The sequence below is a fragment of the Anastrepha obliqua genome, chromosome 2 (genome assembly GCF_027943255.1).
Source record: "Anastrepha obliqua isolate idAnaObli1 chromosome 2, idAnaObli1_1.0, whole genome shotgun sequence".
Taxonomy (NCBI): Eukaryota; Metazoa; Arthropoda; class Insecta; order Diptera; family Tephritidae; genus Anastrepha; species Anastrepha obliqua.
Window position 1 is genome coordinate 115,738,530 of NC_072893.1, and position 58,122 is coordinate 115,796,651.

At 35.6% G+C, this 58,122-nt stretch overlaps 3 protein-coding genes and 1 pseudogene across 3 annotated transcripts; 2 read left to right on the plus strand and 2 right to left on the minus strand.

Annotated features, from left to right (window-relative positions):
* Positions 1-10,071: 10,071 nt before the first annotated feature.
* On the plus strand, positions 10,072-12,144 carry LOC129239405 (uncharacterized). Its single transcript, XM_054874872.1, has 5 exons — positions 10,072-10,950; positions 11,013-11,081; positions 11,144-11,206; positions 11,270-11,335; positions 11,396-12,144. Exons 1-5 carry the CDS (start codon positions 10,630-10,632, stop codon positions 11,651-11,653), a joined length of 777 nt encoding a protein of 258 aa, XP_054730847.1. The 5' UTR covers positions 10,072-10,629; the 3' UTR covers positions 11,654-12,144.
* A 1,195-nt stretch (positions 12,145-13,339) lies between these two features.
* LOC129237670 (uncharacterized) lies at positions 13,340-15,666 on the plus strand. Its single transcript, XM_054872546.1, has 4 exons — positions 13,340-14,038; positions 14,922-14,990; positions 15,135-15,197; positions 15,257-15,666. The coding sequence occupies exons 1-4, from the start codon at positions 13,706-13,708 to the stop codon at positions 15,506-15,508; spliced, it is 717 nt and encodes a 238-aa protein (XP_054728521.1). The 5' UTR covers positions 13,340-13,705; the 3' UTR covers positions 15,509-15,666.
* Positions 15,667-22,893: 7,227 nt separating this feature from the next.
* Positions 22,894-28,834, minus strand: LOC129238581 (uncharacterized). The gene is made up of 5 exons (XM_054873652.1): positions 28,548-28,834; positions 28,098-28,377; positions 24,718-24,882; positions 24,286-24,659; positions 22,894-23,085 (listed from the first exon to the last, which is right to left on the minus strand). Exons 1-5 carry the CDS (start codon positions 28,688-28,690, stop codon positions 23,010-23,012), a joined length of 1,038 nt encoding a protein of 345 aa, XP_054729627.1. The 5' UTR covers positions 28,691-28,834; the 3' UTR covers positions 22,894-23,009.
* Positions 28,835-29,935: 1,101 nt separating this feature from the next.
* On the minus strand, positions 29,936-30,445 carry LOC129238582 (uncharacterized; annotated as a pseudogene).
* Positions 30,446-58,122: the final 27,677 nt, after the last annotated feature.

A 58,122-nucleotide genomic window follows, 5' to 3' on the forward strand; every position in this document is an offset into this window, starting at 1 on the left:
ATAAGTACATATTTTACAGTGTAGTGAGCAGTGTTGCAACAAAAAAAGGTTAAAAAAATAAATATATAAATAAAAAAATTATAATTAATTAAAAAATATATTAAGAAATAATTAATTAAAAATAAAAAAAAATTAATTAAGCAATAATAAAGGAGTGTTTTTTACAATTAAGCCATTAGGGTGTGAGGTGCAAAAAGTGCGCAATGAAATAAGAATAAGAAAAAAAATATTTTCAATGTTTTTATAACTTTAATGCCTTTAAAAGCCGCCCATGTTTACTAATTTAGAAAAAAACGTATTAAAGAAATAATTGAGTTGACATACAGATTTTGCGTTGCTCATTATTAAAAATAAATATAATAAAGGTAATATAAAATGTAATAAAAAAAAATACTAAATTATTTAGTTGATAAAAAAAAATTACTAAACTATTTAGTTGATGAAAGAAAAATAAAAAATTACTAAATTACTTAGTTGATTTTTTTTATTTATTAAGTAAAAGTTTTTTTAATTTATTATCTTAATTGAATTTAGTTTACGATTCAATAACTTAAAATTTATTCATATGTCATTTAATTATTATTATTATTTACTGAGTAATAAAAATAGTGAACCAATACAAATTTGCAAAATTAATCATTCAATTTTGTTTTTACTAAATAAAAAAATTATTTTGAGTAATAGAAATCTTTATTTTGACCTTTACGCGCTGCATTGCTTGTCTTGTTTGCATGCTGCAGCTGCCTCATTCACAAGTGTCAAATATGATTGACGTACGACGCCATTTGCAAAATCCGATAAGATTCGATTTGATGCGTTAGCAATTTAGACTCCAATAAGTAGGTTGGTGATAGATGAAAACTACTTCCATTTCCAAGTAGATCTTTGCCGTTTTGGTCCGCCAGTGGTATTTTCTTTCCCAACTACCCTCCATATCTGCCGACCGTTCCCCTATCCGTCACCTGTGGACGCAACTGATGGGAGACAGGGAACTCGACGCGGCAAACGGTCAATACTCCACTAGAAGTTAGGGTAAAAGATATATATATATATTTACATATGTGTATTTCGAGAGGGTGTCTAATTTTGCGCCACCTTGTACTTACATAGGAGCGTTGCACTAAAATCCACTGATATTTTAATATAAAAAAATATTATTCATTTAAAATATTTAGATGCACGGCAAAATATTTGTGGCTCTGAGTTGCTTAAATGCCATAAAGTTCTCGATCAGAGGTACTATGTATAGCTGCGATACCAGCAATTTTTTAATGCGTGCCACAAAACGGGCAAAAATCATAACCCCACATCTACACCTTCCATAGATTGTGTAAAAAAACAGCTATGTTAAAGAACAAATGTCAAGTGGGGGGTCTCGAATTTCACATATCTGTCTTCTCGAGTTTCCTGCCATCACTGTTTTCACACAGTTGACATCTCACAGTTTGATAACTCAATTTTCTTTTTACTGAACCGTTCACCTGGGCGAATACAATGACCCAATTTCCTTGATGCCATTTTGAAGATGAGAAATTATGAGAAAAATGAAATTCAGACAGCAAGGGCCCACATAAGGAACGGGACAAAGTCAAAACAGAAATTTGACAGATGTTGAAACACATGGTGAAAAGATTTTTAAATCCATCCTCCTTGATTAAAACACGTTTAGTAGGAGGTGAGGTAAGAATCGCTTGAAATTCGTTTCGCCACACACTGTAGATTGGTTGATAATTTTCATTTCATGTTGTTTATGGTCGTATTTAAAATAACCGCTACCATTTTTTTTAGAAAATCAAATTTTTTTTGTGAATTTTTCATCTGTTGACATTTCAACCGATTCTTACGATTTGTTGCCTGTTTACGGCCCAAGGACGATAGATTACCAGGTTTAGCCAATCTACCATGGTGAAAAGTAGAATTGTGCGAGCAACTTCGGCTACCACGTCAGCGAGCACTCGACAGCAGAATTTCGCATGCCCGCTCATTTCGCATGTATTCACACACACGTCCAATCAGTCGTTGTTCAGAAGTAAAATGGCGAATATATGTGCTGATTGATGTGCTGTCATAGCCCGAGTGACGTCATCCAATCAGCTGTTTCTTTCAAATTCGCTGCTATTGGCCACATTTATATAAATATTTTCAACAAGTTTCTGGCTCGCGTAATTGACAAGTTGTTAGCACCAGCCTTGTGTTACCATTTCATCCAATCCCAACACTGATAACTCTGTCACCATAGAGTATGGTGAATGTGCTGCTTCTTCTAATGCTAATATATAATATCTAGCCGAGTACCTGATGGGTCTGCAATTCATGTCAAGCGAGTCTTGAGCAATGTTGGACTTTTTATGTATGAAATTTGCTTCGAAAAGCAGGTAAAAGTCACAGGTGCTTTATTTTTTTGGAAACTAAATTTTTGTTATACGATATTCATGCGAATGGCGAAAAGACAAGTGCTCTGGGCAAAATACCTCAGCTGCACTACTTAGAAGGTGAATTACCTGTCAGTCGCCCTATAGGGTATTTTCTAACTTCCGCTTAATGTGCCGGTTAATGTGAACATCTCAAACCATTTATGTAATTCAATTTGTCGATATCGCTTTCTTTACATATTATCTACAATTATTTTTTTAATAATATTTTATATAAAAAACTGTAAAATGTACCGAATTTTCTATTTGTTGACTGCCATTGTTTTTGTTGACTGCCATTGCTTTTATTTTAATGCCTTGTAAATATGTAGGTGTATAAGAATGTACATAATTATAATACAATATTTAGCTAAGTAAGTCCGAAGTAAAAGAAAATTAAATGCTAAAAAATACAATAAAATTCAAAGTAGCGAAAAATCAAAATTAAACGAGAAAATTTTCGAAAAAAAATTAGCTCAAAGTTGTATTAAGCATTAAGTGGCTGAGCAATAAAAAATAGTTTTAAAAGCATATGATTTCTTTTTTATAAAAAATGCCCAAACCCCGGCGATATGTGAAAATATTAAAAATCACAGATTAACTGGAAAAATTAAATAAAAGTTAGATTTATTTTTTTTAATTCAAATTTTTTTTTCTTATTTATGTAAAAAACTTTAAAATGTTGAGACAGATGTATGAAATTTCAAAAATTTCTTTATGTTTAAAAAATAATAATGAATCACTGGTTGACTGCAATAAAATACCCATTAATTGGAAATTTTTAAATTATATTTAAAAATTATTTTAATTAAATATAAAAATTATTTAAATTAAATTTAGAAATGATTTCAATTAAATAAAAAATTATTTCAATTAAATATAAAAATTATTTCAATTATATATAAAAATTATTTCAATTAATTATAGAAATGATTTTAATTAAATATAAAAATTATTTAATTAAATATAAAAATTATTTCAATTAATTATAAAAATTATTTCAGTTAAATATAAAAATTATTTCAACTAATTATAAAAATTATTAAAATTAAATATAAAAATTATTTCAATTAATTATAGAAATGATTTTAATTAAATATAAAAATTATTTAATTAAATATAAAAATTATTTCAATTAATTATAAAAATTATTTCAGTTAAATATAAAAATTATTTCAACTAATTATAAAAATTATTTAAATTAAATATAAAAATTATTTCAATTAAATATAAAAATTATTTAAATGAAACGTAAAAATTATTTCAATTAAATATAAAATGTTTTTGGAATATTGCTCAGTCATTCTATACAAGAACCATAATCATGGACTTAAGCCCACAAACAAATTTTCGATGAGTTTTCGATTACACTACGCGCATATTGAGAATTTTTTTTTTACTAATTTATATAAAATGCCATGAAAAATTGACACATGTACGAATTTGCACAATGTTTTTTTATTATTTTTTTATTTTATTTTCTGTTTAAAAAAATAATGAATCATTGGTTAACTGAAATCAAAGACGCATTTATTGAAAATCATTTAAGTTAAATATAAAAATTATTAAAATTAAATATAAAAATTAGTTAAATATTTTTTATTGATTATTTAAATATTTAATATATAATTTTAATACTTTTTTATTAAAAAAGATGACATTTATTGAAAAATATTTAAATAAAAGAAATATAAAAACAATACGAATTGTTATAGACGAAAGCTCTCACAGCTCTATCCTTATGAAAATATTTATTTTAAAAAATTTATGTATTTATTATTTTTATTTTTGTAAATATTATTATTTAATTTGGATAAATTCGTACCTTTTCAATCGTGAATGTGTCATCGATAATGTATCTTCTTATCATTTTATTGCCTCTTCTGGAGTCCCTCAGGGCAACACTTTGGGCCCTTTGTTCTTTGTAATTTTTTTAATGACATATCTGAATGCTTTCATTTCTATGAGTTTCTTTTATATGCAGACGACTTAAACATTTTTAAAACTGTGCTGTTTGATTCATATGATCTTCAATCAGACCTCAACAACATCGGGTTACTTGCTATCATGTGTCATTTTCTCAGTCAAAGCATTTCATCTCTACCTCATATTTTATAAAGAACTCGCGTCCAAATACTATTAATGAAATTACTGATTTGGGAGTAATCTTCGACTCCACCTTTCAGGCTCTTAGTCATTTAATTTTTGTCATCGCCAAATCGTATTCTACACTTGCCATCAATCGGCGGTTACCTGCCGACTTTAAGGATCCTTATACTTTGAAGTCTCTGTTTGCTTCACTCGTACGATTCAAGTTGGAGTATTCCGTCTTTATTTGGAGGTCTTATCATCAGTATCACATTAATAGACTTGAACGTATTTGCAAGAAATTTCTTCGTTTTGCGCTCAGATCTTTGAGATTCGCTGTACCGATTACTTCATAGAATGCAAGGTGCGCATTACTAAACTTAGAATCGTTACAAAGTAGAAGAAGTATTCTTTCACTCCGCTTTGTTTTCGATATTATAAATGAAGGAGTTGACTCGCGTTTACTTTTAGAGCGCATTAATTTTCACATACCTCGAAAAAACCTTCAGAGTAATGATTTATTCTTCCTAGAGTTCCTAGAGTGGGTTAGAACTGTTTATGCCTCGAAAGCAGTTATGATTAGAACATTGAATGAGTTCAACCATATTTCAAGTTCTTTGGCTTTAGATTTATTGCTATCTAAATTTAAGTTTAAATTATCTCTTAATAATTGGTTTAAATAGTATCGAAATATGTATGTATATATAATTCTTACAAATACTCTTAGTTCTATGTAGTCTGTAAGAAACTTTGTATTTCTGGACTTACTAAATGAATAAATACATTTCATATGAAAATTATTTTAAAATAATTTTTTTTAATACAATTTAAATTTATTGAAAACTATTTAAATTAAATAAAAAATTATTCAAATTATTTTTATTTTTATTTATTTCATATTAAAGCTTCATGCAATTAATTTTATTTTTATTTTTTAATTTCAAAATATAAAAATTTATTTAATATTAAAAAAGGTCAAGTGTATGCAATAAATTTTATTTAAAAGGTAAAAAAATGGTTATTAGAGAAATTTCTTAATTAAAAAAAGTTTACGTTTTTATTTAAAGCATTTTAAATAAATTAAATTATTTCAAATAAATTAAATTATTTCAAATAAATTAAATTATTATTAGAGGAATTTTATATTTTTTTTATTTAATATAATTAAAAAAATACAGAATATTAACGAATTTGATGAATTTGATAAAAACCGCTTGATGCTGTTATTTATTTACTTAATTATTAAAATAAAAAATTACTTAAAATAAATATAAAAATTATTTTAAATTTTAATTTTTTATTTATTATTAAGAAAATTTAAACTATTTACATTAAGCAATAAAATTAAGTTATTTAAATTATTTCTAATTTTTATTTATTTTATGTCAGTCGTTCTATTAAAGTGATTTTGAAATATATGCGCTGACATTGCGAAAATTAAAGAATTAATAATATTTAAATTGAATATAAAATTTATTTAATATTTAAAAAAAAATGCGTTAATTATTTAAGTTTATTAATTATTTAAATATAAAATTTATTTAATTTTTTCTCAAAATTTATTAATTATTTAAATAAAAAAAATTTATTTAGTGTTCTCCAAACATTCATTAATTATTTAAATTAAATAATATATTTATTTAATTTATTTTCAAAAAATCGTCAATTACTTAAAATTAAATATAAAATTTATTCAATTTTATTGTCCAAAAATTCTTAAATTATTTAAATTAATTATAAAATTTGTTTAATTTGTTTCCAAAAATTCGTTAATTATTTAAATTATATATAAAATTTATTTAGCTTTTTTCAAAAACTCATTAATTATTTAAAATAAATATAAGATTGTTTTAATTTGTCCCAAAAATTCATTAATTATTTAAATTAATTATAAAATGTATGTATTTTTTTTCATACATACTATTATAAAAAATTTAAATTTGCTAAAAACTATTTAAATTAAAAATTAACAAAATAATTTTATTTATTATTTAATTAAATTTAAATTATTTTTAAATGTTATTTATTTCATGTCAGTCATTTCATTAAAGTTATTTAAAAGCATCAAATTCATGAAAAATAAAATAGTTAATAAAAAATACAAAAAACAACGCTAAAAAGTTGAAAATTTTATGCAAATATAATTTTCTAAAGCACTTCAAGGCGATTTTATTTTTTGTGAATATGTCCGTAACTTCAAAATTTATATAAATATCTACCCCTAAATTCATAAAAGTCAAAATATTTTATATGAAATGCCATTTTGTGAATAAATAAACAAATAAAACATAATTATGCAACAAATTGCATATGTATTGATAATCATTTTTTTCTTATTTTTTTAAATAATAAATTGTAGTTGTTAAAAAAAAACACATTAAAATAACTAAGTTTGTGTAAATTTCTAATCAATTCTAATTAATTAATAAAAAATAAATAAATAAAAATTTAAAACATGAAAAATTTAAATAGCAACTCTCACTCATTTCTTAAAATCATATCAATATATTTTTACAGTTCATAGCCACTTTTTAAATCAGTGCAAAGTTACCACCCTTAAAAAAGTTTCGCAAATACTTTTTTTTCATAGTATCCAAAATCTATTTTCTCAGCACACGACACCGATATATTTTATGAAATAACTGTTAAAGCCAATGGTTTTTAGAATTAATGTTTGTATTGCCTATTAATTAAATTATTCAAATATTATAAATACTTATTATAACAAAATAATTAGCTGTACTTACAACAAAAAAAAACGTAAAAAGAGCGTATACAGTAAAGGTATTAATTAAAAGCAATTATTGAAATAATTGAAAGAAGCAAATGTAATAATGATTTATCGAGCTCAAGGCCAAATGATTTATTGATATTATGTATAAATATAGAAACGGCATTATAAGAATTAAAAAAAATATATAAAATAAAAGATATCAAATTCTCCAATAAACAGTAGAATATATGAAAATAAAATTAAAAGCGCAAATCAAATGATAAACTTAACAATTAGTTAAGTAAGATGACGTACAGAGTTATTATGCATAAGTGAATACGTTGAAATAAAAATTATATTATTCATAATGTATTACAGTGATTAAAAATGCATAGAAACAAGAATGAAATAAAATCAAAAAATATACCAAACGTAAATTCAAATAAAATATTCAAGTGTTTTCTTTTCGGTTTAAAGTAATCTTGAAATCCCCACTTCAAATAAAGTTGCCAATGGGCAGTGCGACCACTGTTAATAGCCAAGATCGCAACCTTTTTACTGTGTCTATGCAGCTAAAATCATAAGCATTGACTTAAACCCACCAAGAAATTTTTGATGGGTTTTCGCTTACACTACGCGAAAATTGGGATATTTTTCATACACCGTTCCCACTGAGCTTTTGCGATTCAGATGAGAGTCACTTCTTCGTTATGGGAGAAGTTCTTATTTAGTAGTAGTAATAGTAATATATATTTATGTTTCAAAAATTCAAAAAAAATTTGCAATTCATTTTGTTTATAACATAAATATATGTGTTCATAAGACATGACAATCTGTCATTGTCTTTATATAAATATAAATAAAACCACCCATTAGTTAAACTCCGCCGTCAAATAATTTCTATAGCGTAAAGCTGAGTACAAAAAACTTAAATTTTTTCTCCAATTTTCACCGTTTTCTCCACTTATTGCGCTTATAACTGCTTTATTTATTAATTCTGATTTTTCTAAATAAATATTTGTGAACTCAGCGAGTACACGACACCTTCCAACAAAATGCTTCACATTTTCTATGCTCATACAAAATAGGCATTTTTTTGTTCGTGTTTTTGTTCGGCGTTAGAAATTGTTCGGTTACTAATCGATCGCTGAAGACAGTTGTGACCTAATAATTTCTTCGTTTCTTTATAACTTTTCTTTGCCTTTTAAAAGTGGTAATATAAACAGTTTAGGGCAACATTTTGTCGATTAAATGGCACCGCGAAAATTTTAGAATTTTTCCACACCAATCTAGGGATGTCATATATGAATTAAATGCTTAATTATATTGTTAGTGCGAATGCAACCCTGCGAGTTGATTGCCTAACGATTTAGTTTACAGTGTACGCCGAATAGTCATAATACGTTCACATATGCATTAATCACCTATAAATCCACCAAATTAGTCTACCCGTTCACATATGGCAGATTACTTGCAAAATTGACAATCAGCCGTCAATAGTGTTGTGAAAGGTTTTTCGTGATAGAAATTATTTTGGTGGAATATTTCGATGTTTTGTTTGTTTAAGGGGGTAGTATGGTTAATTCGGTGTAAAACAAGCATATTTTTCGAAATTTTTTTTGTCGACACAGTTGATTTATTCAAAATTTTAAAATTACTTCATTATAAAGTCATATTTAAAGAATATTGTGTGAAATTTTCATTGATTTTTATGAAGAAATGAGTTGGTGGCAGCGAATCTTCGCGGACGTCTCATAAAAAAGTTTTATTGCGGTGTCCCTCAGAACTCATTACTGGATCAACTAAAATCAAAAAACCAAATTGATTTCATCAGCTAATAAAGTTTCGCAGGTAACAACGTCGAATTTTTTTTTTTTTTTTTTTTTTTTTTTTAATTTTTTAAAGCGCTTTGAAGTCAAAACACCGATTTTTCATAAAAAAAACTTGAAAACTTTGTTGTTTTAAAATATGACAAAATTAAAAAAAAAAAACTCGACGTCATTACCTCGTGAATAAAGTAAAGAAACAAAAAAACCAAATTTGAAAAGAATCGGTGCAGTAGATATGAATCTACAGTGGACACCGACCGTAAAAAAGGCAAGTGTTTCTCACACGTTTAACGATTTCGGCAGCGTGAAATCCGGTTGGAGAGGTAGATACTTAATCCTTTGTGTCTTTGTCAATTTTACTCCAATGCACTTCAAACTTTCACACAATAATCTTAAGATGTTATAGAATAATTAAAAAAAAAAAAAAATGAAAAAAGAAAAATACCATACTACCCCTTAATTATTATTAGCAATATAAAGAAAATACAATAAGAAGCAATACCCAATTGGCTGCTAATAATAAACAGTTGGAGGAAATCCGTAAATAACGATTACTTAGGTTTCAAAAAATTATGGCAGCAATACGCACTCGAAAACCGATATTACACTTTATATTATAATAGGTAATAAGAGTGCACACACTGTCTACAAACCTGTTTTCTTTGCCAGCATCCATTTCATTTAGTTTTTACTTTGACGTTTTTCTTTGCACTCGTTAAAATAATGATCCATTACACCGAAATGCAGGGTTGTATGTCAGAAAGTGTGGTTATTACCTAGGATTATTTTATAATCTCAGATTTTGGGAGAGAAATTTTGTATGGGGAATCTCGCTTTTTAATTACGGATTCGGAGTTAAGCACGACAAAGTAGATCATCTAGTTATATGTGAACGTATTATTAGAGAGTTAATCACGTCTCATGAGAACATAGCATTATAAATGCGAAATCACATGCAACTCACAATTCAACAATCGATAGCTCTGTTATCGGTTCATGCACTGAGTGGTGAAATCGAATAAAACACAAAATACAAATTCTTGCTGAAAAGTGCGAAAGTAAAAGCTGCCAAACTATCAATATTAAGAAACAAACACAATTTTCGCCGATTTCAACGAAATACTAATAACAGAATACAATATGTTGCTGTTCGACTTACTCGACTACAAGAAACTAACTATGTCGGATTGATAGTGAATGCACAGGGTTACTAGCCATTCATTTCGTTCTACAAGCGAGCTGTCATTTCAGCCATCTAAGCACCACAAATATATTGTGCATTACTTGATTCCTGCGACGTTTTTCCGTAAATTGCTAACAAAATAAATAAAAGCGTTTTAAAGTGCGAATTATATAAAATTAAACTGGTTATAATGTGCTCGAAATTCGGGCCAAACAATACCAAATTGGAATTGCCAATGCAGGTGGTGTACTGTGAATAATTTGCACTGAATGATATAAAGATATTATATTATGAACACACATACAAACTAACTACAGTGTTGACGCATAGCTTTCTATCAAAACGACAGTTTGGCTGCCATTAAAATATATAGGAAACTCAAAAAAGTAAATACACCTTTGGAAAATGGATTGGCGGCATTCGGAAATTTTAAAATTAATATATTCATATAGACAGTATGAGTGCCTATGGAACTGTCATATTCCAGATTATAAACAACAAGATTTGCGGAAGAGTTCATGGATAGAACTTTCAAAACAGTTCAATAAAGATGTTGATGAAATTAAAAAAAAAATTAAACATTTACGCACCTGTTACATTGTGGAAAAGAAAAAGGTGGAAAGTAGATTGGATATAAATGGTGAACCGACATATGAACCACATTTGTATTATTACAATCAAATGACTTTTTTGGATCCTGTCGTGATTTTGAGGAATCAGCTTCAAGTATTATACTCTACCTGATATACCTACTGCAAACATTTGAATTTTTAATTGTATTTTTGCAGAACGAGGATCCGTTAACGGAAAACAAATCTAGACCTTCTGTACAAGATAGAATCGTGGTAGCTCCAAAGGTACTTTTATCTACCATTCATACAAATGCAAGTAACAAAAAGCAAGTCTTACTTCATTTCAGAGACAACGTTCGAATTCTTCTGATTTTTCGGAAGAGTCGTTTCAACTAGAAACAGAGCCTCCTGTACGTTATATTTAAGTAAACGTTTTTTTTTCGTTATTTGCTTTAACGTATTTTTAATTACAGAAAAGACGCCCAGATTCCGTTGATTTTTCTCCAAAGTCTTCGCCACAAATAGAGCCAAAAGTTTCTGTATGGCCTTACTTGCATATTTATATTTATACATATTGCTTTAATATTTCTTAATTTCAGATAAGACGTTTAGTTGTCAACGATACCCCAAGACAGGTGCCACAAAGAGTGACACCAACACCAAGGAAAACAACGTTAAGTAAAGAAGACACATTTTGTGCAATGCTTTGCAGCGAGCTTAAGCTACTAAAATCTGAAGAAACTTATGATAATGTGACTTCAGAGATTTTCTCAGCATTGAAAAATGCCAAAATTTCAGATCGTCAAATAGAATATCAACTCGAAGACGATTGCAAAAATCTTATCAGGAGAACGTAATCTATTTAATTTAAGTAGGACAGCTTTTTAGAGTACATATAATTAACAGCAAAAACTTTTGAAACAGAGTACCGCTGGCGCTTTCGCATTCTCTTTCCCATACTAGCAATATTTCAAGAGGTATAAATTTATAATTGCCTCTCTTCAATAATCGATACAAATATTGTTATAGTATTAAATATTTGATGTCCACCCGACTACTTTCCGAAGATGGGATTTTAGTCGAATTATTCTCAGCTTTTTTTTTATTCGCCAAAACACAAGGTCTAAGTTTTTTCTACCCCTCTAAAATACTCTAGATACGCACTCATATCAAAAAACAAACTGCGAAGTTTAATTTGCTTTCTTTTTTTTCTTCTTTTTTTTATAAGATATAAATATTGTAATAAAACGGAATGACTTATTACATATAATTAAGTTAAAAAAATTGTCTTTGTACATGCATTAAATTATAAGTAATAATAGTTTAATGGTAAAAATAATAATGGTAGTTTTATTAAAATAACAGCGAGCAAATAAATTTTCCTCAGATATAAATCCGGTTCTTTCCGATACCTTTTCATAACTATCATGGGAACAGCGCAAGGTTAGTAATGTACTGATAAGACGGATTTTTTTATTATCAATTAACTAAAAGTTCTGCAAAAATTTAATAAATTAAATATTCGCGGTGTAAATGAAATATAAATAATATCAGTCATTCTTCTACGGATGATTTCTTATTATCATATCAGTTATTCTTTCCATAAGCCGCCTAGTTTACGTACCGCAACTGTGACTACAAATTTAAGCCACCACTCCATTGGCTGCCATTGGTAAAACAAGTTCCATTGACCACATGGCAGCCAGTTCTACGTTACCGGAATGGTTCGGGTTTTTCCGCGACCAAGAGCTGCTGCCCAGTAAACTAGCCCTGCCTAGTGTGCCGTAACTCATCATTCGCTACGTCCGAACAAGCGCAACCGTTACCATGTAAGTCTGTTCACCGTTAGAGCATTAATATGCTACCCAGGACTGTCACTCAAGCAGCATTCCCCAAATATAATATTTATAGTGTTGCAACACTGACCGACAATAGCTATTTGGAAGCAGAAGCCTCGAGATGCTATTAATAAGTTAAGTTACTGCAACACCTCTTAATCGTTCCCATGGCAGTCGGTTCTACTTTACCGCAACCACCCGGATTTATAACCGGCGAAGGACTGTCACCCCAGCAGCATTCGCCGTGCATGTATGGGGAATGTTTATGCTGCTACACACAACAACAACAACAAGATGCTATTAATTCATTACTGGTCGATTTATTTTGGAATTCATCATATTTATGTATAACTAAACTAAAGTTGTTCAAACAAAATGTTATTTCTTATGTTTTATACTAATTTGCAAAACCAGCTGCAAACATACATAGTTGAAAAATCTGTTCAACTTGCTCAAGTATTTGTCATCCAAAATATAAATACTAACTATGAATATGATTAAAAAATAAATAAAATATACATTTCCACTTTGCTACTTCAAAAAGCGGTAAAAGTTATGTACAAATTAACAGATTATTTGTGCTAAACTGTCTTTGCACAAAGAAAAATATGAAAACAATTCTTGGCTGTGCTGGCTTGTGTGTGTGTATGGTGTCTGCAGTGTGCAATTTTATTCACCTCACTAATGTCATTCACATTACTTGCAACAACTGTAGCAGCCAATATGGCTTACTTAATATTTCATTCTGCGTATATTCATATTATCAATCGTATACAATAAAGCAAATTTCACAAGTAAAATGAAGTGAAACGAAATTATACGGAACTGCATAATAATTGAATCAGACAATTACCATTCAATACTTGTTTAATATACAGTTCACAAGTGGAAGAGTTAATTTTGCTAGTGCTCATGGTTTGCTATAAATATCCCACGCACAAATATACAAACAGATAAACAATTTTACGTACAACATAGGCGCATCTTGCCTAGCTCCTCGTATAGCTTTCTATGAAAATAAGAGTTTATCTGTTACAGAGATAAAAATTAGGAAGGAAAGACTTTTAAAAAATGGATTGGCGGCAAGCAGAAATTTTAGATTTAATAAGCATGTATAGAGAATCTGAGTGCCTCTGGAACTGTGTTAATCCAGAATATAAAGACCTGGATTTGAAGAAAACTGCTTGGAGAGAAATTGCGGACCATTTCGAAAGAGACGTTGGGGAAGTAAAGAAAAAAATCAAACATTTGCGCACTAATTACGTTGTGGAGAAAAAGAAAGTCGACAGTAAAAAATATGGCGATTCTGGTGAATCAATGTACGAGCCGCGCTTATTCTACTATGACGAGATGACTTTTCTGGACCCTGTGGTAGTTTTACGTGCATGTAGCCTTGTTGAACCGGTACAAATTCGATTATATACATAAGAAATATGTGCTGCAGGAAAAAATTCAAAAGATATCATAACCGTCACACATTTCATTAGGGATAACATGCAGGGGTTTCTTTATCCTAAATTTAAACTAGATAAAGCAATTCCAATGATCTCCTTTTATCCCCCTCTTCAACACCATCACAACGAGGTCCATATGCTCCCTGCAAAGGAGGCACCTGTTGTTGTTGTTGTAGCAGCATAACATTCCCCATACATACATACGGGGAATGCTGCTGGAGTGACAGTCCTTGGCCGGATATAAATCCGGGTCGTTTCGGTAACTTAGAACCGACTGTCGTGGAAACGCAAAGGAGACACCTCGTCAATTACGCCGACGAGATCCATGACACAACGAACGGACATCTACTGGACCAGACAGTGTTTAGACAGACAATAAACGACATTCATTAGGTGACCACCACCACCTTCTTAAGCTCCCGAACACCGAATGCCGTAATCGGCACAGCAAATGAAGAGCTCCAGCTTCCCCGTGAGACCCGCGTAACACTGGCACAATTACGTTCTAGATATTGTAGCAGGTTAAACTCTTACTTATCCAGAATTGACCATGACATACCAAACATATGTCCTGCATGTGAAGGCACCCCGCAAGACACTAACCACCTTTTCACATGCCCCTCAAAACCTGTTGAAACAGCAAGTTTCCTGGAACTACCGTTAGATGAGCTAGACGAAGACGACCCGTGATACACACTACACAGACGGGGCTTGTATTACTGCTATAGCAACAACAACAGCATCTTTTGTATATAAAAGTGGTTTCATTTTTCCTGCAGGGCGTATATGGATAAAAAAATTTCAATTTTAAAATTCTTTTCTTTTATTTCCAGCATGAGGATCCATTAAGGGCAAAGAAACCCAAACGAGCCATAAACGAAAGACCTGTGATTGTTGAAAAGGTATAAAGGTCTAGTATATATATTTTTAAATAAATAAATTAGTAACATAGTAAATCTGGTTTAAGAAGTCTTATTCAGTTATGCCCTAAATTATGGAATTATGCAAATACTGATTACCTTAATTTGTTATATCACTCATTTCAGAGACAACGTGTAGACTCTACTGATGATGAGCTAGAAACCCCGCGTTCTGTATATAGACCCACTGTATGACAAACCAAACAAATTCAATTACTTTAGATTACTATAACACCTTTCAATTTCAGGATACTCATTCTGAAATAGATGAAGCACCACCGGAATCACCACTAATGGAGTTGGAGACATCTACAGATGTTGGGAAGGAAGAAACATTTTGTGCAATGCTATGCAGTGAACTTAAATTAATAAAATCCGAAGAAATTTACGATAATGTGACTTTGGAAATTTTTGCAATTGTGAAGAATGCAAAAATGGCAGAACGTCAAATAATTTATCAGCCCGAAGAGGAAAGGAGTACACCTAATAAAAGAACGTGAAAGAACGTTGCTCATCACTTTTATAATTTAGTAATTTATTACGCAATCAAGGCAACTAACAGAAAAGGCTAATGGCCTTATTAAATACACAAATGAATGTTTAGTGTACAAATACAAGTAATTATTAAGCAAATATAAGAGATAAAAGATGACCTGTATATTTTGGCAATTTACAGTTCATATATGTATGAATGGCTTTCTACGACAGGTCTGCGTCGTCGGAATCCAACCACCCCCCGTTGCAGACGAGGGTGCAACTCCAACGAGAGTCCCGCGTAACCTTGGCACATACTGGATACTGTAGCAGGTTAAACTCCTACCTATCCAGAATTGACTCCGATATACTAAACATATGCCCGGCATGTAAAGGCAGCCCGCATGACGTTCCCAAGACAGTCGGTTCTACGTAACCGGAACGACCCGGATTTATATCCGGCCAAGGACTGTCACTTCAGCAGCATTCCTCGTATATGCACGGGGCATGTTTATGCTGCTACAACAACACTAACCATCTTTTCACATGCCCATCAAAGATCATAGATGAGTGGGCTATTACCTCTCTGCCTCTGATCCCAACCTGTCGAAACAGCAACAGGGCAAATTTACTGCTGCAACACGAGGTCTGCCTTACTGAGCGAATACGCCCAATAACTATTCACTGCAAGACAGTTACAAAGTGTTTGTGGAATCTTTTATATTATTTTAACATTAAAAACTAAAATAATGGATTTGGTCGGCAATTTTATATACTGAATCCCAACAAAATTCATTTCTTCAACACTGACGCGGCCCATAGTTTTTGGTATGACGCTTCGGTGTGGCATTTGCTTTATCTTCGGTTATAATACAAAATAATCGCATTTAATTTTTGAGGATAAACCAATCTATCTATTTATAATCCAAACTTTTTAACGTAGGGCAAGCCGGAGAGTCCCGTCCTTGTGGCTTTCACCGTCTTGTCTCATGTTTGTGTCAAATTTTGTTGCAATAATTAATGACGGGGAATGCCGTGATAAACGGGTCACTAGGCAGGGCTAGTTTAGTGGAGCGGCAGCCATTGGCTGGGGAAAACCCCCCCGAGTCATTCCGGTAAGGTAGAACAGGCTGCCGTCTTACCCTTATGTTTCTAAACAAATTTGACGGCGTTTGACGGTTTGTCCGCGAAAGGGTTAAACCCAAATTGTGTAGTTGTAAGTGTCCTTATAAGACTTACCTTTGGAAATATAAAAATAAAAGATAACTATTAAGAATCTTAGTCTGGATTTTCAAATAAACCACGCAGCTAGCAAAATCGTATCGTGCAATTGTATTCTGTATGCAAGTTTTCGATGTGAATGTAAGAGAATCATAGCTCCAAAGAAAAATTACTGGCGTCAGCAAGCGTCGTTCCAGTGCATACATCTTCAGGGTTTTCACCATCCATGATTTGTTAGTTTTAACTACACACCACGAATAAAGGCAATACTTTATTATGGCCGTAAGCCACTTTTATTTTCGCAATCACATTTAATTCTCTCGACATCGATTAAACTGTTTCCTCTGTAGAAAATTCTTTAGGCGATTGCAAATATTAATGGCATGCCATTGGAAGCGCTTAATATTGTCTATCACATATGCGGAAGTTTATTATATTTGCTTATTCCAACAGCTGAACCTATTCCAAATTAAAAAGTATGTTAATTAATATTAAGTAAATAAACAAAATCAGCTGTTTTCTACTAACAGGCTGCCATTACTTCGAAAATTCGATCAGAATTTAATCTTTTCTTTGGATACCCCTGGACATGCCAGCAACAAAAGTAGTTCACAATAAATATTTGTTTATTTCTGCTGGGGGGAGATTCCATAGCATAATTTTAAACAGGGTCGTCCCAGTAATGTAAACCTTTTCATCTTAGAAAATCTTTTAGCTTACGTTTGAGGAAATAGAAGCTTTATAAATCGCGTATTTATAATTATTTAATAAATTTTGAGTTATTACTCATAGGTTAAGGTAATAGCATACGCCGATAACTTGGTCCTAATGGTATCGGGACCGTTTCCCTCAGTCATGGCTGAGATTTTGGAAAGGTCACTGGATGTACTCAGTCGCTGGGATGCCACTTGCGTCCTCCGAGTCAACTCTGACAAAACGGAACTGGTGCTATTTACCAGAATATATAAACCTCCACCCTTTCGACTTCCTAAATTAAACAACCACGTTCTCCTGCTTTCAGCGGAAGTTAGGTATCTTGGAGTGATACTTGATACACATTGAAAATAGGGTAAAGAAGGCGAGCATTGCTTTCTACTCCTGCAAATCTATATTCGGTAAAAAATGGGGACTCAAGCCACAGGTCGTGCTGTGGATGTACAACGCAGGGGTTTTGCAAATTTAACGTACTATATGGATGCCTGGTTTGGTGGGAAGCTTTTCAGAAGGGCTATAATATTACTAAACTGGGGAGGGCGCAAAGGACTGCATGCATTGGCATCACCGGACTATGTACAGCTTGCCCCAGTGCTGCCCTAAATGTCGTTTTGCATTTGCTTCCCATCTACCATTACGTTATTTCCATCGCAGCTCAAAGTGCAATCAGGTTAAAGGAGGTCCGCCTCTGGAGGCAATCTCTGAAGGAACATGGTAGCATTTTCGGGCAGTTTACATCGTATTTTTTCGAACTTCAAATAGATCTCTCTATCCGCAAACTAGAGTTTGAGGGTCGTGCTAGGGCAGGATTGGATGGAGGGGAAAATCTGCACCGAAGCTTGCACCTCTGTTGTTGTTGTTTTTGTACCAGCAGAAACATTCCCCATACTTACATACGGTGAATGCTGCTGGAGTGACAGTCCTTGGCCGGATATAAATCCGGGTCGTTTCGGTAACGTAGAACCGACTGTCGTGGAAACGCTTGAAGAAGCATGACATTTACTGTTGTGTCGATATTTTCTCCTAGGACCTTGAAAATTTATGGTGGGGTCACGCAAACTTCTCTTGCACCTCTGTCTTCACTGACGGTTCCAAGATGGAATCGGGAGTCGGAGCAGGGGTTTTCTCTAAATCAACCAATTTATCTATCTTCTTTAAACTGCCGAATACTGCTAGTATTTCACAGGCAGAAGTCTTCGCGATCTTGCAGGCATACAAAATGCCTAGGGAACGCGAGAGCGAGGGAGATATTAACATTTTCTCCGATAGTCAAGCCGCGATCAAGGCACTGACAACGCCATGGTGCAGAAGGAAACTATAATAGTAAACTCCTGTTAGGAGGAGATCAAATCTCTTGGGTGTGCAGGTAACATTTCTCTGATCTGGGTTCCAGGACATACGACTATAGAGGGAAATGAAATTGGTGATGAGCTTACCAGGAAGGGCACTGAATCGGCCACAGAGGCCTCCTACCCGGTCATCGACATCCCCCTGACAGTTGTTAAAGGGGAACTATACAAATTATTTTTCAGGAAAGCGCAGAAAAGATGGAGCTCTATTTCTTCATGTGCTATTTCGAAGACCCTTTGGCTTCATTCCAATATACGAAGAACTCTGAAAGTCCTCTGTACTCCTCGCTATTCAATTTCCAAACTCGTAGCTGTGTTTACTGGCCACTGGACGATCGGCACTCACGCGAAAAAGCTAGGGTTACCATTTAACCCCTATTGCAGAAGCTGTGGGGACCTTTCAAAGAAGGAGACTTGAGCACTTTTCTGTAGATGGCTGGGTTTGGCAGCTAGACGATTAAGGTCACTGGGTGGTTATTTTTTGCACAAACTTAAATCCCATCAATCTTCTCCATTATATCAACAGCTCTGGCTGGCTTTAGATATGTGCTCGTTGGAGGTCTCATAATGGTATTAAAACGGCACTTTAGTGCTACTTGAGGAGTGCTAAACTGGGACTTCCACCATTTCACCTACCTACCTACTACTCATAAGCACACTCTGCACATTTTTTTGCGAAGGCTGTAACAGTTCAGACAGATACACGGAAATATAAAGAAGCAGTTTTCTTTGTTGCGTTGCTGCTGTTGTAACAATATATGATACCATTTGAATGGGCAATCCTTGGGCAAATATAAATACAGGTCTTTCCAAAGCAATTAACCGATTGTCTTAGCCGCTTTTAACTTGAACAATGAGCCTATTTACTTACGAGTACTTACCTTGCCGTGCTGTAATGGTGCTTTCCTTAAGCTGGAATCAAAAAATGTTCTTAAATCCCTTACTAGAGATTCTTTTAAAACGTACTAAAAATACTTAATAGTAACATTTGCTGCTTCTCATTTCATTAACATTCTCTGCTGAAATCAACTTTCGTAGCATATTCAGCTATAAAATTCGTTAGCTGCTAGAAGCAGCAGTGCGGCAAAACGTACATGGCTCCACCCTTATTACATACGCTCGAAGTAACGACATTCATTTTGTATAACAGTTATGTGCTGTTTGAAATTTTATTATTTTTATTTTTTTTTTGCTTGAGGGGGGACGACGGCCAAGCAATAAAATTGATATTAAAAATATTTTTTTAACCATTGTTGTTGGGATTTGACATACAAGAATTCGAATAGGAACTCATAACAATAGAGATGAACGACGAGACTCACTTGCTGTCTGACACAAGAGCATTGTGTGGTCCAACAAAAACAAACTAATGACGAGTAGCTAACTACACAATCGCATGTGTGACGACGACCGATAATGTGAAAGATGCAATATGAGTGTAGTGGGGTGAAATACCCATACAGGGCACTGTACTACCCATGCATGTGTTCTACGTACATACATACATTTGTAGGTGTTTGTATATAGTATGCGATTGTACATTCTTGACGTTATTAGAGAAAACAAAATAAAATAATAACAACAATTTGCAGGGAATAAAAAGTAAAAGTAAGCATATTGCGAACTGAACTCGCCTTCAGTTATGGCTGTATATACACACTTGCATATGCATGTATAAATGTATGTACATACCCGTAAAGGCCATACATTAATGTTTATTCTTAAAATTGATAAACAGTATTTGGTTTGTTAGTAGGGCATCCAATGTTGGGAGACAAGATTCCAAATCACAACTCCCCCGTGCCTTTTACGACCGTCAGCCCATTATTCATATGTACATGTACCTATATGTGCACATGTGTATGTATGTATACGTAACTTATTTGCAAATGAATGCTAATTTTCCTCTATTAAGATGGAACTTGACATGTTTGTGGTACAGTGTGTTAACATAATAATGTTATGTTAAATTACAAGAAATGTTAATTACTTTGATTTGAATTTGATTATAATGTAGCTCAATCAAGTGAAAATGCTAGGGATTACGATTAATATAGAAAGTGAATGTTTGGCAAGTAAACTTAAAAAAATGGTGTTGCACGATTACTTTATTTTAATTTTCTCACGCACAAATTTCGAATTTATTTTTATTAATTTTTATGTAACATTGAGAATACCACTAAATGCAATTAAATTGCATAAAATGTTCCTTTTTCGGGATTGACATTAGAAGCACCGAAATTTCGGGACTTATAAACCCATATATACATATGTACATATATGCAATATATACAGCAGTTGTCAGCTAATTAGAAACGCTCCCTTTTGATACACGCTTGATGAGCATAATATTAAACTGTTTAAATTTACCGTTATTTTTTCTCTTAAAATCATTTGCATTGCTTTTGTTACTCTATTTACTACCCAATGCGCCTCGTTTTGTAGTTGTGAAATTGAAGTACCGTTAATATTATCCAACGCAGTGCATGGGTTACTTAGTTCAAGGTAAATAAACTGAGACGAGTAATTAGAAACAGTTGTTCAATGGAAGCATATTCGGCAAGTTGTGTTATTTTAATAGTAATATAATCGACTTTTTGGTATGTATATATTTTAAATTGGTTGTTTAAAAGCAACTAAAATATTCGTCTTCAAGATGTGTAATGGGAAAAAGCAGCAGCTGTACACCTACCCTGCGGAGCTCCATTTTTGACCTTCGTAAAGCTGGAAAGTCGTACAGTGAAATTTCTAAGCAAGTCAAATGCTCAAAAAAAATGGTGTTTAATGCCTTAAAGCATATCCAACTTTTTAAGACTGTTGACAATGTTCCACGTAAGAAGAGGCCCCGGAAAACTTCAGCAGAAATTGACCGCAAGATAGCAATCATCTCCAAAAGAGACCCAAAAAAGACGTCCACTGACATCTAACGGGAAATTCAGGATCAATATAATTTCGAAATATCCAAGAGGACAATTGCTCGGCGTCTGGGCGAATCTGGACTACATGGCAGAGCAGCACGCAAGAAGCCCCTTCTAACCAAGATACAAAGGAGACGGCGAGTAGTCTTTGCGAGATCCCATTGGTCATGGACTCCAAATCAATGGAAATATATCGTTTGGAGCGATGAAACCAAGATAAATCGCATAGGCCCAGATGGTAGAAGGTATGTTCGACGGCCAATCAACCAAGAATTCAATCCTCGCTACGTTTCACGGGTAGTGAAGCATTGTGGAGGATCAATCATGGTGTGGGGATGTTTCTGGTGGAATGGTGTTGGCCCAAACCATAGGATTGATGGAATTTTAAATAAGGAGAAATACGTCGATATACTAAAAAATGTAATGTTGCCGTGGGTTGAGGAAAATTTGCCTGTTATATGGAAGTTTCAACGGGATATGATGCAAAGCACACGGCAAAGTTGACGAAACAGTTTTTCGACGAAAATTCCATCAATGTTTTGGAATGGCCATCATCCAGTCCGGACTTAAACCCAATAGAGCATCTCTGGGGTGACGTTAAAAAAGCCATGAGTGCCAAAAATATCCCAAATATGGATGTCCTTTTTGCCGAAGTAAAAACGGCATGGCAAGCAATACCTGTGGTGCGCTGTCAGAATCTCATTACATCAATGCGCAATCGATGTGAGGCAGTGTTGAAGCAAAAGGGTTATGGAACCAAATACTAACATAATCTTTATGTAGATCTGATAATACATTACTGTTTCTAATTAGTTGCCTATCCAAATCGTGCATTTTACATGCTTTAAAAAAATATATATATTTAATAAAGAATTGCGATTAAATTGTTTTCCACTAGTTTTTAAGTTTATCATATGTTTAAATAAAATTGGCAAAAAGTTATGAAAATACGTGTTTAAAAGGAAAATGGGAAATTTATTTTGAAATAAGTGTCGTTTCTAATTAGCTGTCAACAGCTGTATACATATGTAATTGTTAAAAATTATTTGCCTTATGAACAGACCTATTGACTATTGGCTTGGCTAATTAAGAAAGACTACAATGTACGTGAATTGAGGTTATGTTAAAATGCAGGTCCAGTCTGCCAAATAAATAATATATAATAATACAGTAAATTTTGATTTTGAAATAAAGAATAAAGACCACAAATTGTTTATTAATTTTTTTATTTGCAATTTCTTTAAGTGTCGGCTTCGATTCTTCATAGACATAAAATGAGTAAAAATATTAGAAAGTTTTAATATGATACATCCAAAACTTGTCATCTATTTTGCCTTGGCTACAGCAGTCCTATATTCTTCTAATTCAATGCCGTCCCAGTTAAATGGTTTTGTAAAAAACCTGTCAATAAACAAAAATGTGTTAGAGATTAGATAGAAATGAATAGCTTAAATATTAAGGGCTTCAGATCACTCTTTAATTGTTCCCACAACAGTCGATTCTTCGTAACCGGAATGACCCGGATTTATATCCGGCCAAGGACTGTCACTTCAGCAGCATTCCCCGTATATATATGGAGAATGTTTATGCTGCTACAACAACAACATCACTCTTTAATATACGTTCAACTTTTCCAGGCATCTATGCCAATGGTTTAAAAGTAGAGTAAAAGATGCAGATCGGCGGCCACCGTAGCCGAATGGGTTGGTGCGTGACTGACATACGGAAGTGCACAGGTGCGAATTTACGGGCATAAAATATCAAATTATAGAATAGTATTTTCTAATAGCGGGCGTCCTTTTAAAAAAATGGCAGATCTCCGAGTGTATTTTCGCCATGAAAATGCTCCTCATAAAAAATCATCTGCCGCTCGCAGTCGGCTTCAAACTGTAGGTCCCTCCAATTGTGGAATGACATCCAGACGCATACCGCAAATAGAAAGAGAAGCTCGACCAAATACCCAATTAGGTATAAGCACCAATAATGCACATACATATGTATGTACATATATGAAGGATTCAAAGTGAGGTTAACTACCTGTATTACGAGGAAATATACTCATTCCGAAAAATTTCTTCCAAACTGTTGAAGCAAAGCATGCAAATATTATACAATCTAAATTTTTCAAGATCACTTCGAGAGCAGCAACCGATTGTGCGCGAATTTTAAGTCAGCTCATCTGCGGCCCCCGTAGCCGAATGGTTGGTGCGTAACTACCATTCGGAACTCAGAGAGAAGGTAGGTTCGAATCTCGGTGAAATACCAAAATGAAGACAAAGTTTTTTCTACTAGCGGCCGCCGCTGGGCAGGAAATGGCAAACCTCCGAGTGTATTTCTGCCATGAAAAAGCTCCTCATAAAAAAATATCTGCCGTTCGGAGTCGGCTCGAAACTGTAGGTCCCTCCATTTGTGAGACAACATCAAGACGCATGCTACAAATAGGAGGAGGAGCTCGGCCAAACACCCAAAAAGGCTGTACGCGCCAATTATATATCTATATACATCTCGGAATAAACAACGTTTGCAGTACGGGTGTCAGGTAAGAGCGCAACCGGTGTACTAGCACAGGCTCCTAGACACCTTTAGGTTATATTCACTTACGTTTTTCGCAAAAGTTTCAACATTTCCTGCTCCTTCTTGGTAAGTCCATTATAGTACGCGGCCAGGTTAATATCCAACAGCTTCTGAGTTTCCATGCCAACTACGAAGGTGCTCGCCTCATCCAATTGCATGAATTGGTACATAGCCAACTTGCCAAGCTCAATATTCGCCTCCTTACAAATATTCGCTGCCTTTCGGCATAATGCCTTTAGCTCTTCGCATGCAGGATGCCACGGCTGTGGGCCGTTGTTGGTCAGCAGGCCTAGTGCATGTGCAGACGCACACACAATGCCTATATTATGCTCTTGAAAGAAGTTCACATATGATCTTAGCGAATCGTCGAGTAGGGTGTGGCGAGAATATGAGAGTATTACCTGTGAATATCGAAGATTATTTATTTAACCAATTTTAATCTGCTCATAATCTACTTACATCAATACGGCCGGGTGCACGTTCTATGCATTCCTTTAGCACTGCCAGTGTGTAGCCTGTTACGCCGATGAACTTCGCTTTACCTTCTTTAACAATTTTCTCCAGTTCGGGAAGGCATTCATTCAGAACAATGTCGAGATTTTTAGCAAAGTCGATGTCATGAATCTGAAAGTGAAAGCAGGCAGATAGCGATAGGAGTAACAGCGTTAATAGTAGCTAACTATAAGGATGTGAAATTTTAGCTAGATCAGTCTAGCTTCTGAGGTAGTTGATCAGAAGCTTTCTTTCTTCACGGATTCAAAATAATGAATGGCGCACACCGATGTGAACAAGATAACTCTGACCCTTTATGGCTTAAGTACTAGGCCAGTAGTCTTCCAAATAAACGGCTGTTCTTGCAATATTTAAGGCAGTAATATGGATAATTGAGTCTTCTATGACAGCCCAGCTGCATTTAAAACTGTGGAGACCGCACCAAACATCTTTTAGGAATGCAAGTTGAGTCCGAAATATAGAATAAGCTTGTCGAATTGCGAATGATCCGATGATTAGCGTACTGAGTAGCTCGCGTGATCAAAGCTTATTTTGGATATCAAACATTAACGTTATAAAAACTAAGGCCTTATTTAACACAAGAGAAATTTTTCATAAAGTCAAAAAATAATTATAAACAAATTTCTATCACTGCTAATGTTGAAATGCCTGAGTGGATTCCTTATTGCCCGGATTTCACTTCCATTCGACGAAGTAATGCCGTCATCTTCCGTCTTATCAGATTCAAAGTAATATTCTTCAGAACTGTTACTATCTAAAGTAGCATCTTTAGATCACTTAGCCTTCGTGCGTAGGATAAAATATATAAAATGCTTGCTGGTTCCTCTGGCAGTGACACTGAGAGACTGAATCGAAGCACTGAAATTCGTTCTGACTCTACCGTCATCTCACAATGTAAGTTTACATTATAAGGAAGATAAAACTTTAACGGCATTGACCCCTTATGTCTTAGAATGTAAACGTGACTCTTTTACTATACCTATGTGTATCTTATCGCTCAGAACGACAGACGTTGCGAGCTTTGCAGCTACGAACTAATTTAGCCGGCTGTATGCCGACACGCGTTCGGAACTGTAAAATGGCTTGGGCGGCTATATGCCGACACTTGTCTCCAAAGGGTTAAATAATAGAATAGGGGTTTTTAATGGTCGGCTCCCGGCATTGCGAAATCTCTTAATACATTCCTACTATGAAAAAGCATCTCCCATGCGGAGGTGGCATACAACTGTAGTAGAGCTTTTAACTTGTGGGGCGATGCCAAGACGCAAACTAGGACAATACCAAAACGGAAACTCAGCAAAACACTTAATAAACGATGTATAGTATGCTACGTTCGAGCGAAAATGATACCGGCACAAGTGATACTATAGGCGCAGGTTTAGCGATTCCTTATGAAGGCTGTTTGTTAGTGATACCCTGGCACAAATACATACATAGGTTCTGAATATCGTATCAGGTTAAGCTCCTACCTATCCAGAATTGGTTCTGACATACTCAACGTATGCCCGTCATGTGGAGGTTTCCCTCAATACGCTAAACACCTCCCCACATGCCCACTTAAACCAACGCATGTAATACCTCTCTATTTGGTCCCACCCTATCGAAACAGCCTGTTTCTTGATCCTACCGTTAGATAATACCCAAGAGAGAGAGAGAGAATAAAAAAGGAGATGGCGACATTCCAAAACCTCCCATGCTGCTCTCAACGAATTCGACTGATTAGTTAAGGTAATAACATGACATGGACATTTGTGTTGGAAAGTGCTCTGTAAGGACTCTAATGACAGTAGGTATATATATCTTTCCGTTTTAGGGACGTTTTCGGCCAACTACGAACGGCAAATGATTTTTTGTGAGAAGCTTTTTAATGAAAGAAATGCTATCGGAGGTTTGGAATTGCCTGCCGAAGGGCGGCCGCTATTAGAAGTAACTTTTGCTATCAGAGAAATCTGCAAATCTCTCTTCATAGATGAAGCAGTTGTTTATACAAGACAGTGATCTCCGAATTATAATACAAGGTGAAGTCCAAAATAAACAAGTCTGACGTGTGACGTGACGACAATGTTTTTGATGGCGCCATCTTTTTAATAAGTTAGTGCGTGGGAAGTTACATCCCTAGTTGGTTCAGTGGAAGCGAAGCTATTGCGTCTAAAGTGTCAGTATGTTTGTGCCATCGGTACAAAAATGAGTTTCGAACAAAGAGCTAATATCAGTTTTATTTTAAAATTGATAAAACGTTTACCGAAACATTTTAATTGATCAGAAAAGTTTATGACGATGATTGTCTATCTCATGCCAGAGTTCATGAGTGGTTTACACGTTTCAGAGACGGTTGTGTGGGCATTAATGACAATGAACCTAATACGGGCTGCCAAAGTCAGTAATCACCGAAAACTCCATCGAAATTGTTCGTAATTATTCTCCAAAACATCGATTTGTCGCATTTTAACTGGTCATTTGGTCTTACGAAAGTCTGTGTACGTTTCATTCCGCACAAGTTGACTGGGGACCAAAAATTGCTCAGAATTCAAAATTCGAAAGACCTCATTAAAAAGCGAGAAAAGACGACCACATCCTTTACAACATTGTAACTGGTGATGAAGCGTGATGTTTCCAACATGAACCTGAAACTAAGCGTTAAAGTGCTGAATGGAAGACCCTAGAAGAGCCACCACCCAAAAAATCGCATCTGGAGAAATCAAAAATCAAGTCGATGCTCATTTGGTTTTTCCGATTCCAAGGGAATTGTCCACAAGGAGTTCGTACCAACGGGCCAAACCGTCATTGCACTATTCTACCTTGGCGTTTTGAAGCGTTTGTTGCATCGCATTCGTGGAGGAACTGGCACTTATTGCATGATAATGCACCATCTCATCGATCAACTCTGGTGACTGACTTTTTGACTGGAAATCGCATTTTCACCATCAATCACTTATCGTATTCGCCTGATATGGCTTCCTATGACTTCTACCTATTCGGAAAATTGCATTTGGACGTGAAAATAAAACGTTTAGCGTCCGTAGAGCTGATCCAAAGGCTCGTCTACCGACATCCTTCATTGTCCTTCATTCCGATCAATCAAACACTCCGGCCAAACACACTTTCGAAAAGCTTTTAGATCGCGCAAAACAGTGTATCGAGGCCATTTGAATAAATAAACTGGAAGTTATCAGAACGAAGGTCCTGTAGTTCCTATTTTAGCTCAGTTTTGTTTATTTTGGACTTCCCCTTGTAGATCCTTTTATTCTGTTCTTCAGATTACTTGCTGACATTAGTACAGTGCGGCAGATTACGCGCTCTTAATTTTTTTCTAAAAAACTACTCACCTGTATTACATCCACGTAATCGAGTCCGAGCAATTTCAAGCTCTTCTCAACACTTTCTCTAGTCCGTTTGGCAGAGAAATCAAATCGATTTACCAAATCTTTTTCATAACGTGCCACTTTTGTGGCTATATAGTACGCTTTCCTTGGCACGTCTTTCAATGCCATACCCAACACTTCCTCGGCGCGACCTTGGCCATAATAAGGTGCAGTATCGATATAATTAATGCCGGACTTAATAGCTTTTTGTATGGTTTTGATGGCCTCGTCCAAATCGAGATCACTGGCGTGAAATGAAAATAAAGCAATTAAATAAAAAATAATGTTTTAAGAACAAAAAAAAAATTTAAAAACTATATATATTTAATGTTGTTTATATTCCCGCGGCTGTTAAGAGACTTTATCAGCAGCCGGTATCTCTCACTACAAAAGGTGATTGATTAGCAAACTCACCCATATAAATCGCTTAAAGTCGCTGTGCCTAATGCCACTTTTGACACCTGCAACCCGGTGCAACCGAGCAGGCGATATTCCATACGTTTGCAAAGTTCCGCATCGTGAATGCCCTTGACGAAGGTGGCTGGTAGCGAGGACATTATGGTGACTTACAATAATTATTTATTATAATTTTTTTTTTCCTAAAGTATTCGCAAATCAAGGAAATTGTGTTCAATTAGATAAGGTCAATTGATTGAAGAAGTCTGACTACTCGTCTTGAATGGCGATGTTGGACTGGTGTTTTATATTGCAATTCTGTAAATTAATTGAATGCTGTCAGGAAAATCGCATGCATTTGATTGTTCGAGACGAACTGAAGTACATACATATATGTATGTTTGTATGTTAAGTGAACACCTGCAGGGTAGAGTATCAAGTGTAGTTATCAGAATTTTCTATCACGTACTTACCTACCTAAATATACTTACTTATATATGTATAAGATCATTTAAATTTCCTTGTGAAATTCGTAAAAATACGAACAATATACCCTACAAACAATTTTCCGAATAATAAAATATATTTTTTTTTTCTATTGTAAATGAAGCTATTTTTTAGTTAGCATACAAAACCAGAGTCAAGAAAGTTTTTGTCTAACAAAAAATATATGAATTCACTTCGTAATTGGTCACCCTCGCAATAATGCGACTTTGAAATAAAACATAGTAAATTTTTTTTTATAATAATAGCATTACCCAGTGGGCTTCGCACCACCATACATAAAATGTTTTTATATCGCAAGAAGTTTTTCATATTAAGTTTTCTTTATAGAACTCGTAAAATGTTTAAACAGTTGAATTAGTTGATTTTTTTCATTCAACATACTTTCTAAATATGTCACAATAGCCTTTTCTGTACTTTTTTAAAATTTGATTGTGGTGGTCACCTATATATGTACAGGTAAGGTGAAAGAGCCGATAAAAACTTGTAATTAAACTTTGATTCTTTAATTTCCATTTCAATTTTTTACGCTAAATAAATTATGCTAAAATAAATAAAGTTAAAAATGTTTTTCCAGTTCCTCCTGGAGCATTCAATTTTTTATTATATTTTGCCACTTTGAACAATTTCACCAATTCATTGTGTTGATGGAACATTGTTTGCAATTCATTCACGATTGATCTTCTCGTATTCGTCGAAATTGCACAGCGCTGATCTAATTCACGATTTTCATCACCAATAAAATATATTTGCAAAAATTGATAGGTATATTTGACCTTGAATCTGTAAAGTTCGAGTAATATATGTAGATAACGGATCGGAATTTTTAAAAACATCGAACGCACAAATTAAATATGATATTGTTTATTCCAAACGAAGTAATAACCTTAAACGTCGGCATAAATCCATCTCATATAATATTTGTAGCTCCAAAAGATGTCATTTGAAGGCATGAATTGTATTTCTTAATGTTTAAGAGAAAATGCTTCGACATTGGTGAATTGCCAAAAACCAATGAATGCAAAGGTTCTGGCGGAAGTTCTAGCACCGACAATTTGACTTTCCCACCAGCACAGCACATACCAGGCGTTTCGTTTCTGAATTAAATTGCTTTGCAATGTATACATTCTATATTCATTTGGCCAATGTAGGCATGCATGCTGTAATCAATGGTGGCATCGTAACTGAAAGCCGCGCGTTCCATTTGACGTACATATATCATAAACGGACGTACGCCCACGACGGTTTCTTGGTGCTTCACTATTAACCAACTGATTTCTCCGTCTGTGTCGTTGTGTTTCCACTTCATTTCGTCGAACACGATCTTCTTTACTTTGTGATCTTCGATTTAACGCTGTAGCATTTGATTGACGTGAACGTCTGCCAATGTTTGCTCGTCTTGCACGTGGCATTCTTTCAGTACAGTATATTACTAATTGAATGTAAAAGTAAAACATTGAAAATTATTTCAAGTCTTTTTGGACGAAAATATATGTATAAAAATAAATTTAATTCAAAGTTCAATGTGTGTACGTGGTTAAAAAAAACACATGGTCAACACTTACCAAAAGTATGTCTGTTCGCAATGAGAGCACGATATAAAAAGAACTTCAAAGCACATAAGAGAGCTGTCAACTGAATTCCAACGACAGCAAATTAATATCTGTGGTCATAAGCAATAATCGCCTAAGTCGTTAACTTTGCTTCCGAGATAAATAGCTTTTTATATTCAGAAGCGTTTCTGAGAAATGTAGAAAGAAGCTTTAAAAAACTGTAAATACATAATTATTGATCATTTCAAGCACAATGCTCAGTTAAACAATTAATATATAATGAAACTTGCCTTTGTTTAGGAGATATTTAATAAAAAGAAATAAAAGTGTTTATTGCAAACATAACATATGATATAAGAATGACTATGTCGACTAAGGCTTTTATTGTAAAAGAATTGGTTCCTGTTTGTGTGGCACATATTGAGTTAAGGAACTATTGCATATATAAATTTATCAAGATAAAGAGTTAGTCCATTTCACTAATACGAGTTTATTTAAAAAAAAAGGAATTTTACAAATTCATTATTTTAAACTAAATGACATTTTCCGAAAACTTATTTTTGTAATATTTATATGTAATATTTATTTAAAAGTATAAGTATAATATATCAGTCGAAGTTATTCCGTTTCTGATTCACCTTCTACTAAATCTGGATGTACATCAGTTGAGTTATCTGTTCATCATCATCTAAATTGCTACTATTTCCATTATTAGTAGAAGTTGAGTCCTCATAGTCGGAATCTAGGACTGAGTCATCACTGTCATTCTCACTGCATAGTGGAGTATTAGAAACATTTGTTAATAAATCAGCCCCACTGCCCTCAAAAAACGACATACTTCGTTTTCCATTTCATTAATTTTAAATATTTTTATTAATTGCTTTATTATATTTTTTTAGTTCAGAAAATATTCAATTTTACCGAAACTTTTTTTTCTGACCTCTTATAACCTCTGCATTAACCACAGGAAATTGCTTAACTCAAATGATTTTAAAATGGCGATTTAGGCATACCAATCTAACTGCACTTTGAAAAAAGAATAAGAGCATATCTCATTCTCATTTGTCGCATATGAAGATATAGCTCTCTTAAAAACTCACAACAAAAATGCATTAACAACTTTTGAAGAGATAGTGCATGCTTATATATATATTTTCAATTTGTAATAAACACTCACCTTCACGTTGGCTCTTATGTCAGCTCTCTTGTGTATGACAAACTTAAAAAAAATGTAGGTGCCAAAACAACTTAAGTTATTATAGGCCATTTAAATATAACATTATTGTAATTGACCATCTTCTTAAGTGTACTTAGAGTCATATAGTAAATGCAATAGCGCTTCGTTGCGAGTTAGGCTAATATGTTTTTAATAATATTTACCCTAAAAAACTAGTTAGAGTGATAGGAACTTCGCGTAAATATACAGTTTTATTAGTTGAATATGCTAGTATACATAATTCATTTCTTTCTTAAGTCGACTTAGGCGATTATTGCTTATGACCACAGATATTAACATAATACACTTACAACCACAACAGTACAACAGAAACGCTCATAAGCGGCTGTGTATTTGTTGTTGTTTTTCCCATACAGGCATTTCGTATGAGAGGAAACCATTACTTACATAAAATGTCATAACTCAGGAACGGCTGCACCGATTTCAATTAAACTTCACACAAATCATCTCCTCAAAGATAGAAAAGAACTCTAAAAATTTTGTGTGAATCGGTTTGGCAGTTCTTGAGTTATAAAATTACCAAGGAAATGTAACTTCTTTTTATATAAGTTAGCGCATTGCACACTTGCAAAGCTAAAACAGAGATTTGATGATTCCCTTGAATCACTCCCACGCTACTGGCTGTTTGTAATTAGATCGCACAGCTTACTCCTACGCCTGCCCGTCTTTTGGATTTTGCAAATAAACAATCACTTCCACGTTACTGGCCGTTGGTAATTAGATCGCACAGCTTACTCCACAAATCTTACAGCGGTCAAGCTGATCATCAATTTACGTACGTGACTTTTGGCAGCTTGAGGAATGCAGCTGAGAATACATACAAACAAAGCTGCCGGCGCAACTACACCAACACAAACTCAATAGCTACACCGCAAGTAGGGATTTAGGGTAGATTGTAAGATTATAGTTTTTAGTTGAGATTGGAGTTTAATAAAGAACGGTTGAAAGTAGAAAAGTGGAGTTTTAATAAAGAACGGCAAGAAGCAGAAAAGTGGCGCCCAACTAGCAGGACAACCCAACTAGCAGGACAACCCAACTAGCAGGACAACCCAACTAGCAGGACAACCCAACTAGCAGGACAACTGAACCCAACTAGCAGAAATGATTGCAATACGTGAAATAATAATACTGTAAGTAATTGTTCGGTTTTGATCCAGTGCAATTAAAGAAAAATTATATAAAGTTTTTTGTAAAGCGAAATACCTTCGGCTCCTTCTTACCTTTTTTTTAAAAAAAAAAAGCAAAACAAAATTGATCCAGTGCAATTAAAGAAAAGTTATATAAAGTTTTTGTAAAGCGAAATACCTTCGGCTCTTTCTTACCTTTTTTTAAAAAAAAAAAAAAAAAGCAAAACAAAATTAACATGAGTGTAACTAGGGAGCAGGTAATAGAAATTTTAAGACAACAAAATGACCAAAACAAAAGAGAATGGAATGTCCAGTTAGATGAAGTAATGAAAACTCTTCGGCGCTTAGAGCCGCCATCCGCGGAGAGTTACAGTCCTGTGGAAATAAATCCAACTGTGGTCGGGGGCAACACAAATATGGATTTAATAAAATCTATACAAGAATTTAAGGGGGATACTGCTTCTTATCCGGCCTGGCGCTCCGCAGCAGAATTCGCCATTGGCTACTACAAAGAGGGTTCAGAGCAATATTATGTTGCCATGGGGATATTTAGAAACAAGATAGTAGGCCCCGCAAATGCAACGCTCGCTTCCTTCTCAACTGTTTTAAATTTTAAAGCTATAATAGCTAGATTGGACAAAGCATACGCGGACAAAAGACCGCTACATGTTTTGGAAACAGAGCTCAGCGTTCTGAGGCAGGGAAGTTTGTCAATCTGCCAATATTATGATACGGTAGACAAGCAATTAACACTCATAACAAATAAAAATATAATGACTCATTCAAACAATACGCAGCTTGCCGCCGCGCTCAATGATAGAGCTAGAGAAAACGCATTAAGAGTTTTTATTTCTGGCCTAAAGCGGCCGTTATGCGACATTCTATTTTCTGCCAATCCTAAAGATTTGCCTTCTGCACTGGCTACTGCCCAGGAGTTAGCGAACAACCGCATGCGTTATGATTTCGCCAGAACATTTGCGGTTAACAACGTAGCAACTACCACTAGCCCAAAATACCACAATAACTATCCTGGCAATCCCCAAATGCTCAAGGACACCCCTACTCCAATGGATGTAGACCGCGGATCCTCCGCATTCCGACGTACAAAACAGTCCAATCAGAGTTATAGAAAGGGAAATGCCGTGGGAGGGCACCCCAAATGGGATGCTAATCAATACGTGAATAAACGGGAGCACAGAAGGGGAGATTCAGTAAATTCACGGAAGCCGAAAGTGCAACGGACCAACCATTTGGAGACAACCCCAGAGGCGGATCCACAAAAGAAAATTACTGTGGACCGTGACAGTGATTCGGATGTCGAGATCGCTTCCAATTTCGCGATGGAAGACGAGGTTAATTTTTTAGTATAAGGTCGCTCCTACCTTACATTACCAAGAAGGCGTCGGAGGGGCAGGAGCTTAGGTTACTGATTGATACAGGAACTTCAAAAAACTATATCAAAAATTTGAGCTTCCTAAAGGGAATTATCCCTGTGGAGAGACAGTTTACGGTCAAAACTATAAACGGATGTAATCTCATAGAAAAAAAATGTAAGGTTTTCGTTTTGGGGAAAGTCTCAACTTTCTTCATTCTTCCTAATATAAAGGGCTTCGATGGTATAGTGGGATATGATTTCCTTAAGGAGATAGAATCTAAAATTGATACGACATCCGGATACTTATATTACGAGGGTGGTAAGGAAAAATTAAATAACGTCAAATGTGAGCAAGTTAACTCCATATATTTGGACAAGGACTCGGTCCCAGCTCTTGTGAAAAACGAGTTTGACTCTATGATTAAAAAGAATTTTAAGGCCTTTGCCGAACCTAACCGCGCTTTGCCATTTAATACTAAGGTCAAAGCTAAAATTCGTACCACTTCCTCGGAACCAATTTACACCCGATCTTATCCATACCCGGTTTCGGCGGCAGGATTCATTAATAAGGAAATAGAAATACTGTTGAAAGAAGGAATTATCCGAAAATCTAATTCGGCGTATAACTCTCCGGTCCATGTAGTGAATAAAAAAGGCCTGGATGAATATGGTAAACAAAAGCTCCGCATGGTAATCGACTTTCGAAAATTAAACGAAAAAAACGATTGCGGATAAATATCCTATACCAGATATTTCTACCATATTGGCAAACCTGGGCAGTTCCAGATTTTTTACTACTTTAGATCTAAAGTCTGGATTCCACCAGATAATCCTTGAGGAGAAGGACCGCGAAAAAACAGCCTTCAGCATTAACAATGGCAAATACGAATTTAATAGATTGCCATTCGGGTTAAAAAATGCGCCCAGTATCTTTCAACGGGCTATTGATGACGTCTTGAGAGACGACATTGGCCAAAGTTGCCAAGTTTATATGGATGATATAATCATCTTTTCAAGGGACGAAAAGTCTCATATTCAACATGTCGATAAGGTACTGGGGAAGTTGGAAAGGGCCGGTATGCGAGTTTCAGCAGAAAAGACTAAATTCTTTAAAGATAAGGTTGAGTTTCTTGGCTTTATTGTCTCTCGAAGGGGGATAAAAACATGTCCAAATAAGGTCAAGGACATAATCGACTATAGGAAGCCGGAAACACTTCGAGCATTACGCTCTTTCTTGGGTCTGTCAGGTTACTATAGAAGGTTTATAAGGGATTATGCGTCTATCGTCAAACCACTAACAAAGTATCTTCGGGGGGAGAATGGCCATGTGTCATCCCACAAGTCCAAACACACTAAAATAGTCCTTGATGACGAGGCCATTCAAGCATTTAAAAGGGTAAAAAGCATTTTGGCATCGGAAGATGTTTTGCTGTTTTATCCGGATTATGACAAAACATTCGAACTAACAACAGACGCTTCCTCTAGCGCTTTAGGCGCGGTCCTCTCCCAGAATGGTCGGCCCATTACAATGATTTCAAGAACATTATCAAAAACAGAGGAGAATTATGCAACCAACGAGCGTGAGCTCTTGGCTATAGTGTGGGCCCTTAAAAACCTTCGACATTACTTATACGGTATTAAAGACATCGTAATATTCACAGACCACCAACCTTTAACTTTCGCTATTTCGAACAAAAATCCTAATACAAAAATGAAGCGATGGCGTGCGTTCATAGAAGAATTTTCGCCTAAATTTGTTTATAAACCCGGCAGAGACAACGTCGTAGCAGACGCTCTGTCCCGTCAGTTTTTGAATAATATGACTGATACAGATGCTACAGCACATAGCGAGTCATCGCTCTCAAACACAATTAAAACTATCCAGTATCCAGTAAACCAATTCAAAAGACAATTCATTTTGACGAAGGGGGATCATTATCACCAAAGTACAAAAATAATTTTTCAGAAAAAAATTCGTTATACTATAAATTACGACACAATAGTAAATTTGTTGCATAATCTTAAGAAACTCGTAAACCCTAGCGTTACAAACGCTCTTTGTTGTGATCTTCCGACACTATCAGAGATCCAGGGACCTCTTGTCGAAGCATTCCCGGGGGTTAAATTTATTCATACAGAAAAATTTGTAATCGATCTAACGAATCCGAACGATCAACAGGAAGCAATAGCAACGGAGCATGCCCGTGCCCATCGATCTCTGTCCGAGAATTTTAAGCAAATTCTATCAGAATACTACTTTCCCGACATGAGGAAAATGCTCAGGTCAGCTGTATCAAATTGCAAGATCTGTCTGGAAAATAAATACCAAAGAAAACCACCAAATCCGGAAATTGGGAAAACTCCAATCCCAGAGCACCCAGGAGAAATACTCCACTTAGACATTTTAATTACTGGAAAGCAGCTATTCTTAACTGCTGTTGATAGGTTTTCAAAGTTTGCAATTGTTAAACCTGTTATTTCAAGATGTACCATTGATATAAAAGAAGCTTTATTAGAGGTATTAGGTATGTTCCAAAACACTAAAACAATTGTCACAGATAACGAAAGAGCGTTTACTTCAAATTTAATTAGAAACATGCTACGCGATCATTTCTCCATAGAACAGTTTTTCGTACCCACCTTACATAGCGAAAGCAACGGACAGGTCGAAAAGTTTCATTCAACCCTTTTGGAAATAGCCAGATGCGTGAAGGCACAGCAGCAGATAAGCGAGGTTAAAGATCTGATTTTGCTTGCTGCTTACAAGTACAACAGAACAATTCACTCGGTTGTAGATTCGAAACCAATCGAAATTTTGCAGAACTGCCCAGCGGAGAAATTTGGGGAAATTAGAGATAAATTAATAAGAGCCCAGAATTTAGTATTGAATAGATTGAATGAGAAAAGAATAACCAAAACATATCAGCCTGGTGAAAGGGTGTTTCTTCGACGAAATAAGCGATTGGGAAATAAATTTGAGAAGGTGTTCGTGGAAAAAATAGTAGAAAGAGATTTAGGTACAACAGTACAGATAGAAGGCAGAAAAATTCATAAAAGTAATTTACGATAAAATCAATTTCAGATTGCCGCTTGCCCTAGTCTTCGTCACTAGAGCCAATTTAATTGACTACACCTCCTCACAAGTTATCACCATCCCTCGGGGAAATGTGGCTATTTATAATGAATTCATTTACATCGTGCACGCCACCAACCTAACAGATTATCGCCAGATAGCTTACGAAAGCCGATGGTTCACATCAAAATCAAAAAATCAGGTAGTGAACGAAAATATTTTGAAACAACAAGGTGAGGAAATACTACACATAATTCGCACTTTGGAAATACCTAAGAGAATTGCAAGGTCAATAGATTTTCTGGGGTCCGCCCTGAAATTTATAGCCGGTACCCCGGACCACGAAGATTTTGAACTGCTCTTGACAAAGGAAAGCATGCTAATAGAAAACAACAATAGGCAGATTAGAATTAACTCCGATTTACAAAATAGAATTAACGAAATTACCAACCTAATCAATACACTTCGCGGAAATCAAACGGATTGGATATTAAAAGACGAGGAAACATTGCTCTGTGAAAATTTGGTAAGAAGAAATAACCATATAATCAGCCAACTAAACAGACTAGCACTCTCCATTGTGTTGGCAAAAAGTAATATCATAAATCCACTTATTTTGGATGACGAAGAGATGGATCAAGCGTTCAATTCCGAACAATTACCCTTTAGTTTAAGTAATTTACTTTTAGTATCTAAGGTAAAAATTTTGCAAAGTTCTGATGTTATTTACTATATTCTTAAGGTTCCTAAGGTTACAAATTTCTGTCAATTCCTAAAAATCTATCCTGTAGTCCATAATAATAGTATCGTAAAGCTAGAGACCACGCTTGCGGCAAAATGTAGCGATACGTTTCAACCACTCGAGAACTGCAATGACACTTTGGTAGCTAAAGTGTGCAAACCGGCTCACTCAGATTGCTTGGGTCAGATGCTAAATAATAACACAGCTAATTGTTCATCAGAATCGGCATATCACATACCATCAGTTCAAAAAATAGAAGAGGGCATCATTATTCTTAACAACGTGCAACCAACGACAATATTTGATCAACGAAAATTGGAAATAAGGGGAACGTATCTGCTTCTTTTTCGTGACTCTATCACCATAAATGATACAACTTACGTGGCAAAAAGAGAACCGACTTATATCCAACCACATCCTCCAAAAACCGTATCCATTAATTACTTGGAACACCATACGAGTTTGTCCCTACCATATTTGCACCAAATTTATATCGACAACATCTCTCGCATTCACGAATTGAAGGAGGGTATATCTGTTCATCGTAATTTGTTCTGGACAATTTTTTCTTTTCCTCCATTATTATTGATCGCAATAGCAATTTTTTTCATCCACCGCAGAAACAAATTAGCAAGTAATAAAGTAAAAACTCAGAGGGCAGTAGAGGAAATTTTGGCACGAGTCGAGGACGGCTCGTCTTAAGAGGGGGAGAAGTTAGCGCATTGCACACTTGCAAAGCTAAAACAGAGATTTGATGATTCCCTTGAATCACTCCCACGCTACTGGCTGTTTGTAATTAGATCGCACAGCTTACTCCTACGCCTGCCCGTCTTTTGGATTTTGCAAATAAACAATCACTTCCACGTTACTGGCCGTTGGTAATTAGATCGCACAGCTTACTCCACAAATCTTACAGCGGTCAAGCTGATCATCAATTTACGTACGTGACTTTTGGCAGCTTGAGGAATGCAGCTGAGAATACATACAAACAAAGCTGCCGGCGCAACTACACCAACACAAACTCAATAGCTACACCGCAAGTAGGGATTTAGGGTAGATTGTAAGATTATAGTTTTTAGTTGAGATTGGAGTTTAATAAAGAACGGTTGAAAGTAGAAAAGTGGAGTTTTAATAAAGAACGGCAAGAAGCAGAAAAGTTATATAAAATAAATATATAGATAACTCAAATGCATTTCCCTCATAAATAAGTCATTCTGATTTGTTACAGCCAAATTTATGAACAGAATAAATATTGTGAATCCCTTCTACTACTACTCATATAAATTTCTCTTGACTTAGAGTTTGGAAATAAAACTTCTGGAATGTTTTTTATTTATTTTTTTTAATATAAAAGTAGTCTGTCAGTCTTTTTTTATTTTTATTTTTTATTATTATTATTATTATTTTTTTTTTCAGAATCAGCCAGCCAGCCAGATGGTCTAAATACTTATTCTTTTTCTTAGCATCGCAGCCCTTGGTGAACCATTGCTTCATTCACAACCTTTCGCCACCCGTCTCTGTCTAAGCCTACTTCCTTCCACCACCGCACGTTCAGCTTTAATCACAGTTTCGTGTTTTGCTAAAAGTTCCAGCTCATAATTATATCTTATTCGATAAGTACCGTCTTATTGGTCCATAAGTTTTTCTTAATCTTTTTCTTTCAAAGACCATTAGCTGATTAATGTCAGTGGTTTTTAGCGTCCATAGCTCGCAACTATAGGTAAGCACAGGGCTGATCAAGGTTTCAGTAAGAGCGCTTCAACTTTTGAACTTTTTTAAATAAAACACAAACGGCTTGACTTTTTTAACTAATTTTTTGTTTATTATCGAGTTTGAACATATACATTTAAGTATGAAATTCGATTTCTTTTGCATGACCACCGCGTGCACGTTTTACGAAGTCCAATCGTTGAACCCAATTTTCGACCACTCTTTTGCATAAATCGGCCGAAATTCCAGCAATTTCGCGTTCAATATTGGCTCTGAGCTCACAAATCGTCGCCGGCTTGTTACTGTAGACCAATGACTTCACATAACCCCAAAACGGGACGGCTTGTTAAATGGACCGTAAAATGGCAATAATGCTCTTTAAGTAGCAGCAACAGAACGATTATTTTCATAAAAAATTTGCACGATTTGCAATCGTTGCTCAAGTGTGTAGCGTTCCATGATGAAATGTATACTAATGAAGTTTACAAATGACAAGCGAAAAATAAAAAATATTGCGTCGTTCGCCCTCCCTATCGGAAAAAAGTTGAAGCGCACCTATTAAAAAACTCTATATATCTATCCTTAACTTTTGGACGTGAGATAATAAATTTGACTCAAGCAGTTTCAAATTAGAGTAATAAGATTTATTTGTCCCTAAAACTCTGGCATTTATTGTCAATGAAATATCCTTATTGGCTGATATTTTGATACCCAAATAGGTAAATTCTTGCACATTCTTGAATGCATAGACTCAGATGAGCAGGTCGTCATGTCTGAAACCGGAGCTGGACCGGACTATAAACTTGGTTTTTTCTAGATTAATTCTTAGCCCGGTAGTTCGTACTTTTTTTCTAGTTTTTTAAACGCACGCTGATAAGTATACCGTCTGCATATGCATAAAGCTGGAATGGCTTGTTGTATAAAGTCCCATTTGGTCTAAATACTACAGCAATTAAAACAAAAATACAACGCAATATCAATCACTGCATTATTGTGACATTTTTATTTGATACAACTGTGCAAGTGCATATACATACATATGTACATATGTGTATGCATATGAATGTTTTAGAATTAAAATTTATTATTAGAGAGATAAGAATTGATCAAAAAAAGTATGCATATGTGTATGTAAGTTGTTCATAATAAATAATACATATGAACATACGTTGCGCAAATAAAGTATAATTAATATAATTTGTTGTTGTTGTTTAATCAATTAACAAACAAAATGTGAAATTATGTATTTTAATGGGCTTTTGTTAAGTATTTTAACAACAGGGGTACGGCTCACTTGAGAACCCCTTCATATTCATGCCTATTTTTACAGGATTTTATTCTCTTCGAAAATGAATAAAATATTTATTCATAAATTCATTCATACATTCACTTATCCTATTCACGCGCGGCCTGCCGCCTTTTATAGCTGCATATTGTTGGTGCAGCTGTGCAACAACAAAAGAACATGGCTGACAGAATTGTGTAGCGAGCGAGTGCATTTTTACATACATAATTTTCATTATTTCCAATTCCGTTGTTTTGAATTGTTTTGTTATACATCTCTTGCACTGCTCTCGGCATTCCTCAGTTTTTTTGTGCTAATTTTTAGGGCAATTATGTACATTTTTGCGTGTTGTATGTGTAACTCTACAGTCTCTGCAATATGCATTTATGTATATGTATTCACACAGTACCTGTAAATGCACATATAAAATATAATATATACGGAAAAATAATATGTGAGTGACACACTTCGTTCTATTTCGCTTCTTCCAGTTGAATTTCTTTACCAATTCCATATTTACATTTGCTTCCATTTTGACTATCCTAACCCCTGCATTTCTTCCAATTTACTGCCGACCTAAATGAACAGACTCGCTCACTCAACACTATCGCAATCGTAAGGAAATCGTATCAAACGAGCATGAACCGATTTTTCGATATGCAACTTTTCCCAGAAAAACACATTACCGATTCACAGGCGTCCAGCACACTATAGCAAGGTGTAATCGCCACTGTCAAACGACAGCTTAATAAATGTGTTTTGCGCTTTTGTTTGTTTTTTCTCTCTACCCACTTGCCCACCGGCAGTTAAACCCATATATGCACATATAAACAACCCACCTCGTTGTCTGGCAAAGTCCAATGCCCCAAACACACACCAACTACTTTGGGCATGCACTACTACAGTAATACACACCCATTTCTTTAGTTTTTACATACTCGTACAATGAGTATTTACTTTCCACATTCTCTGGTCTTGTTCACACACAATCGAGGCTAAATGCTCGCCACCCTACTGCATGCCGCATTGTTGGAAACGTCATTGTTTTTGCAAGCCAAATAAAGCTGTTCGTCAACTCTCGTCACTTGTTTGTTTTCTGTTTATTTTTTGTTATTGTTTTTCTCATGCTTTCAATTATTGGTTGTTCGTCCACACTTTGTGTCTAATTAACTGAGAAATGAGTATCGCTTATAGGCTGCTGCTCCATATGTATAAGTACAATAGGGTGGTAGGCTATTAATAACTCTTGACTTAAAATTAAAAAAAATAACTAAATAAGAAAGAGAAAAGAAAATTAGCAAATACATAACAAATGAGGCATTATCATAATATTTTTTTTATTTATTTAATAAATAATTATTTAATGTTTTTAAAAATATTATATAATAATATTTATTTATTTGATAATATTTATCAATTTAAAAATATTTATTTGATAATATTTTTAATTTAATAAGTTTATAAACTAACTAATTATTTCATTCAATAGCTAACTGTTTTATGAATTGAATAAGAGAAATCTAGTGCAGAATAATTTTGAGTCAAAACTTAAATTCTTTACAACTCTAAATACAGAAGAATTAGTTGCGAAATTTGTTCTTGCCAAATCTAAGGAGAAAATAAAGTAATTTGTTGAGCGAAATGGATCTGTCCGAGTAGGTATGGATAGTCCATCGCGGCATTTATTAAGATGTGTATGATGGAAAGAATAATGAGATGGCGCCTATCGTGGTCCCGTTACTTTGCTCTCAGCGAATTTGACAACGAGTTACGTGATTTTAGCACCAATATGGCCAGATTACCATTTTCGTAACTTGATTTAGCATTTTTTTTGTTATTTAGTCTCGGAGTTTTAGTTCTTTTTTCATGACATTTTTCTCACCTGTTCTAATTAAAATGTAATGTTTATAATTTTGTAAAATATACATTTTTTAATAATTAGTTAAATAATTCACTCAGTTTTATTTAGCTTTACTTTTTTTAACATCAGGTGGCATTGCCCTCGATTGCAAATGTTGTTGGTGTTCTTCTGCTTTCGACAGTCTAGCTATAAAAACGCACTAAAATACCCATTTAAAGAAAATAAAACACCAAATTTTTATTGAATCACTTACAGAACTTTGTTCGCGTGACAAATTGTCTTTAGAATGCGTGTTTTTTTTAAATAAATGTGTTATGCTCATGTACAATTTAATTTATGACTTTTTTTTTTGTTAAGCGAGACTCTTTTGTTAAGGGAGCGACTTATTTGCTATATTTAAGGTTATGTAACTAGATAAGGTACTCTTTTTGTAAAAACGTCAGTATGGTTTCTTTAGTATTTTCTGGTATTTTGTGGCTTATATTTACAATGAATACACCTCTTGATGCCCTATGTCCCACTAAGGATTGATGGCCGGAAGAAACACCTTTATGGTTTTAATCCGCATTAAGTAAATTCAAACGCCTTTTAAAATGTGTAAAAAGGTTTTCAATCTAAAGAAGAGTTGAGAGAGGGACATTTAATATTCTTGCATATCCTTAAAAGAAGCAAAAAATTAAATTCACTTTTTCAAAATATCAAATTTTATAAGAACCAACTAATATTCATTAGCACTAAAATCTTCTCAGAGTGGCCTTTTTGACGTGATAACGTCTTATAATTCGATTTAGCCGGCTGCACGCAGGAAAAAATGTGTCGTTACATTGCTCAATCGTCGTTACCTTGCTGATTTGTCGTTACCTTGCTCATTCGTCGTTACCTTGAATGAACTGCAAGCGAAAGCGCGAAATGAACGGCAAAGCAAACGAACGCAACGTTCGACATCTTGCTCTCTCCTACTTAAGTGAGCGTATATATGTATGTATATGCGCATATGTACATATATAAATTCACATATTTGTATTTGCATATGCCTTCTTATTGATTATTATTATTATTACTTTATTATTATATATGAAGGAAAAAATGTATGGTAATATTTACCATATACCTTATAAGATATGTTGTATACCAATATATGTACATATATAAACATGCATATACATATGTACATATACAATTTCGCGCAATTTTCAAACAAAAAGAATAAATCTATATGTAAAGATGCATACAAAAAACATATGGACATATCAAATGTACGAATCTATTCTGTACGCAAGCAAATGTAAGCTAAGTGCTCGAACTGCAAGCGAGAGCGCGCAACGAATGGCAAAGAGCACAATCGGCCCCCGCGTTCGGCAACGTTCGACATCTGTCTCTGTCCTACTTGAGTGAGCATATACCTATATGTATGTATATGCACATGTGTATATAAATTCACATATTTGTATTTGCATATGCCAGAGAACGTAAATTCATGACAACTAAACCATAATACAGCATAATATGGCACAAGAATCATACAAGGTGGCGCAAAATTAGTCACCCTATCGTATATGGAAACAGTGGAAATCATATCCAAAAGAGGGTACGAGAAAGTAAAAATTAAAATACTTTCGGACAACCAATCGGTTCCCAAAGCCTTGAATAGCTTCACATTCAAGTCAAAAGTCCTAATAAAGTATAACAATGCACTCAACAAACTGATCACTCATAACCAGGTCTCACTGATTTGGGTACCAGGGCATGAGGGACACGAAGGAAACGAGAAGGCAGACTTTTATGCCAAAAAAGGGACAGAAAGACTATCTATTGGACTAACCCCATTTTTCAGCTTTAACAAAAATAATATAAAACAGGAAACCATAAAATCAGGGAACACTGAAGCCGCACAAGCGGCCTTAATCACTCCAAAAAATTTTTGAACTTCAATGCCAACAGAGCAAAATCTGCTCTAACCCTAGATGAAAAGGGCCTCAGATTACTTTGTGGAGCACTTACAGATCACTTTGCCTGTAATAAACACTTTAACACAATAGGGTTAACTAATACAAGATCATGCGCGTTCTGCTGTGATGAAAAGGAGTCTATGAACACTTAATCGCCAACTATGAGGCATTAGGCCACGGGAGACACAGAATCCTGGGCTCGTACCTACTAGCCATTACCATTACCATGTTGAAATTTAAATTCACAGTTGCACTTGGTTAGTTCTAAAATGTATTTATTGCTTTTATGTTACACGAAAAATGTTTTCTTTTCCTTTTAAGAATTATGTTTGGTTTAGAAAATCATTTTTTTGTTTTGAGATTCGTGCAAGAACGAAATTGTCGTGTAAAAAAATGTTTTTATCATATGTTATTTTCACAGTGACAGCTTCTACCCGCTGGCAATTTGGACTGGACAGTCAGTACCGTATCTGCGCGTAAAGAAATACTTGAATAACATTGAAGATATGAACTTGGAGATCTTTGACCCACAGCCGTTAAATGGATTAACAGAATGCGCTACTGCGAACCCAGCCAAGGCAGTCATATGAATATTGAGAATGTTTGCTATTTCAAATATGGGAAAAATAAATTTTTTTTAATTTTTTTGAAGATTTTTTTTTTAGTTGAAATATATTGTATAAGTAATTATAAATAAGCATATTAAAAATTTAAGCCAAATACATTTCACATCTCCTTCATCTATATTCATTCTATATTAGTAGTATAAACGCGTTCCCAACATCCCCCGTAAAATGCGTTTTGGCAGAAGCTGCTCTCTCTACTATAAAGGAACGTGTAATCGAAGCGACATGGCTACTAATTCCGAGACTCTTTTCTACTACTAATCATATTTTGCATAATGATTACATATCGGCGTTTCGACACAAACGTAGATATAGGCTCAAGTCCACAATTTGCCGCTGTATTTCGTATGGCTTAGAGATTGATTTGACTCCACCCAGGAGCTGCACTAAATTAAACTGCCAACCATCGTGGTTAATATATAAAACGAATTTCAACACCGTGCTTCACGCACTTAATAAATATACGACAAATAGTTCGACCTATCAACAACTCTTCGCAGAACAGGAAAGAAATTACCGGAACAACAATTGGAATTTTTTATATACGGATTTATCAAAAACCAGCACTAACACCACGTTCGCTATAGTTAATCAACAAGGATTGCTCATTTCTGGAGGCCAGTTATCTAAACATTGTTCGGTGTTCACAGCGGAAGCAATGGCCATATATATACAAAGCAGCAGATTTCGAGCAGGGTAATAAAGGAAAATTCCTCATTTGTACGGATAGCATGTCGTCTATTAAAGCCATACAAAACATTTATAGTAGTAGCAAATTGGTTGAAAAAATAAGAGACCTTTGTATTCGGAACTTAGAAAAGATCAACATTATGTGGGTACCAGGCCATAATGGCATCCGAGGCAACGAGCGAGCCGACGAAACAGCTCGACTTATGCCAGCAACAAGCTCATTGTTTCCAGTTTATTCAGAGAATGATTTACATACAAAACCACATATTGACTCGATTAAGCTGACAGAATGGTATACGTTTAGGCATCGGTATACTGAATTCACTGACAGGCGCAAACCATCTCTATACCCAAGCAATACACCTCGATATTTATCAAGCCAGTTCGCCAGACTCAGAATCGGACATACTAAACTCACACACCAACACCTCCTCACAGGAGGTACCCAACAACAATGTCCATTTTGTGATAATAACGCATCAGCTGACCATCTTTTAAACGATTGTCGTACCTTAGAAAGTTTCAGGAAAAAGCACTTCGGATCCACCAAACCTTCCGCTCTGCTGGCTACGGTTTCTACAACCAATATAACTGTTTTAAATAATTTTTTGAAAGATTGTAACTTAACTACTATGATTTAAAATGATTTGCTAATAATAACACAAACTGTTCTATCTAACTATCGAGCTGTAGGCCCTGGCAGCTAGTACTCGTTCTTGTATTAGTTTTAGTATTATATATTAATTCTAATAAATAAATAAATAAATATTCATACGGAAGCCTTATTGAAAAATCTTAACCCGCAGCTCGGGAGCTAATTGTTAGAAATACAACGCTGTACCTTAAGCGCATTCAGCCGCACTGTCGAAATCAAATGAAAAAACTTTGACTGGTGCGGTCGTCCTGACAAAACGTTCGAAAGAAACAGCTTCTGCTCAGAGGCATCATAAAACAAGGTGCACGCCACAACTTAGCGGAGAAGATTGATCAAATACCTACTACAGTGAAACCTCCCACAAGCGGACACTAACGGTTCCACAATTTTCGTCCGTTTATGGGGGTTGAAAAAAACTCTAGGTTAAAATTACTATCCCACCTCTTTAAATAATTTTTTTATGTTCTTTTATGGTACGTTCAGTTTTTTTCATATTTATTGAAAAATATATATGTATTTATGTACATTTTTATATTGGGAACAATGAGTATATTTACACATTTGAATATACGTATTTGATTGAACATATTTATATTTTAGGCTTCAAAAATTCATATACCGTAGTCTGTCGTAGATTTTCCTGTTTATGTTTCAGAAAAAGGTTTTCAAGATGACATTCTAAAGTCTTGGCGTATTGGAATCCAGTAATAGCGTCTCTTAGAAATTGTTTAATGCGACGCAGTTGTTCTAATGCTTCAGGATATGACTTGATCATCCTCTGCCTCGAAGTCAGAACATTCAAGCGGAGCTTTTTGAAACCCGGCTTTCGAAAAACAATTCTTAATTGTTTCTGCCGTTACGTTTTCCCATGAAGATTTAATAAAAAAACAGCCTCCAAAATGTCAAAAGTTTTTGAAAGCCTGTCCATTGTAAAGTCTCCTAATTTTGTCAAAATATGTTTGATTATATGGCATCAGTAGTGACACTTAAAATTTTGTATTATACCCTGATCGAGGGGCTGACAAACGAATGTTGTATTAGCAGGTAAAAAGATCAACTTTGTGTTATCTAGTTTATTATCTCGAGGGTGAGTTGTAGCATTGTCCAAAAATAATAAAATTCTTCTCTTCTGGCAGCCCATTTTTTTATCAAGCATTTCTAGCCACTCACACATAATTTCACGAGACATCCAAGCTTTCCGGTTTGACTTCCATTCCACTGGCAAACTTCCTATATTGCCTCTTTTAAAGGCGCGTGGGCATGCTGCTTTTCCGATAACCAATGGCTTTTCTTTATCTCCAACCATATTGGCACACAATCCTCGAAATTAACATCGGAAGATTCCCCACATATTCTTTTGAAAGTCACATTATGACGCCTACGCCATTTCTCCAACCAGCCATTTGACGCAGAAAAATTTTGAATACCTAATCGGCCAGCGATTTCTTTTGCTTTTTCCTTTATAATAATACCCGATATTGGTATATTTTGGCTTCTGGCCTTAACCGCCCATCCATATTCTTTTAATATCTTTTATTTCAACTATTGTCTATCTACTATCTTTGTTGTCCGTAGATTAGAGTATCGCGTCCGCTTATGAGAGGTTTTTATTGTTTTCTTTACACATTTGTTCAGTGATATATTTTGCTTGTCCGTTACCGAGAGGTCCGCGTCCGCTTTCGAGAGGTGATTAGAACAAAAAAAATGAGAAAAAGTGTCCGCGTCCGGTTATTATAGTGTCCGGTTATTAGAGTGGAATTCGTTCTAAAAACACAACATAAAGCTTGGTTCCTCAGTTTTTGTCCGGTTAGGGGGAGTGTCCGCTTATTGGAGGTGTCCGCAAGGGGAGGTTTCACTGTATATGTATTTCTTCTTCTCTCTCCGGCTTAGAAAAGCATATTTGCAGAGACCAGCCTTCGTTGCACTTTCTGGCCAAAAAAAAAGGTCTAATCCGGACACTTTTTACACAGAGTGTTAATGGAAATGTGCAAGCAAGAACGATTTAAATACATATGCAACGGGCATGCTCCATGCTTCTGTGTGTCAATAACCCTAAATTTTTCACCGAATTTCACCAACCGTAACTATATGTAAATGCACGTAATGCCGCACAAAAGTTTTTCGGTCCATATGCAAATATAACGACGCATACAAATTAACTGTCAAACCAACAAACAAACACCCATACAAACGCGCGCATTCAGTAGTAATAAGTAAAAAACACTGCGGCATATTTATGCAAATGATTATCAATTTTGAACAGGAACGCAGAAAATTCGGCGCAAGAACCCGAAACATCCGTGCATGTGATGGAGGAGTATACCCGTGCAAAAAAACACAAAATTTAATACGAATTCATTGCGCGTAGTGAGAGTTGAGGGGGAGGAGCGAACACACAGTCACAGCGGCCAGGACAATCATTAGTGAACGAACTCTGGTATACATAGTACATACCTACATAAGTATTATAAATACAAATGTAGATATGTATGTATATATGGCGTTATATGGCTGCAGTACGCCCCTTTAAGCTTATTCATCCCACCAGGCTTTCAATTCAGTTTGGCTGTAGAGTTTTTTCTTCGTTGTAGGGGAATATGTTGAGGGGGCTGCGCAGGAAGCAACTACAATGCGAATAGGAAACTTCATTAACAGTTGTTACCATGAGTTCAAAATACACATTTCATACACGCATATAAATGCATGTGTACATATGTATGTATGTGTATGTGTGTTCGCCTAAATACGAACCAACTCGTGTTTTTGTAGTGAAAAAGCTTTGCCTTTCACTTTTCAGGCTTTTTGCATATTTTTGTTCAGTTGCGCAAGCACCAACAACAATCGTCCCCATTTCCTATGCATGGCGTCTGGAATTTCGTGATACACATTTTAATACCATATGCCAAATGGCTCTGAGCGGCAGCGAGCAGGCGCCAAAATTAATTTCGTAGGATAACACCAACACATAGACAATTTGATATTTGCAGAAGAAACATACTGATGAGAGCGCTAAGGTACTACAGCTTTTTTGCTTAAAAAAAGGTCCTGGTTAAAATTGTTTAGTGACCTCCAAATATTTAGTTTGCTTTGTGAGGGATTTTATCGCCCCCCCCCCCCGGGTATCAGTGAAAATGTAGATATCAACTCCCAACAATATCATCTCATCATTGCACCAATGTCTCGTCTTTTATTATTTCCATCAGTTCAGCCTGAAAGACGCTACAGAAGACGATGAGCCGAAAACTGAAGGAGATCCCCAGTGTTCGGAATATACACCTCCGCCCACCCTGCGCTCGAAGTTTGAGACATATGCGTTGGTATATGGATGGGCTCGTCCTGTCTTGCCCACTCTTCCCTTAAGGGTAGTAGGGTCGTGAACGTTGTAATCGCAAGTGTAGGCGGATGTTCATAGTCCACCAGTCCGGGAAGCTCCGAAATACTAGCCGGGATTTTACCGTGACCGTAGTCCGCGTTTGATCCACATACTTAAAGTGTTCAGCCTTATTGCTACACTGCGCGCGACGTATCTTGCGTACATAGGTATGATAACACACGACTGGGGAGGCTAAGAACAGACATCCTTTTATATTTCTTGAGGAAGGCAGTCGATTTTTATAATGAAGTGCATACCTCAAACAATAACGTTTTCGTAAGTTCTACTTACAAAGGATTCAAAGTTAGGACTACAAGTGAATGTAGAAAAAAATAAAACATTTGACGATAAATGCGAATAACGCGACCTTCAATATTGAGGAGAACCGCATTGACAAAGTGAGCAGCTCTCAATATCTTGAAAGCCAATTCCAGGTAGATGGCGGAATCAAAAGTGATATATACACAAGGCTACAGAAAACAAGAAACGCCTTTGCTAATCTCCGACCAGGATGGCTGTCCCAACAAATCCGCGTGCGTACCAAACTTTAAATCTTTAATTCAAATGATAAGTCTGTCCCTTCTCTATGCTTGGCGTCTATCAGCAGAAACCGTTCAAAAGCTGCATGTGTTTGTAAACCGCAGCCTGAGGTACATCCTGCGCCTTTGGTGGTCAGACAATTGGCTATTAAACGCCGATGATGCCAACAAAAACCACTCGCGCAAGAAATCAGAGAACGCAAATGGAGGTGGCGCGGCCATACTCTACGCAAGGAAGGCATGGAGATCTGTAGACAACCACTAGGCGAGGAGTAGCAGGGTCTGCGGAACCGAGGCCGACCTAGGGCCACATGGCGCCGTTGCACAGAAAGTGGTGTACAAAAAACTGACGCAGCAGTAAGTAAAATCAAAATCAGGGGACGGAACGGAGTGGAAAAATTTTGCAACAGAGCTCGAGGAATCATAATTGTGATAAAAGCTAAGAAGAACTCGAGAAGCTCGAAATTTTGCTCCTGCTGGTGAATATAATTTTTTAAAACGCCGCCAAGGCTTTTTTAATTAATAGGTTTGTGATTATTTTTGCTTAAGTGTGTTTTTTTTTTGCTTTTGGTATGCGGTTCTGGGAGGTGGAGCCGACTCAAACGTATGCCCGATTCACATGCGATATTCCCCGGCTCTTTTTGAACTAAGCTTCGTAGTGCCTGTCGCCTCGCTGTTCTTCTTTTTTCCCCTCGGTATTACCAGTTAAAATATTCCTTCGTGGGCGCAGGATGTGTTTATTCACTCATTTGTCTGCGTTCATTATCATCATGTCTCAGCCTTCGCATAATTGTTGAGGCTACGTTACAACCATAGTTCCACATTTCGATTCTGATTCAGATTCTAGCAGCTGTCATGCTCCCGCCGATATTTGAGCGCCACATGCTTCGTTCCCCATCAAATCTAGACCATTCTAACAGGACATGCTCAGGAGTTTCATATTTTCCTGGGCAGTATAGACAAAATGGGGACTCTGTGTGCTTGTTTTGTTTGTGCCTGAAACAGCCATGCCTAGTCAAAAACTGTATCAGCATGAAGTTAACGTTTCCATGTGTTCTCCGGATCCATTTCTGTATGTCGGGGATCGTAGTGAAAGTAGTTATTCCCTCCCCACTAACGTTCCATTTGCAAGCGATATCATCGATCCTCTGTAGGGTGCCCCTCAGTGAGGCTTTGTTACCAGATATCCGCGCGTTTTTTGTATGCTGGTATTTTTGTTTCATACATTTTGCCTTTATATGGAGGAGGACTCTGCCTGCTATTGCCCTTGCTGATTCGTCAGATATGGGCCTGTAGCCTCTAATGATTCTAACATTGCATAATCTTTACACCCGCCTGTCTCAAGTAGTTGGGATATTTTACTAGGTCGCCCCACACTTCCACAGTGTAAAACAGGATCGAGTTGCAGACGCTTGCTAACAATGCTCTCATTTGTTGTCTTGGTCCACCCACATTGGGTATTAGTCGCGATAAAGCCGCGTAGGATTTTGCAGCTTTCGAGCTTGCGTATTCCAGATGCTTTTTAAAACTGAGTCTTCTGTCTTCACCCCTAAATATTTTATAGTACCCGTTGATGTTATATTGTGACCATCAACCTTTATTTGAAGATTTTCAATTTTTCGTCTAGAACTTATGAGAACCGGTTCGGTCTTATGGTCTGCTAATCTTAGCCCAGACGATTGTAGCCATTGCTTAATTCTATTGATGGTGTCCTCTACCCTTCGTGAGACCTCTTCTAGCGTTTTCCCTACGACTACCACAGCTAGGTTAGCTAGTACAGAGCCTTGAGGAACTCCTCCAGTTACCTTATAGCTTTTGGGGCCTACGTCTCTATTATACCATAGGATTTTGTTATCAAAGTATGAAGCAATTACCTTTATCAGATAGTTCGGCACATTCCTACACCAAAGTGCCATCAGTATTTGGTCCCATATTGGACGCGTTTTTAACGTCCAGAGTCACGACTGCGCAATATTTTTTGGTTCCTCCTAGCCATATTCTACCCGCGATAGCAGTTTTTCCTATTTCACATACTTCTTTTATTGCATCTACTGCACTGCGATGCTTTCTGAAGCCGTATTGGTGAGCTGACAGACCAGTATGGCCTTCTGAGTACTGCTCTAGTCGGTTACAGATTATTGAGCGGCCTGTACGATGACGGATCTTCTAGAGGTTTTCCAGGCTTCGGCAGTAGGGCCAGTCGCTGTTGTTTCCATTTCACAGGAAAAACTACGCTTTTAATGTTGTGTGCATGTTTCGAAAAACATCTGGTCTCACTTGGAGTGATTTTTTCAGCATGGCGTTAGAGATTCCATCAATGCCCGATGTTTTTTGCAATTTAATCCTTTTACAGGCCAGTTCTATTTCGTCGTGGTTCAGTGTGTGCATAGGAGCATATGTGCATATACATATATGCAGTTATTATTTACAAACATAAGCCACCTATCTATGATATTAGTATATATGTACAGATGTATGTATGTATTTGTGACTGACTGCTTTCGACTTTTAAATGCTGACTTGACTCGGGAAAGTGGGTAGGAATATGGTTTGTAGCGCTGTTTGCATGTGTGCAGGTATGTAGGCTTGACTTCTTATTCACTTTCATAAATTCAATTGTTGCTGCTCATCACTCAACCACATATATACATATGTATATATACTCGTACATACATATGTATGTAGTTACGATTGTTTATTGTTGTGCTTATTTGTACAAGCTTTAAATAAGTAATAAATTTACACTTATTTACATAAACTGTCAGTTCCGCTCCGCTTTTTCCAACACCTATGTAATTGCCTTTTTAGTTTTATATATGTATTTACATCTGCGTTTTATTTATTTATTTTTTTTTATTGTTTTTGTTATTCACCGCTACACTGAAAATTGACGCAAAATTTACTTTCTGGATTCATCTGTTTGCCTGGAGGAAACATTTTGTTGTCACAGATCATGCGTCCGATTGCATGTGTTCCAGTGGCAGTGACGTTCACTCAGCGGCAGCAGAGAAATTCACATCTGTGCCTAATTGACTATCGCCTGCTGGAATACACAGCGAAATTCGAAGGTGCTTACGCTGGTGGGTATGCAAGTTCTAACTTACAATGCACATAAGTACTTATATACGAGTATGACTGAGTGTGTATATACCAATGTATGTATGTGTAGGTGTAGATGGCAAAACGCTGATAACAAGTGGTTGCTGTTCCCTTCACGGCTACTACTACGCGCATTTGTATTCATAAGCATACATGTTCGTACTTGCACATGTTCGTACATGCACAGTTAGGAGGCTGGTTGGGGTGTCGTTCGATTGCTATTTGGCGCTCGTGTTTTTCACGTTGACTGATGTTCGCTGCTAAAGGGTGGTTAGGGTTACTATTGGGGGCGCAGCAGTACTCGCTGTGTGCGTCAAATAGCAACCTACTCTATTTACCAGTCGGAGAGTGCTTTTTTCATGCATTTCGCGGTCACCTATCGATAGTTTGATTACATGCAAAAGCGGAATTTATAGTTTATACTTACATATACATACATACATGCATACATTCGTATATATGTATGTATATAATAAAATGTACATTGTACGCAAGTGCACATATGTATGTATAAGTACAAGATAAAAACATATGTACATATATACGAGGTATGCTCAAAGAATTAGGTGAACTTTCATTTTTCTCAAAAAATATTTATGTATTTATTCATCAATTTCAATTTTATCTCCTTCAAAGTAGTGCACACATAATACCATACACTTTAGCTAGCGTTTTTTTCCAATCCTCGAAGCAGTTCTTATATGCACTCTTTGGTATGTCCTTGAGCTGTTGTTGTTTTTGGCCAAATAATCTTTCACAAGCAAAGATGAGTGAGCAGGTGCATTATCATGATGCAAAAGCCATGAATTTTGTTCCACATTTCCAGGGGGTTTTTCGTATTCCCTGACACAAACGGTGCATAACTTCAAGGCTATACTCCTTATTTACCATATGACGTATGTGGTAAAAACTCCTGATGCACTACGCCATGGAAATCGAAGAAAACAGTGAGCAAAACCTTGAAATTTGATCGAACTTGGCGTGCCTTTTTTGGTCTCCATGCACTCCTAGACTCTTCCATGCACTCCTAGACTCTTCCACAATTCCTGAGCGATGCTCATGCGACGTTGTTTTTGATCAAAATTCAGCAATTTTGGAACAAACTTCGTTGCCACACGCTTCATGCCCAAATTTTCCGAAAAGATGGCTCAGCAACTTCTCTAATTGTGATTCGACGATTCGCCATAACAATTTTCTTCACTTGCTCAATCTGCTTTTATCGGCTGTTGATGTGCTGGGGCATCCAGAGCGAGCGTCGTCATTCTGTGAAAAGCTCGTACTACTTGTAAATACGTTTTAGATTCAGAGTACTCTCATCGTATGCCACTGTCAACATTTCAAGTGCTAAGAATTAAGTGCCCAAAATTCTTCTTTGATCCATTTTTTTCGATAGCAGAAAATCAGCGAACACGCAAAATACTTGTCTTATTTATGTCTCTCACAAACAAAGTAAACCTTCTACTAAAACCATGAACATTTCTTAGAGACGAGTGTACAAACATAAAAAAGAATAATAATCGAAAGTCGAATGTACGTAGTCCACGAAATTTGAAAATTCTCCTTATTATTTGAACACACCTCGTACATATGTACGTAAGCTATGCATGTAAGTTTCCGTCCACTAAAAATAGTAATTGGCTCAAATTGGCTCCACAAAAGAATTTTTATAACGACTCCGAACGGCAGAATCGTTTTCTTTGCAGAAATACACCCATAGTCAAAAGTATTTACACCAAACTGAAATTGTGACACTTTTTATTAAAAAGCCTTGCTTGTTGTTGTTAAATAACTGTATTGGAAATTGCTATTGTTGTTGAAATCTGTGCTAGCTCAAAGAATGCAACGGTATCTTTCACATTAACCCTTAGAGTACTGAGCGGGGCGCCTTAAGTCCCTCAAAATTAGTTTGCTTTAATAACTTCATTAATGATTCTTTTCTCTCTTTTTCTCTTTAAGTAGCCAAGTTTTATTTTAAATCCTGTATAAAAACTTATTAAAGGGATTCTAAAGGGTGGTTAAATTTCAAGGGCCGATGTCGAATGTGAACCACACCTAAACGTCAAGTTTTTTTCCACGTTTCATTTGACATTTTTCAATTTCAGACTAACTCAATTTGAACCTTGGAAAGATACACAATCGAGCAACGCGTTAAAGTTATTCAGGCTTATTATGAAAACGGGCGTTCAAATCAAAATCAAAATCGTCTTCAGTGATGTGGCACATTTTCACCTCAGTGGATTCGTCAATAAACAGAATTGCCGCATTTGGGCGAATGATAATCCAAGAGTGATTGCCGAAAAACCAATGCACCCACAAAGACTGACTGTCGGCTGCATCATTGGGCCGTATTTTTTCCAAAATGAGGCCGGTCAGGCAGTTACTGTGAATAGTGTTCGCTATCGTGAGATGATAACGAACTTTTTATGACCCGAATTGGAAGATATGGATGTGGACGATATGTGCTTTCAACAGGACGGTGCCACTTGTCACCCAGCTAACGAAACAATGGCTATTTTGCGCGAAAAATTTAAGGCCGAACAATCTCACGTCGCGGCGATGTCAATTGGCCGCCAAGATCTTGTGATTTGACACCGTTGGATTTCTTTCTTTGGGGTTATTTGAAAGAAAAGGTGTACTTCGATAAGCCAGCAACAATTCAAGAGCTAAAGGATGAGATAATTCGGCACATTAACGGCATAGAACCTCAATAATGCCTCAGCGTCATCGAAAATTTGCACCATCGGATGGATATATATAAATTCATTTATAATTAATTATAAGGAAAGTTTTCATTTGATCGATCCAAGCTATCGCGCTTCGCCCTTTATGCTACAAAATAGACTCCGTACTCTAAGGGCTAAATCAAGCGCTTGAACTTATGCCTCATAGCGTCAAAAGTAATTGATTGGCAAGATAACCGCTTAAGCGATTTGGCCGAGTCTAACAAAGCACCCCAGTCGTTTTTTCTCATGCTAGCCGGCGATAAAGTCCTGTTACACCTGATCTTTCCAACGCAGAGGAGCCCTTCCTCCTCTACCTCTGCTACCACCAGCTGGTACTACATCGCATACTTTCAGAGCCGAAGCGTTTGTATCCATTCGGACGACATGACCCAGTCGTCGTAAAGCTCATACAGCTCATTTTTCCATCATTTCTACGATACTCGCCTTCCACACAAGAATTTTGTTTACCAATTTTTTCAACAATTCGAACTTTAATTAATGTTCATAGATTTTAGTCATTGTCAAGTGCATTGTCCTGATGAAAAATAATTTTTTTCTTTGGCAAACTGGGTATTTTTTTCACGAATATTTTTCTTTTAGTTGATCTAAAATGTTACAATAATATTCAGAATTTATTGTTTTACGAGTTTGCATGCAATCCACACACAAGATTCCTTTCGCATCCTAAAAAACTGATGGTAACACCTTCTTGGCCGATTTCTAGGCACGAGCTCGTTTCCGAGCCGAAGAACCAGGTACACACCACTGTTTAGCCTACTGTTTTGATTTAGGATCACGATGATAGACTCAAGTGTCATCCATAGTGATGAATCCACACACAAGATTCCTTTCGCATCCTAAAAAACTGATGGTAACACCTTCTTGGCCGATTTCTAGGCACGAGCTCGTTTCCGAGCCGAAGAACCAGGTACACACCACTGTTTAGCCTACTGTTTTGATTTAGGATCACGATGATAGACTCAAGTGTCATCCATAGTGATGAATCGACGCACAAAATCTACTTTATCCTTTCGAAAATACTCTAAATGTTACCGAGAAAGTCGCATTCGAATGTGTTTTTGTTCCAATGTTAACGAGTGTGGCATCCATTCTGCATACAGCTTTCTGAAACCCAATATTTCAGTCAAAATATTGCTTACACTGCCCAATGAGATGCCTAGGCCTTCTACTAAATCTCTTTCAGTCACTTGACGATTTTCCAATACGACTTCCTGTATGTTTTCTACGATTTCTGGTGCTCTTTGGACGTCCTTGATGTGGATCGTCTTCAAGGCTTGTACGACCAAGTTTAAATTCAGCAACCCATCTTTCTACTGTACTAATTCATGGCGAAAAGTCCTTATACACTTTCAACATTCGTTCATAAATTTGCTTTGCTTTTAAACTTTCGAAAAATAAAAATTAAATCAACGCACGACACTTGGTTTTTCCATTGTAGAAAATACGTCGGT

Coding starts and splice junctions, on each gene's coding strand:
- LOC129237670 (XM_054872546.1), top strand. CDS start 13,706: ATGGATTGGCGGCAAGCAGAAATTTTAGATTTAATAAGCATGTATAGA. Junction 14,039..14,921: donor CATGTAGCCTTGTTGAACCG/GTACAAATTCGA, acceptor TTTTATTTCCAG/CATGAGGATCCATTAAGGGC. Junction 15,198..15,256: donor GTTCTGTATATAGACCCACT/GTATGACAAACC, acceptor TTTCAATTTCAG/GATACTCATTCTGAAATAGA.
- LOC129239405 (XM_054874872.1), top strand. CDS start 10,630: ATGGATTGGCGGCATTCGGAAATTTTAAAATTAATATATTCATATAGA. Junction 11,082..11,143: donor GAATCGTGGTAGCTCCAAAG/GTACTTTTATCT, acceptor ACTTCATTTCAG/AGACAACGTTCGAATTCTTC. Junction 11,336..11,395: donor AAATAGAGCCAAAAGTTTCT/GTATGGCCTTAC, acceptor TCTTAATTTCAG/ATAAGACGTTTAGTTGTCAA.
- LOC129238581 (XM_054873652.1), bottom strand. CDS start 28,690: ATGTCCTCGCTACCAGCCACCTTCGTCAAGGGCATTCACGATGCGGAA. Junction 28,378..28,547: donor ACTTTAAGCGATTTATATGG/GTGAGTTTGCTA, acceptor ATTTCACGCCAG/TGATCTCGATTTGGACGAGG. Junction 24,660..24,717: donor GTGCACCCGGCCGTATTGAT/GTAAGTAGATTA, acceptor CGATATTCACAG/GTAATACTCTCATATTCTCG.